The sequence below is a fragment of the Myxocyprinus asiaticus genome, chromosome 16 (genome assembly GCF_019703515.2).
Source record: "Myxocyprinus asiaticus isolate MX2 ecotype Aquarium Trade chromosome 16, UBuf_Myxa_2, whole genome shotgun sequence".
NCBI lineage: Eukaryota > Metazoa > Chordata > Actinopteri > Cypriniformes > Catostomidae > Myxocyprinus > Myxocyprinus asiaticus.
Window position 1 is genome coordinate 26186929 of NC_059359.1, and position 60948 is coordinate 26247876.

Sequence of the window (60948 nt, forward strand, 5' to 3'; positions counted from 1 at the left end):
TTCAAAACAAGGCAGGTCCACAGTGAAGATGCACAGATGAATAGCTAAAATAAATTGTCATCATCATATAATCCTTAAAATAATTTTTTCCTCAAATTTACTTGCATTCTCAATGAGCATACAGCAAAACACAATGTGAGCAGTGTTGAGTAAGGTACTCAAAAAGTAATCCAATACAAAATTACTTCTCTAAAATTGTAATCAGGTTACTTTACTGATTATGTAATTGAAAAGTAATCACATTACAATTTACTTTACTTTACTTTGGCCGCCCGCCACTCAATGAGGTCCCAGGTTTCCTCAATTGTCCCTTGATTAAAATAGTGCTTAAATGTTAGTTTTAATGCACAATAATAGCCATTATAACAAGTATAACAAGTTTGTACAATAGGGAATAAAGACAAGCAAACAATTCGGTCAAAAGTACAAAGGCAGTGCTCTAGTACAACATTAAAGTTAAATAAAATTATAAAGTTATGAACCTTAACTTTGTCCTCAGCCAAACCGATTTGCCCAGGAACAAATAATAAATTTAGACTGAGACCAAAGATTGCCTGTTAGATACACCCAAAACAAATGTTATCTCATGTTTAACTACTACAGAGACATCAGAGCCAGAGGCAAATTTCAAAAGGACTTGCTGAGATAAGGCTGTTCTTGGCGGGGTACCATGAGCGCTGACCGCCTGGTCATCTTGATAGATAGTGAGACTTCACATCTCCCAAAACGTCAGAGTAAATTTTCAAGTAGGCTCTATCTTGAAAAATCAACCACAGATTTGAAGTTTAAACAACTAAATTCTCACCTAAAAAAAAATCTTAAAACTACATTCCGTGACACAACAACAGTAGTATTTAGAAAATTATAACTTACAGTTGTGCGCTTTCTCCTCTGCCATTGCCTTTGGTTGGTGCGAAATGCATTCAGGGATACTTGGCTGTCCCAAGTCCACACAAGTCACCTCCCGATGCATCCTCGATAAAACGGGTAGAGCAAGAACACATCCAGGCATTTGGACTGTACTTGGTTAGATACGGACTTTGAATTGGAACAGTACTTGGGCTGCTACTGATGACGTTTCACAAGTCCACAAGAACACAAGTACAGACAAGAAAGCATATTGAGAAATGCCTTTGGTGTTTTTTGGTGCAGTGTTAACATGACAGTTGTGTTACCCAGCATTCTAAATCCAACAACCAACTTCAGAATATTTGAAATGTTGCTGCTTATTAGTGTTTTTTAGTGCAATTTGAACCAGACTTTACTTTAATTACCTGCTTTAAAATAAATGACAACTGCCATAACCTGAAGTGAACTCTGAGTAAAGCGCTGTGTGATTTTCTGAGCTTCTAATTTTTGCATCATTATGTGAATGACAGAAACAATAAATAGAGGATAAATTTTTAAGATAAACTGTCATGATGACATAATCCCATAAAATTCATTGTTCCTCAAATTTACTTGCATCATCAATGAGCATAAAGCAATTCACAATGAGAGATATACACCCCCCATTATTGTAGAATTTTTATTATGTATTTGTTTGTTTCTTGTTTCTTTTATTCACACAGTTATGTGAAAATTTACATTTAAGTGACTGACAGCACAGTCAAGCTATATATTTTATGCTTTGCTATTGTTAGCACCATATTCTACCTGTACAGGAACTAAGCAAATATTGATGAATAGAAAAGTGATGTGGTATTTTAGATTATGGCCGTTGACATTTAAAGACATTAATTAAATTTAAAGTAAACTAAACAAATGACACGAAAGGAACTGAGCTTCTTGTTAGTCTCGCTTTTATCAAAATATTACCCACAGGTGTAATATTACTAACCTGACTCACCCATATGAATATCCAAAACACTACTTTGACACACTTTCAAACTTACTGTCATAATCATGACTGTTATAGTCATGTATTGCTTCAGAGACATCCAGATTAATATTGGGAAGGTCATGAAAAGGAACCAGAAAGACAGGGTATTAAGGAATGTTTTTGCAAGTGGTGCAAAATCAGAATCAAAATCAGTGGTCATGAAAGCAATAGTGAAATCTGTCTTTTACAAACATTTTGCCAACTTGCAAAGGCCCAAATATAAAATGCTACAAAATATCCTCAACATCAATTCTCACTAGACATGAATTTGAAACATTGCACTTAAACTGCAGAAAACATGGCCACAACATTATCATGTGTGATAATGTAATTGTGAAAAAGAAAGTGGTCAGTTGCAAAAAGGTTTCTGCAAAAATGTTTTTCACATGTATAATTATTATTACCATTCATTGTAATCCTGAACAAGGAAAAGATTACATGCAAAAACACTCCTTGATTCCTTGTCTTTCTGGTTTCCTTTTTTATGAACTTCCCAATTGTACATTTACATTTAGTCATTTAGCACAGTGGTTCTCAACCCTGCTCTTGTTGGCCCCCCAACACTGCATATTTTTTATATCTCCCTTTTCTGACACACCCAATTCAGGTCTTGGAGTCTCCACTAATGAGCTGATGAGTTGAATCAGATGTGTTTGATTAGGGAGATATCCAAAATGTGTAGTGTTGGGCGGCCTCCAGGAACAGAGTTGAGAACCACTGATTTAGCAGAAGCTTTTATCCAAAGCGACTTACATATGAGACACATAGCAAGCAATTTGTAATACAAAGTTTAACAAAATCTGCAGTATAAGCACAGAAGAAAGAGACAGACAAGGATTGCTTTTTTTTAAATTTTTTTTTTGTACATTAAGTGCATTAAGTGCAGTGGTAAGTACAATTAGTGTGGGTTGGTTAAGTGCTCGTGGAACAGATGTGTTTTCAGCTGGTTATTGAATGTTGAGAAGGTAACAGCAGATCCACCAGAAGTTCATTCCACCACAGAGGAGCAGAGAAAGTGAACGATCATGAAACAGACTTTGAGCCTCTTTGTGATGGGACCACCAGGTGCCGCTCATTCATAGGCCGCAGAGAGCGAGTTGGAGCATAGACCTGAAGAAATGAATTGAAGAAAGAGGGTGTGGTTCCATTGGCTGTCCTGAAAGCCAGAGTCAAAGCCTTGAATTTGATGCAGGCAGCTACAGCTAGCCAGTGGAGTGAAATCAAGAGTGGAGTGGCATGAACCCTTTTTGGCTGATTGAAAACCAGATGCGTTGCTGCATTCTGGACCATCTGCACTGGCTTAATTGTGTTAGCTGGGAGGCCAGCCAACAAAGCATTACAGTAGTCCAGTCTTGAAATGACCAGAGCTTGGACCAGGAGCTGTGTAGCATATTCAAAAAAGAAAAGGTATGATTTTCCTGATGTTGTAGAGCGCAAATCTGCAAGATCAGGCGGTTGATGAGATGTGTGCAATGAAATTTAGCTACCACAACTCCCAGGTTCTGGGCTGTTCTGGTTGGTGTTAGTATAGTTAAACCAAGATGAAAAGTGAGGTTATGGTCAACAGATGGGTTGGATGGGATCACGAGGATTTCTGTCTTGGCAAGGTTGAGCTGAAGGTGTCGTACTCAACCCATCCAAGCGCAGTTCCTGGAGATCTGATTGTAAAACTTTTACATAATATTTATTATGTGCAAATACTTGGAAAATAGTTACCTAGATCACACATCCCTTGCCTTTCCTTTCTTCTTGTTCGAAGCAATTGTTTTTGTCAGTTTCTCTCCAGACTTGATAGAGGTAAGAAGCACCTGCACTAATTTTATCTTCTTTATCTCCAACTTGTCTCTTCCTTTCTCTTCCTGCCTTTAATGAGCCATTGCAAATGCATTACTTCAGTTTACCCTTTATATTTTTCCCTCGTCAACTAACTCGTCAAATTTCCTTCTTATTTCCTTTTATCTTTTACTGTGTCTCTTCATCTCAGTATTAAAATATCTGTGATAATGGCACAATTTGGACAACCGCATATTCAGTGTGTTTTTGCTGGCTGCTGTGGTCATCTCTGAACAAAGTGAGTTTTCAAACTCTTGGACAAGGACAACATCCAAGGAACTGCAGGCCTCTCTCACATCAATAATGGTCACTGTTCATGACTCCACTATCAGAAAGACACTGGCCAAAAATGGCATCCATTGAAGAGTGGCGAGGCGAAAACCACTGCTAACCCAGAAGAACATTAAGGCTTGTCTGAATTTTGCCAAAACACACCTAGATGATCCTCAAACCTTTTGGGAGAATGTTCTGTGGACTGATGAGTTGCATCTGGTGTAAATCAAATACAGAATTCCACAAAAAGAACATCATACCGACGGTCAAGCATGGTGGTGGTAGTGGGATGGTGTGGGGATGCTTTGCTGCTTTAGGGCCAGGGCAACTTGCAATAATTTAGGGAAATGTGAATTCTGCTCTCTACCAGAAAATCCTAAAGGAGAACGTCCGGTCATCAGTCTGTGAATTGAAGCTCAAGCACATCTGGATTATGCAGCAAGACAATGATCCAAATCACAGGAGTAGGTCCACATCTGAATTGCTCAAAAGAAGCTAAATTAAAGTTTTGGAGACTGAGATTGAGATGCTGTGGCAGGATCTTAAACAGGCAGTTCATGCTCGAAAACCCTCCAATGTGGCTGAACTAAAGCAGTTCTGCAAAGAAGAGTGGTCCAAAATTCCACCAAAGTGTTGTGAAAGACTGATCTCCAGTTATCAGAAGCATCCGGTTGCAGTTGTTGCTGATAAAGGTGGCACAACCAGCTAAGTTTAAGGGGGCAGTTAGTTTTTCACATGTGTAATATAAGTGTTGGATAACTTTTTTGCTTCAATAAAAAAATATATCTATATATTTGAAAACTGTATTTTGTGTTTACTCAGGTTGCATTTGTTTTATGTTATTTAACAAATCAAAATTGCTCGTTTGAAGACCTGAATTAATTTAGTATGAAAAATACACAAAAATAGAAGAAATCACTGTGTGTATATTTATATATATTGTAATGTGTGATAAGTTACAGATCCCCAATCACTGACAATCCCTCCTCAGTATTTGATTGATGAGAAAAGCAATACACACTGGTATATTAATAGAAATGTACCTAAACTCAACCTATGTCAATGATTAGCTCAATTCTTCTCCTCAATGGTAACCTCCAAAAAAATTCAACATGACAGGAACTCTTCTAAATCCCAACATAACAGAACATTAAACACTAACAAGTCTCCTACTTTTCATTTTGCGTATATAGAAATACATTAAAATAACACATTTCTTTAAAAAGTCCCATGCAAAGCACGCTGGTAACTGGAATTCCCCTGCCCGGTTTCAGCAACACAGTGTCCCAACACAGTTAGATTAAGTGAACATAGATGGATTGTACACAATGAAATTAAATTGAGACCAAATGCAAAATAATTGTGTTCCATTAACTCATTTAAAAAAGTTAATTGAGCAAGCAGTTAAAATCATGTTGAACACCATCCATTAGAAGTCTGAATCCATTTGAATCCATTTAATAGAAATGTGATCATATCACTTTATGATGACTGTGTTGAATATCATTTGGACTTTACACAATATAATTAATTTCTCATCTCAAACATAAATGTGTTAAGTTGATTTTAAATGTACTAGTTTAGTATTTTCAGTAGAGCTGCTTTCCCTTTTTTCTGTGTGGATGGGACAGCCAGGTGTGTATGTTTGTCCATTTCTTCACACACACACACACACACACACACACACACACACCTACACCTAGGCACAAGTTAGGCAAACAAGCTAAAAATATAATCTCAATTTATATTCTTATAATCAACAACGAAGCACAGAAGTGCTCACCACAAGAACGAGAACACCGTGCAGGAGTTGTTTCAGCGTACAGATCAGGATCACGATGGATACCTTAACTTTGGGGAGTGTAACAGATTCATCGGACGTGTCCGCAGAGTCATAACTACTTTAATATAAGGTCATAATTGAAGCACATGTAAAGGATGGAAAAGTTTCTTTCTCTCTTGCTCTCTCTTTCTTGCTCGCCAAAATATGTCAGACAGTTTTAATTTTGTTTCTAGGGGTTTCTATTTATCTAGTATCTTTACTGATTTCATGTAATCTTTGTTAAGCTCTTTCATGTCTTACTTAAAATCAAGATAAACTGATTGCTAAATGACTAAAACCAGGCAATAAAGAATCTTTGTAAAAAGCACAGATAAATTGTTTTTTTTTTTTTTTTTTTTTCCAGCACTGTTGTGATCTTTGATGTCACAACCACAGAAAACTGAAAATAACACAGAACATTCAAATGAAGTTATGTAAAAACTAGTCATGTTACAGTGTTGATAGTAATGAGAGCAGGCTATAGAGATGTTCGTGTAATGCTGAAGTTTGGATGGGACATCCAAGTGTGAATGTTTGTCCCATTCTTCAAATATATAATATAAAATAAATAAATAAATAAAAAACAAAAACAAGAAAAACTAGTTAAACAAGTTATTTATATTCCCTTAAGGGAGTTAGTCATGAACAAAGAGGCATGTGCACTCCATTAAAATCTCTCTCTCTCTCTCTCTCTCTCTTTCTCTTAGTAGAATGTAAACATTGAGCAGGTGCAGGTGTTGATTCAGCATACAGATCGGGATCATGATGGATACCTTAACCTTTGGGAGTGTGACAGTTTCATCAGGCATCTTCACAAAAGTCATAGTTACTGCAAAATAAAGTCATAATTGAAATACAGGGAAAAGTTTCTCTCTTTCTCTTTCTCGACAATATGTCTCAGACAGTTATTATTTATAGGGGTTTCAAATTATTGAGTATCTTAATGTGCTTCATGCAATCTTTGTTTAGTTCTTTGATTTATCACTTAAGAAATGACTAAAACAAACACCAACAAGCTCAGTTGAAAATCAATAAGGACAAATAAATTAGATTTCTCTTCACAATAACTGTAATAAAAACTGAAAAGATCACAAGACACTGAAATAATGTTATTCCAAAACTGTGTGCAGACACTGTCATACTCAGGTTTTGGCTACGTTTCTGCTATTTGGGTGCTTTTTATTTTTACCTGTTTTTATCTGTTGGCCTTTTTCAAGGATTAGATGGACATGTGAACTTGTGAAATATATTTATTGGTGTTTTGTTTCTCTAATACACATAATGATGTGAAAATGTACGTGCATATACATATTGCATAAGTTTTTATTCAAAGCAACTTACAGTGCTTTCAAGCTTTTCATTCATTCAGGGCCCAGGGCACAGGAAAGCTACAGAAAAATCTGAAAAGCAAGTGATTAAAGTGAAAGTAAAAGAATGACAGTGTAAGAACTGAGTTGCTTGTCCTGTTTTTGTGAGATGCTCTAATGTTACACACTCGACTGAATTTGAATGTCCATTTTTAAAGCAAACATTTCTGAGTTATATGTTCAACATGAATTGATGTATGTCAACATTATTGTAATAAAGATAGTAGACAGTTGCTTAAAGCTCTGGTTTTGGCTGTTTTATTTTTATTTTTGCTATTTGGACCTACTATTGATGTTGAGGAATTTACAAATGTAGCATTTTTTTAAAACACATTTAAGCTTTTGCAAAAGGACACACCAACAGTAAAAGTGAAAAAAAAAAAAAAAAAAACCTGCAACATGCAATATTATTATTTTAATGATATTCCATGACATTCACCAAGAACAAGGAAGCAAATACCAAACAAACAGCAAAAACATTCCCTGCATCACTTTCCCTTTTGATGTCCCTCCCACTTTGGTTATTCTGTCTGTATTAAATGGAAAAATAGGTGGTGATATGTAAATCACACAATGACTTGCTTTTCTTTTATGCTTGTTCATTGCAGTTGTGTTTGACACTGTCACCCCAAACTCACACAGGTAAGAGGCACCTGCACTCCTCCTTTTCTCATCACAAAACTGCTCGTTGACTTTATACTTTGTTCCTTCACTGGTCTTATTTTTCTGGTATGTTTTAAAAATATAAATGTTTCATTTATTTAAAAAAAAACAATTTAAATGTTTATTATTATTTTATTTTTTATTTTTTTATGTTCCAGATTATTATTTTGGTAAAAATTACCAGGCTATAAAATTAACTGTAAAATTGTATTAAAATGTTCCAGATTATTATTTTTTTTCATCTGTGACATTATTGCTTATTTGATTACAGTTTTATTTTTTTATATAAAAATATAATGCGTTGTCCATTTTTGTATCAACTGCATAGTGCAGTGATATGATAATTTAATAACTAAATAAATGTTCCATTTATATTTCTATTAGAGCAACAGTGTTTGCATGCATAAAAAAAAAAAAAAAAAAAAAGTGTAGCTCTGTGCTTGGAATTTAGAGTTTGAGGAAAGACTCTCACAACCGGATCGACAGCTCAAACAATCCAGTTCAAAGAGAACACAAGAGAACTCAAACAAACATGCAAACAGGCTTGCAAAATTATTGTATTATACACTGTAATGTATTGTATATTGATGCAAAGAGAACTGGAATGTGCTACTGAGCTTTAAAAGACATAGTGAGGATATATTTCTGTTTGTGACACAGACCTACGCCACGTCTCACAGAAAACCAACTTATCAGAAATTAATAAATAAATAAATTCAGGGTTTGCCAGACACAGATTTTACATTGTGCAGCACAGTTTTTCTCTGTCAATTATCTGATACTTTATTTAAAAGCTGCCATCCTCCAGGACTTGGCTTAATATGTCTATAGGCGAGGTCAGGGCTAGTTTTCACATGGGGAAGAACTATAAGTTTTGAGTCAAAATTCTAATTACATAAATGTGTTTTCTCTAGCAGTGTTTTTTTTTTTTTTTTTATGTTGGTTTCAAATACTTAGTTCAAAACCCTCTTAAAGTAGAATCATTTTTGTAAATAATATTCTATCCTCCAAACTAAAATTGATATAGCTCTTGTGCTCACGTGTTTTAAATGTTAGAAATGTATACCATTTATTAATGACAGTATTTGTTGCCCCAAACAATGGTTTGATATTTGGTTTAATTTGTTAATTATTATTATTATTATTTACATGTTTGCAGTTTCATGAATTGTTTTGAGTTTCAGAATTGTTTAACTGTTTAAATTAAACTGAAAATCCTATTATAGGCTATTTAATGGCAGGTTCCATGGTGACAACTTACCCCATATAGTGGTCAACATGTGTTCAATGAACTGTATCTTTTGGTTTTCTGGTCAATAACAGTGAACATTTTCAATAGTTTGTTTGTTTGTTTTTTAGCCAAGAACTTAAAGAGCTGTGCCTATAAAAATTAACTGGAGTGAAAAATGTGACAACTAGCCCCGGTCATTTCTATACATTCAAACAAGCTTGATATGTGTGAGGCTTGTCCTCATGACTGAAGCTTCTTTCTAATCCTGTATCCTTTTTCCAACACTAGTTTCAGTCTCGTTCTAATTCTATAGTAACTGCAACAATGGCACCATCTGGCCAGTTGGTGGCAGTGTTGAGCCTGTGCTTGCTGGCTACTGCCGTGTACTCTCAAGGTGAGTGTGCAATCACGGTTCTTCAGAGAGCATATCGTAGTTACTCTTAGAGGCATTTTATTTCAGTTTCGTGCCTTGTCATTTAGTCAAGCTTACTCATTGTCCACCGACTTTTTCTTGCTTTTTGTGTGTTGAATAGAGAATTCCAATCCGGAAAATGCGAGTACACCACCCCCGATTGGAAACGCGATTTGTACCCACTACACTCAGGGTGGGACCCTCCTTCTGGACATGCCGAAGGTCTTTGACATGGTACTGATCGAGTTTGGAAGGGAAATTCAGGTCTGTATATTTGTCCTTTTTTTATACAAAAGAAAAGAAAGAGATAAGGAAAGAAAATAAAATAAAAAAATAATTCAAAGTGCACTCCGTAAATTTTTTCCTCATTAAAGTTTTCACCCAAAAATGAATATTCTTTTTTCTGCCATTATTTACTCACCTTCATGTTGCTTCAAACCCATATGACTTTTTTCTGCCGAACACAGAAGGAGACTGCTGATTACCACACAATAGCACTGGATAGTGTTTCACTTTAAAGCTTAAAAAAAAGTCCCCAAAAGTATCATAAAAGTAGTCCATGTGACTCGTGCGTCATATTCCAAGTCTTCTGAAGGCAAATGATCACTTTGTATGATGAACAGACTGGAATTTAAGTTGTTATTCACTCAAATCATTTATCAACTCATGTAGCCTTTACAGAGCCCAAATCAAATATGGCGACGTGTCAATAACTTTAAACTTCTTTTGTTCTTGTGTTAAGACAACAACGTTTGATAAAAGGATGTACAAGAATCATTGAGGTTTGGTGTTGCTGATGTGTCACCATATTTGTTTTGGGCTCTGAATGATTTGATTTGCTGTTTTACATATTGGGTCGCTTCGTATGGATTTCCAACTGCAGACTATTCACTTAATCTCTGTAACCCCCCTATTATTGGACAGTTTCATGGAATAATTTATTTATTGTTGACAGCAAATAGCAGATTTCAGCATTTGCATCAGTAACTGAAAACTTCTATAATTACAAGACGACTGCTGTATCAGCCAGTGCAACATAAATAAAAAATGACTGAGTGCACCTTTAAATAAATCAGCTAAAGAAGATATAAACAGTATTAATTAGATGACCTGTAAAGGAGTCAGCCCTGAACAAAACATTATACACTGTAAATGCACCATTAATAGGTTCTCTTTCTCTCTGTAGACCCTGAATCCAATGCAGGTTGAGAAGTGGATGAATGAAGTAGATGACGATCGTGACAGACGCCTCAACATGGCAGAGTGTACCAAACTCATTGAGAATTTCATGAGGACCATCAAAAGGCCTTAAACATGCACAAACTGCAGATATAAACCATCTGACTGCAAGTAGGTCAGCAGTTAAGAGGTTATAATGCAAGTACACATACAGACAGGAAGATCTCACAAAAACATCATTATAATTTAGTGTCTCATGTAATCTTTGTTAAACAATATGATGTATCACTTTCTCAATATAAAGAATTTGATTGTTTAAGATATTAGTTAAAAGATAGACAAATAAAAAAAATAAAAGTCAAAAACACAAGTGTGATTTATGTTATCATGGACAATTGCACACAAAACTAAAAAGAGCAAAAGACATGCATATAAAGATGATCCAAAACTGACATGGGGAAAAAAGTGTTAACCTGAAAATTTGATAACATCTAAAATAAATAAAGACTTAACATCACTGAATCAACCTGAATGCATTAGGTTACACCAACAAAACTTACTTTAAGGGTTAGATCAGGGAGAAATAGCTTGTTATTGTAACAATTGCAGGTTACCACTATTGTTGCAATTTGAATTTGCACTTTTGTACACAAGTTAGGCTGTTGTTGGCTATGAAGGCAGGGCAGAGAATAAATTCTCTTCTCAATTCCTACCACCCACAACATACTGGTACACGTCAGCCTGTTTTAAATATTTAACAATATACATATAGTTCACATTAGATTAAGACCCCAGGAATATCAGTAGCATAATAAAACTAGTTTTATTTTACAATGTAGTGGGTCACCTCATGGGGGCCACCATGTTGAGATCACATGACCTGCCAATTACTACTCACTTTATCTCATCAGCCCCGTTATTGGACACTTTTGCTTTCAGAAGAAATTAATCATGGCTGACTGCAAACAGTGTATTTCGACATTCATGCTGCTAGGTGTCAGTATAAGTCCTAGACAACCAAATTGCCATATTGGCCAATGTAACATAAATAAACAAGAGAAAGCCAGGCAGCAGAGTACAAAAATGGTACAGTAAAGAAAATTGAGTAGATAATGCTTTAAATAGTGTCTTAAATGTCTTTAAATAGTTGCCTAAAGCAACTGCACATGAAACAGAGAGAGTGAGAAAGAAAGGATGGTGTGTAAGACAGTTGGAAAAAAAGGTCACCATTATAGTCTGTGACCTCTGACCTCACCTGTTTTACTAGCAAATGTTTACCCCCAAGACTCTGTGACAGAGACAGCAGGTGCCAGAGGGGTGTTGCCTGTCTGTGCCTGCACTGTCTGTTCTCTTGACACACGTTTATTACTTTTCTCTCTATATTTGGAGAACAGAATCTATCTATTTAAGACATGTTGGTACAACTTGTGGTGTAAACTGAAGAATTACATCTTCACTGTTGGCATAAAGACAACACCAGACGCATGCAAACAAGCACAGGGAGACAGGCCTGTGAGACATTAACAGCCTTCCTGAATGAGATGAGAGTAAACAGAACAGAAGGGATACAGGAGAAGCAAGGGACTGAAGGAGAAATGGAAAGAGCAGCACATTCCTCTTCCTCTGTCACCCTTTCCCTTGTTCGGTCTCTTCAAAACAACAGCTGGAGCTCTCACAGGTGTGTTTTACTTGCTGGAAGCTGAAACATGTGAGCTGATGGTGCACACACGCACACATGCAAGCATGCTGATGCAGCAAGTACACACTGTACTGTTTCTTAGAGTTCAGCAAACAGAAATCATGACAGTTTAAAGCACTCCATTTGCAGATTTATAAAGTTTGTTATTGGGATCATCACTTACATACAGCGGCACAAAAACAGTATTTGGATACAAAAGAAATAATTCACCAAAACATGAAAAGTCTGTCATAATTTACTTACACTCTTTACTTATGCCGTTCCAAACCTGTATGATTTTTTTTTTTTTTCTCATGCCGAACACAAAATGCAATACTATTGGATAGTGCTTCACTTTAAATTTGCACGTAACTTTGAACACTCTAGCAACATCTGTGGTTGAACCTTAAAATTGCAAGCAATTCAGTCTTCCAGACTTATCTTCTGGCGGATGAATCTCATGATTTGAGCTTACCTGGACATTGCCTGTGTGTGATTATAACTGGAGATATTCAGAGCCGGAGTACTAACGTGCTATTTTCATGTTATACAATTAAACATTTAAAACTGAAATATTACTTGCTTTGATGAAGATAAAAAACACTCTTATTTACATATTTTCAATGAATGAATTTTACACTTATAGCGACACTACACTCAGAGCTTTTACACAGAAAACAGGGCACTCAATTGTCTTAATCACCACCTGTTACCAGTATATTTTAATATGATTATTCAAGTGTTTTATCTACTATTAATGTTTGAATTGTACTACACTTATCAGTTTAAGAGGGGAAACTTGTGATATAGCTGAAACAAGTTCAATGGAAGACTTTTTGATTTTCATATTATATTGTACAGCCTCAGTTAATAATGCAAGTGAACTGTAATACTACAATAGCATGTCTATGCAATGCACACAATAACACCGTAAACTAAAAACATAAAATGAGGATTCAGTAATGGTGGGGATAAAATAGACTTTATTAAACATTAAAATAATATGCTTAATGTGTAATATAACAAATACAAGAAGTTAATTTCAGAAGTCATAAATATTAGTAAACTTGTCAGAGTAACTTCACCGAACGTAGATACATCACGAGTAACACACGAGTAATGTTCGATTCATAAAAGCATGACAAGCAATATAAGCTTCAACAACCCTACCAGAAAACATATCCAAGCATTATAGCAGGTAAACAACTTTGCCAAATGGATAACAGACATCTATCCAGACAGCAGCGATGCTGTCCTGAACCGTGTGAGTGTGATTGATTGAACCGAACGCAGTTTCTCCAACCGGAACATGAGACAGCCGGTTTCATTTCACACCAAATCCGACCTGACAGCTCAAAATACAAATCATTTTTATAGGCTTACCATAGAGAATCGGGGTAAGGACATTGTTTTGAACACTGATTGTTTATGTACTCAATCAATAATGGCAATTTGTTCATTTTAACCAAAAAATCTTACGTAGTGAAGCTTTAAAGTAATTAATTCAAAATTACTTTAAATAAATTCAATATCTAATAATTAAATATATATATATATATATATATATATATATATACTCAAAAAATGCTGGGTTATCTTTTCTATCCAAATGCTGGGTTGAAGCTGTTGGGTGAAAAAGTTGTGTTGATTTGACCCAATCTGGGTTAGTAAACATTTTAAACCTGTAAACCAGCACTGCTGGGTTGGGAAAGCGGACGTGAAAGAAACCATACGTCGTACGTCCTTAAAGGGGCATTCAGTAGTTCTCTAGCTAGCCTTAGCATTGCTCTTCTTTGTGTACTTTAAGTACAGTGGTGTTAGACGCAGTATTGCCATCTATTGACGTGGATCAGCATGATTGCCTCTGCTGCCCCCGCCAGCTTTGGAATATCATTTGCATCTGGAAAATGTCAGAATTTGAGGTAATTTCTAAAGTTATCTATTACTCCTACAATATAATTACTTTGCCTAAAAACAAACGTCAGAAATCAAGTGAACATGCTTCTACTGTTAAGGACAGATTATTATTCTCCCTCATATCAATAATCTTTGGAGACTGTCTACGTTTCACATTATTTCTAGACAGTTATTACCTTTATTAGAGAACTGCTTAGCATAAAATAAACCTCAATTATCTAGCAATACAGAATGTTATGGTAAAGGAAAGATTAGAATTGTTTTTGATGATCTAATTTAGCATGTCCATGAATACTGTATTTGACGAACTTGTTTTATTTCCAAGCAACCAACGTCATGATTTACACAAAATCCACAACAATCGCTGTGCCAAGCTACTTTGCACTAAACTAATGAAGATGCAGATGCCTTACAGTTTTTTGCCTTTGCCAGTCTTTCTGTCTTCTTGCTTTAAGCAAGTTGCTTCAGACCTTTTTTTGCTTCTTCGGCAGTACAGCTAATGGATCTCCCGTTGTCTCCGCTGCTGAAGCACGATAAATAAGTATGTTCCATTGTGTTCTGTCACCATGACAAATTCCTTGTGTGTGTAAACATACTGATTCTTTTTGCTCTTTGCGTCACCAAACAACAATGTTCTAAGCATAGCCAAGTGTGTCTAACTACACAGGTGGCAGCCAGTGAGCGCAAGGATTCTCTACTTCGACGTTTAGTGAAACACAGCAGGTCATGCGATTTCAACATGGCAAAACACACTGAAGGGGGTGACACGCACCTTGTAGAATAAAACACTTTTTATAGAAAACTATTATGAGTAAAGTCTTCAACTCATGTGAGTGTACACCATTCGGATAAAACTTCAAAAAAACACAATTCATTTTTTAATGTGTAAAACTTTTTAAATCGGCTCCAAACTAATGAATGCACCTTTAAGTACATTTTAAAATCTTTGTGAAGTATGTCGATCGAGACAAAGAAAACCAGCACTGGAAACTGGAAGATGTTAGCTGTAAGTCGTTAATTTATTCATTTATTTTGTATTGTATTTTTGTATGGTATGATATCATCTTGTTGCTAATTTCGGTACCATATTACAGTATGCTGTCATTAGCAAAATGATATGAGATGTGACAAATTTGAGATTAAATCAATTACAATTTGAAAATAAAATAAATAAAAAAAAAACTCTGGATATGACCAAGTGTTATCATTAAACAGTAGAAGGATGTAATTTCATTATATAATATACAGAATGAACAAGAGGTGCCACTTGCTCCATCATATGACACACAGACATATGCGCGCACACTCACACCAACTCAGCACACACTTCTGCTGATTCATTTTCATGCATTGTGTTTAGAGTATAAACGGCTGTTAACACTTAAATGAACTCCTCCACTGCAGCTGAGATTTCAGCTCTAGAGTCCTGACAGAATATCCCAGCATTATTGGGAAGCTTGATATAACTAACCAGTCAAAAACAATAAAAACTTAAAAGTCTGTCAAAATAAAAGTCCCGCTCACATCAAAGCTCAATTCAAATGGATGCGTGAAATTGAAGACAGGACAATATAACTACTGTATAAAAATGTAATATTCAGAAAGTAGCAATAATACTCATAATAACAATTATGTAGTATTACATGGTTGTATTATTATTATTATCTGTAAGCAATATCACATACGCAAGCAGCCATGTGCCACAGGTAATCAGATTTTTTTTCATTAATGTTTTCATTAATACTGTGAAGCTCTGTTGTGCAGCATTTTATTTTACCAAAAATAAAATTGCAATTTTTTGTAAAACAATAAATAAATAATAATTATTATATTTTTATTTGATTAAAACTGTATGTATCAATTTGATTAAACACCATTTGATCAAAACATTTAATTAAAACATTTAACATGGAATCCAGAAAAATTTAAACGGAAAATGCATAATTTGTATCTGTAAGACTTAATGCAGTTCTTTTATTCAAGTCATTTTCTGTGTAATTTAATCAAAAATCTGAGGTTTTTTATATGTTGATTATAGTATCGATTTAGTATCGATACTGAGGTACCAGGGCTGGTATCGTACCAATGCCAAAATGTTGGCATCAGAGCAATCCTAGTGCACAGTTGTTTAATATTGTTTATGGTGCTTTTATGACCATTTTTGTGGGTTGACAGACTGGTCACTATGGCCTAACATTGTATGGAAAATGGAATTGTATGTAAAACAGAACTGAAGAACATTCTAAATGTTTCCTTTTGTGTTCAATAACAGCATATAGGTTTGGTACGACATAAGGTTATTTAAAATAAATAATAACCAATCAAGAGTAGGACTGACAGAATTTTCATTTTGGGGTGAACTATTCCTACATCACACATCCTAATGTCACAGCAGTCAAATTTTCTTAACAAGACAAACTTTTTTGGTTCACATTGAACAATTGTACATTTTATTTTTATGTAAGACAAACAAGGTAACATCACCTTTCTGGTCTCTACTGTGCTCTCAACATCGGTGTACACGACTGAAAGGAAAATATTCGGACCAAGCTTCACACGGAAGCCCTTCATTGACATGCAGCCTGTAAGTTATGTTAACAAATAACAGTATTAAGTATTTACACGTACACGTTTGCACGTACACATACCCCCACTCAGTTACATCATGCCTCACCATCAAAACTGCCCTTAGATCTAGCAATATCCTGAAAAATGCATTAGTAGTAGTTCACTGTCTAAACTTTTGGTTAACTTTGAACGAGGGCTGTCAATTGATTAAAATGTTTAATTTGCCGATTAAACACTGATCAATTAAATGACAGACTAGTTAATCAAATGAATCACATACACAGTATCAATATTTTATGAGAGATCCCACAAATTTAAATTTAAATTTAAAGACATTACATGTGAAGCCCTAAATTGATATTATAAAAAGTGGCTTTAGAAGTCAATATTTGAATAAACGTAAGATGGACTTTGTGTCAGATCTCAATGGTTTTCTGCGTTGCTTGACATAGTTGATGTGTATAAGATGCTTTGTCATGTTAAAAGTACTTTGAAACTTTGAAAAACACATCTTGAGACCTCTGCATTCTGTTGTGCCTTTTCCGGCTGTCTCTGAATGCAAAAAGCTCCCTACTCTATTTGTGCTGCCATATACAGCCATACTTTAAACAACTGTACATTAGTAGTAGTAGTAGTGTATGGTCTTGGCACATCATCCTGTTCGGGCATGAAAAAAGGGTCTTAGGTTTGCCATGGGCTGGTGTCATGGGGGGTGTTTGGTTAGTGTTGACTTCAGAAGAATATACAGTAACACTACAATAAGGATCAAGGCCTATTTGTTAATGTTAGTAAATACATTAATCGTGCTTGACCCATGTTCAGAGCACTGTACACGTTCTACTCATGTACATACACTGTATAAATGATGAGAAAATTATAATTTTTTGGGTGAATGATTTTACCAACATTAGTTAACATTAGTTAATGCATTATGAACTAACAATGTCCAATTTTCATAAATTAACATTAACTCAAAATATTGTTCATTGCTACTTTAACTAATGTAGTTAATGTAAACCAATACAATCTTATTGTAAAGTGTTACTGAAAATACCAAATACTTTAGAAGAAGCACTAAGTCATGAGTACAGTGTCAGACGCATAATGATTTTACTGCTTCTAAAGATGTGTATTTAAATGTTTTAAACTTAGTCTTCTTCATTCATGCATTGATGCACAGTCATTTCTGTTTTCCCAGGTTGGTACCAGTGGCTGATTACCTGCATCGTGCAAAAGATGCCATCAATTTTGCATACACGATGCTTGGAGAAAAAAAATCAGTGCTTTCAAGATTTTGTTCTCATTCACAGAGAAGCGCTTTAGCAAAATACATTGCGGGGCAAAGTGGACATTTACTTCAAAGCTTTCTACCTCTTAAATATTAATTATCCCAAAAAGTGTTCCTCAGTGTGTGAATTTCTACAGACTGGTAGCTTGTTTATTGAAACAGACAATACATTTCTACCTTTTCATTGTTATTGTAGTCTGCCTCCCTTATTTTGTGTGTTTGGGGGGTGGATGAGGGGGGTAAAGTGATTTTGATGACCAAGAATTCTAGTTTAAATTTTCAACCTGATTTGGGTAAATTTTAACCCAGCAGAATAGTCATTTTAAACTAATAGTTGGGTAAAAAAAAAAAAAACCAACCCCGTTGGGTGAAAACAACCCAGCATTGAGTTCATCCCTATTGGACCCAATACTGGTTTGCCAAAATGACCCAAATTGGGTCATTTTAACCCAGCATTTTTTAGAGTGTATGTATCACATAATTAAAATGTATTGCATTATTGTGGCAGACAAATAAAGCACTGATTAAACAATACAAAAGTTTTATTTCCATATTACTGAACATAAGCCTATCATTGGCCTACAGTCCAAAGCAGTGTTATTTTTGTATTTTGTTTTATTTTTTATTTTTTATTTTTTATATATATATATATATTATTTTCCATTTTCATTTGAATTTCAGTTTTGGTATTTTTCTTGTAGTTTTTATTTGTTTTTATTAAATAAAAATATTTATTTATTATTTATTTTATTTTTAGTCATTTTAGTTTTAGGGATTGACTAATGTATGAAGTACTTCAGCTGACTGAGAGAAAATGGAATAAAACTTAATTTATGGACACTTAAGTTCTGGTGGTACTGTTAAACCTAAAGAAATAGTAAATTTCTTTAACAGAGGTAGTGTAATAATTATGCAAATATACAGATTTAACCATAATATTACTTATTGTATACAGAACCAATACAACATGCTCACTTCACTACTGAGATAAATATATTTCCAATTACTGCCAACTAAGGAACAAAAATAACATTAAATAACATGGCAATTTTAAACAAACAGAGAGAAAAACAAAACCAAAATTACCAATAATGGTCCTCAATCTCAACTTTTTTTTTTTTTTTTCATTTATTTTGGTGCCACAAATAGAATTGTATGATACAAAGATGCATCTGCTTTTTAGAGTCACTGTGTCATATTCGAAGTACTCACACACGGCACTTGTTTGCTTTCTGCCAACTGCCATCACAACAGTATACCCTGTTAAACACCGCTCACACATTTTGAAGACACAGAGTAGGCAAGGCACCGAATGCCTTTACTTATTGTTGTGGTGCTATTGTTGTGTCTGAACATATTCGCAAACGAAAACTAAAAATATGAAAACTAAATATACTTTTTGTGTTTTTTTTTTAATTTATTTTAGTTAGTTGTCAAGGCAAGATTTTTTTATTTTTTTTTTAATCAATATATGTATCTTATTTTATTTTAGTTAACGAAAATGCTTTTTATTAGTTTTAGTTTTCAGTAATGATAATAACCCTTATCCAAACTAATTAATTTTGTATTTGAATTTATCAATCTGTCCAAGGTAGACTTATATATTTTTAAGAACTACGTAAACATGCGTCAGACGTACGCTTTTAGAGCGTCTCACTTTGGTTGTCGTGTCATAAACAGAGTTTTTAAGACACTGCTTGAGGTTAAATGTAGCATGAAAACACATTTCGATATCCCTGCATTCCGAGTTAAACTCCTTCCAGCTGTTGCCTTATCTTATGCTGTCTGCTGTCGCTTAGTATGGTTTATTGAAAGGAGTTCTAAAATAGGTTTGTTTCCTGTAAAAATGTGCGATGCCCATACAGCTGGAGTTGTGCTTACTGCCCCCTGCTGACTAGGACTAACAAAAAAATAATGTGGTACTTCACGCTTGAATATCTCTGATGATAGGAATATTATTTATTATGGTATGGGGCCTGATTAATTGTGTTAATTTTTTAAACATGTTATTTTATATATAATTAATCCCACTGAATTAACGCAGCAAATTGTCAGCCCTACTTTAAAGTTTAAATGGGACCCAAAAGTATCATAAAAGTAGTCCATGAGTAATTTTCCAAGTTTTCTGAAGGCATACAATGGGTTTAATGAAAAACAACCTGGAAGTTACAGCAAGTCATTTTTCAGTGAAAATTTTGATGTCCGTTGTGCATTTATGAGTGCTATGAGACTTGTTCGTGTTCACATGAAAACTAGTTTTAGCACCAAACAACGTAAGTTCTCGAGTGAACCCGCAAGCCACTGTTAACGAGCTTCTCTCATAGTGCTCATGAACGTGCAACGGACATCAAGATTTCACTAATGTATTAAGTGATAGGCAAGGATAAACACACATTTTTTGATATAATGGAAAAAGCAGGAGGTTGCACCAAAACATATTCAAATACATCTGAACAGGATTAATTGATACATAAACTTTTTTTTTCCAGTTATGTTGCCTGTTTTGTTCCAGGACTGTGCAGCTTTAGTCTCCAATGAAACAGAGACATTTATAACAGAGAATTACAGTATATTCTAATGTGCCAACAAAAAAGTAATTGTCATATATGTGTTAAAGTATATGTGTATATGTATGTGTGTCAAGTATAAATGGCACAGCAATCTAGGTGTGTGTATATTTTTTGTGTATACCAGAGACAGTCTCTACTACAGGAAACAGAGGTATCCTGTTTTTGAGTTTACTCCCATTGTTGCACTGATTAAACATACACATACACACACATATACACAGGTCCACACTAAAGCTACTGCGCTGTTTGCAATGAGAACCATGCAAAGTGTCTGAGATCAATCAGATGAGATTCCTAACATACCCACATTTGCACGGACGATTTCACAGAAAGAAACACCGCACAGGGCACAGAATTTTTTTAATAAACATACACACACTTTGCTGTACACATGTACACAATCTTAAGCAGTGTGGGTTGATTGTTAGTGTTGTCTAGTCTCTCTGTCTCTACATGATCATCCATCACTCCCTATATCACCCAGCCCCATCTCTGTTTATTTATCTGTCTGCTGTGTAACAGAGCTAGTCTACAAAGTTGTAATTATACAAAATGGCTTCTTTGTTTAAGCTTGATGGCCCTGCCATGGTTTGCATGCCATTTTTGATTCAAGGAAATAAATTTTTCTTTAATCCAATGCCAAAAGTTAACTGAGAGTTGCTGTCAGTTTTCAGCTCGCCTTGTGATGTTGGTGTACAGATTACCTGATAGCTAAGTAATCAGCTAAGTTAGCAGGGGTGTAAAAACTTGATCGGCAATTACAATTATTTAACTAATGATGCAATGCATCATGAAATCTTAAAGTTTGATTCAAAGGTATGGTTTATATGACAATAATATGCTGAAGACGTAATTATGAATAATTACCAACATGATTCTTAACCCTTATATTGTGTTCTGGTCGAAACTAATTAACTTTTTTTTTTCTTGAAAACTGTAGTTTATTTCATCCAGTTGGAATAAAATTCCATGACTTCAAACAGGGCATCTGAACACACACATTTGTTTTAGATAATTTTCATACAATTTCAATGGTTTTATTTCACTTTGTTATACCTGTGGTGTTCCCGGTCTATAGTGACCAGCCATTGGAAATGAATGGAATAGACAACAAAATACAGAAATATTAAGAGTTCAGGAGCATCTTAATTCTTTAGATGAGCACATACATGGATGTGTCCTTGGACATGTGCACACATGCACACACACACACAAAAGTGTGTTGAGTGCCCTTTTGTGCATCGTCTTTCCATGTACACTCTTTGAGGAATATTTCAAGATCTACTTAACATAATATGTTGTGTTTGGGCTCGTTTGAATCAGGATAGTCTGCTGTAAGTTATTATATGTCACTGTCTACGTTATATTTATGTTTCAGGAAGTAATAAGAAAAAAAATCGTGACAAAAAGATACTCCTGCTTATATTTATGTGTGTCAGTGGAAATTTCATACACTAATACTTACTGCCGTTTGGTGTCTGAGTGAAAACAATTTGCTCACTGCATTTTACAAATTGAGACCTTTCCAACGATATATAACACATTGCTATATCATCTTTTTTATGTTTTAACCAACACTGAATATACATAATTGTTGTGACAACAAATTTGCCATTTATGAGAATTAAATAGCTCTAGTTTTTCAGCAAATTAAAAAGCATTTTTTAAGAATAGGTAGTTTCAGCTCTATGCAAGTCCGGATTCTAAGCTTTAAACTGCCAGCTATTTTTTTAAGATCAAGCAAGTGGTTATTAATTTATTACATAACTATTATTATTTTTTCTATTTTTTCTGCAGGGAGTGGCCCCCCGCTTGCCCGGTATAAGCTCAGTTCAATGAATCCTTTTATCGATACGTATACACTATATTTTTTAATATGTTCAAAAAAGGACAAAAAAACCAGTCATAATTCCTAAAAAAGTTGACAAAAAGATGTAATGTAATGTCATGGGATAATATATGCAATATGAGAGATTTATTAACAATCTTAGTGGGCGAGGCCTGGATAGCTCCCTAGTCGTGAGTTCAAATCCAGGGTGTGCTGAGTGACTCCAGCCAGGTCTCCTAAGCAATCAAATTGGCCCAAGGAGGGTAGAGTCACATGGGGTAACCTCCTCGTGGTCACGATTAGTGGTTCTCACTCTCAATGGGGTGCATGGTAAGTTGTGCGCGGTGTCATGTACAACGAGATAAGATGCGTGGATTGACTGTCTCAGAAGCAGAGGCAACTGAGACTTGTCCTCTGCCACCTGGATTGAGGTGAGTAACCACACCACCACGAGGACCTACTAAGTAGTGGGAATTGGGCATTCCAAATTGGGGAGAAAAGGGGATAAAAAAATAACAAATCTTAGTGGGCCGGTCATTTTTGACCAGGAACACAAAAGGTGTTAGCACAAACGAACACAACACAAGGGTCAAAGGAATGTTTCAGGTTAAATTATAATCAAGCTCAATCAACAACATTTGTGGCTTAATGTTGATTACCACAAATGGTTATTTTGAATCATCTCTCATTTATTTAACAAAATAAGCAAAAACTGCAGTTACAGAAAGGCACTTACAATCAAAAGTAAATGGGACCAGTCCATAGACATTAAAATACAGTTTCATCCAGCCAGGTCTCCTAAGCAAGCAAATTGGCCCGGTTGCTAGGGAGGGTAGAGTCACATGGGGTAACCTCCTCGTGGTCACTATAATATGGTTCGCTCTCGGTGGGGCGTGTGGTGAGTTGTGCGTGGATGCCGCGGGGAATAGCATGAAGCCTCCACACACGCTACGGCTCCACGGTAACGCGCTCAACAGGCCACGTGATAAGATGTGCTGATTGACGGTCTCAGACGCGAAGACAACTGAGATTCATCCTCCGCCACCCAGATTGAGGCGAATCACTACGCCACAATGAGGACTTAGAGCACATTGGAAATTGGGCATTCCAAATTGGGGAGAAAAAAAAAAGAAAAAAAAAAAAACTTTTCAAAAGTATAGACACCAGACATGAACATTATATGTGTTAACATGATTTCAGAATGGTAAAAATCAGGTGCGAGACTGACATGGTCAACACTCTGACAAAACAAGCTTTGCCAATTGCAGTTAAATAATTTTCTCTTCTTTCTTTTAGAAACACTCTTCTGATAAACAATCATCACCGACAATCCTTTTCCTCTTTCATGTCTTTCTCTAAGCAGCAGGCAGGAAAAGCATGTAAAGACTAGACAGGCACTGAGAAACAGCAAGCAGACGGTTCCCACTGTATTTACTCCTGTTAAACAAGACAAACTACAAACAGGCAAACAAAAAAAAAAAAAACACATACATACACCAACAAGTGTTTGAGAAGAGCTATACAAAAACAAACACCTGATAGCGAGAAATAATGTTGTAAATTCCCACAGAAGTTAAAATGTCTGCCAATACACCTATATGCGTTTTCATCTCACAATCGGCGTTGATCCTCTTTGAGACCAAAGAAAATCAACTGCATTCCAACGCTAAGCTCTCATAACTTCTTCTCTAAGTCTCTCTAAGCCAGACACTGAATGTTACATACAAATTTATTTCAGCCATTTTTCAGAAAACTCCAGAAAGAACATCCCTCTAAATATAATGTAATATACATTGTTGCATAGGATATAAAATTGTACAAAGGAATATAAAGACTTTGAAGATTAAGCCACAAAACATTGTATAATGGTGCAATATCAAATACATAAACAATACAAAACAAAAAAGTTATAAATCATCATAACCTTTTTTTATTTACAAAGCCCATTGTGAACAAGAGCCTTTATAGAATAAAGTACCTAATGATGTACAGTAAGACCCAATAAGGCTTTACAGCCTGGCAATTTATGTCAGTCACAGGTCAAACTGTTTTAGTATATGCAAAGACACATTCATAGTGATTGCTAAAGATTTCATTCTGCCATCATATGGGTTATCAATAAGTAATCTGTTGAATTTGCTAATGTTTGCTCCATGAGTATCCTTGAAAAAATGTCACCCTTACTCACAGTGAGTAAAGCCTTCATATTTTGTGCAGCTTTGGTGTTCTCCATTCTCCAAGGTAGGGGAATGTGTGAAGTTATTGTTTACTATTATTATATTAGGTTTTCTTTTGCCTTTAACTGATAGAACAGAGAAGAAACAGGAAATGGGGGAGTCAGGAACTGTCCCGAGCCGGATTCGAACTCAGGTTGCCCACACATAAGGGCCTCTGTGCAACATGTCAGAGCACATGCACTACCCCACTAAAGCCTAAAGTATACTTCGGTTTCTCTGCAGGAGTTTAGACCCATAAAATAAATGCAGTAATAAATAAATAAATATCCTGACCTCCTCACACACACACACTCTTGATGTGCACATCCACTGTTGTTGTATTTACCTTTGTCTCCTGTTATTTAGCAGCGTTTAAATCTTCTAGCGCTAATTCGTGACAGCAACAGCTCAAATGTGAGTGTTGCCATCCCTTGCACTACACTAATTAGTGCAAATCACCAATTCACTAAGCTGGACCCATTCCATGCTCGAGCACTCTGCTGATGATTAAATTTGCATCATGCATCCTGTATGCAGACACTCAGTGTTCGTGTCTGACCAAAGTATACTTTGGGTTAAATCACACTGCAAAAAAATAAAAACATTTTACTCAGTATTTTTGTCATTTTCCATTAAGAATATCTAAACATCCTTAAAGATACAAGATACATTGAGAAACAAAACTGCATAAGATATTAAGTCTTGCTTTCAGAGAAGTCAGAGAAAATAAGAAAAAAACTATCAATGGGGTAAGAAAACTAAACTTCATTCAAACGGAAACCAGTTTTTTTTTTTTTTTTTTTGATTGGCTATAATAGTTTCTTGTTTTAAGCATAAACCTCACTCAATTTTATTAGACTTCTCTTAAAACAAGACTTAAGATCTTATGCAATTTTACTTATCAAGTAAATTATTTTATTTAAGAATGTTTAGATATTTTTACTGAAAAACAAGACAAAAATGCTGAGTAAGAAATAGATTTTCTTCAGTGCATGTCATGTCTTTATAAAGTTATCATAAAGTACAAAAATGTGAAGTGGCATTGTCCAGACAAAGACTTTCAGAGAATGAGCAAGGAATATCTCCGCAGATATGTGAATGGCATATTGATGCTTTACTCAATATCGAGATCTGTGAACTGAGGTGTGAAAGATTACGGCTGGGACAGAGGAGACCAATTAAAACTATGAAGTGGGTTGTGCTGTTCTCTGCACTTTCTGCACTTAGATTTAGGGTTACCATTGTCTGATTGAAAGAAACTTTAACTTTTCTGCCGAGTTGGGCACTGATTAAATAGCTGCCAAACTGCCACTTGGTAACAGTTTAAGTATATGACTATGCTATTACAAAGCTGAAGGAGGGTATGATTAACGTACAATTTGTAAACACTGCAATCATTAGATAAGAGGTTAACAAAGCGTGACACTTTCACAAAGGCCACGCAGAAACTTGTGTACCAAAGCAAAAAAAGATACTTGTTTAATACTAACATATGAATGTCAGAGAAATGTCTGAAACAGGTTTGAGTTTGGGGTGTGTCAAGTTTGCTGATTTGGTCACTGATTAAATAGTGATCTGATCTATAATAGTGCAGGCAAAACTTGACAAACAAACTGAGAGTATGAAAGAATGCTCTTCCCTGAAAAATGTTTCAGCCAAATTTAAAGGTGAAGTGTGCAATTTTTTTAAGGTTTCTATGAAAATACTTTCTCTTATGCCCACCTTATATGCAGAGCCAGACACAGCCAATGGTAGGTTGATTTTCCAAAAAGAGTAAACACTGTTGCACAATAAAACCTTGTTTAAGTGGCCTGACAAAGCAACATTGGCTCACCAATGGTGTGCATTTTGGGCAGGACTATCTGTTTGGCCAACCAACACAAGACAGTAGGATTGTTGGAAAAACCTGACTGATAACAGTATTTTATTATTATTATTGTTATTATAAACAACATATTTGAAAAATTAAATATTTGCAATTACACTTAGTGACACTAGTGGCACAGATTGACACACTTCATCTTTAAATTGTCAGTTTCATAAGACGGGAAGGGGAGAGGTGTTATTCAGAGGGTCTCAAGACAGTTTGATATCAAGCAACCAGAACCCCTCATGGTTTAGGTTAAGGAAAGTGGAGAAGGCACTTAATTAATTTCAATCAGATTAAATGAATCTCCATACCCTCTCAGATTTGGATGAGTTTATAGGAGGGCTTATTTTGAATGATGGCACCGAACCTCCAGAAGAGGAAGAAGCGGATGAGGCTAGTAAAAATGCCTGGGGTGTTGGGCACCTGAAAGATAGAGACACAGAGGGTGACATACAAAACTCTTTGTTTTCACCACAATTCACTGTTTCATGACAGTCTCTTCAGCCTCTTACCATGATATAATAGTCTCCAAGCTGAAGGCCATACAGCGTCCATGACGCAGATGTAAAGAATGTTGCAACGGTCAGGGAGAAAGACAGCCTCTCCACAGACTTAGTGCGCACAATCTCCAACTGGTGGAAATAAGGAGCACAAATGTTTTTTTGAGGAAGGAGAGATGTATTCTGTTCCAAACACACAAGCAGGCAGATGTGTTAAGTAGGTTTTATAATGTAAGATTAGCACATTCACAAGAATATTTAATTTTTTTTCTTTCGCCACTTTTTATTTACAGAGACAGTAGAGAGGAATATTGGGGAAAGAGATTTAAAAAGTGTCCTTCAAAGGCTGATTTAGCCCATTTAGAACACAGGGGAAATCAACAACATCGATGGAGGATGCCAACCCGATCTCATGAAAATTCGTACATAATTTACAAGTTGGCTATTTCGTAGGGTCTCGATTGATGTTGTTCGCATAAACTCGTACGATTTCAACATGTGCAAATTCCCAGATGTCTAATGCGGAAGTAAGCGCGAGTTCCGCACACCAGGCGTTAAGGACATACTTATTAATATTATGCCCTTACTCAAACCCCTTATCTAAACTTAACCAATCAGTAGAGTGTGTAAACATGATAGGAAGCTGTTGTGTGTGACAGAAGCAAGTAACTGTCGCGTATTAGATGGAAATTATGTCCAGCGACGTTATTGGCTGTAGTGAAAGTCGTAGGAATTCAAAGAGTGCAGTCGCATGATATCATACGAATTAGCCAAATTTAGAAAAGTCATACGAATCCTGACAATTTTGCTGTGAGAGTGTGTTCAGGATGCCAGGATCGGAGCTACACTTTTGTCAGGGCTGTTTTAAACAAACTGTGTCTTAAGGTTACAGTCTTTACAGGTTACAATGTGATTTTACGAGCCGTGACCCGCGTCCTGACTGAGGTATAGTCGGGGTGCCTTTGTCTTTGCTTAAATGTTTTACGAAACTGACATCGCTGTGTTTCGTGCTTTTTCTGTCATGAAAAACAAGCGACGAGTAACAAGAGAATCGTTCATTTCCGCAGTCAGATAATTGTTCATTTCCACATTTAGAATCAGCTATACTTTCTCCGAGCAGCTCCCAGCCTGAGCTAAACTATCCCCCTCACTGCACCTCCCACCTCTGCTGCTGTTTATCTGCCCATACTGCATCAAGTTTTTTTTGTCATAGTCATCTGGTCGCCGTGCATGCAGTACTGCATCCCTGAAGCCGCAATGAGAGGAGAGATGAGGCACTCAGCTTATTTTATCCATGCAGCACACGCTGAATTCAGCAGAAAACATGTCGAAAATGCACTATAAACCTATTTATCAACATTATAAAATAAAGGCTCTTATGACTCAACATAAAATACTGTACTGAAGTAATATTCATTGACTGAAAAATAGACGTCTTGATGCAAGTTAACAACGCAGTAACAGGCATGCAACACTTTCATCAATTAAATTAGATTTCATGACGGTTAAGTTTATAATAGATTTCAAATACCCACTCTTGACAGACATCTTATTTATGTCCTTTATCCCAGGAAAAATTAAATGTAGTAATTCAGAGATCACTTTATTTTCTGTATAGTAGTCACAAAGTACAGATGTGATGAAAACTCAAAGCGTGTCTCGCGTTGAAGTCATGCAGCAGCTCTGCTCACCCCTCGCACACATACTGAATAATATGTGAAACAGGCAGATACTTTGTTGGTTTTATGTTATTTCTGTTAAGGGAATTGGAAAATTAGCACAATCCATTGAGTAGCAGGCTAGCAGCTATAAGTTTGTTTACAAATGGCAGCTGTCGACTCTCATTGCTTTGTGCATCATACTATACGTGTCTGACCAATTACAGGTTGAAACAACTCCCACAGTCCCTCTTCTTCCAAAAAGTACCCACCCTGGAGAAGGAGCTAAAAAATGTCTCTAAACAGCTAAGGGGAACTACAGTACCTCATATGCGAAAGCAACAAAAAAGTAGTAGAAGTTCTGAGTAAAAGTACCTAAAATGGGCTTTAGTTCCTGCAGTGGGAAATGGCCTAATGACACTTGCAGACAGTGACGGTGGGAAAAACAGGAAGAAACAAAAGGAGGTAAGAGAATGACAGGAAATAGACCACAGGGCACAGGACAGATAGATGGAGCTGGACTGATAAATATGGAAGAGAGAGACTGAAAACAGGAAGATGGAGACTGTGAGAGGATGGACAGCATGATAAAAGATGGAATACTGGAATGTCATTGCAAGATTTCACACTATTATATTACTGTGGAAATGGAGAGAAAAGGAGAGAAAATATAGACAATTATTTCAGTGCTGATGTATGCTTTATGTAATATGCTATAATACAGTTGTTCTCGACAGATTTCACTTTGGACATCAAATCGTAACACAACACAATACCAAAATTGTACAAAAGAAAACAAAAAGATCACCAAGTTCTTTATAAAGTTACCTTGAAAAGAAACTACTTATAAGGCTAATACATATTTTACCTTGCATAGGTTTGTTATTTTCTAAATATTCGAGGATAAAGGTATGTCACGAAACTTGTCAATGTTGCCATCAGTTTAAACTGGCTAGCTGGCTTCTACCGAGAAACAGATGAATTTGCGCCAAGAGTTTGACTGGACGCACATTCACATCAACAACAAAAAATATGGTAAGCAGTTTATCCTCCTGCTGTCAGATTTAGGGTTGGAAACAAAAACCAGTGCTTATTAAGACACTGGAACTATATGACTTTTATCATTTCGGTTCCATTAACAGTTCCTGAACGTGTATTTTTCTGCCAATGTGTACGGAATACCAAACTAAATTACTCTGACTGTGTTTCCTGCTGTGCTATTCAGCGGTATACCCCTCTTCTGAATCTACAGCATGAAACATAGATTGTGACCAGTGTTGCCCAAGTCCCAAATGAATGACCCTTATGAGCCAGTTCTTTCAAATCTATAGCGTGAAACAGAGCGTGACTTGTGCAGGCCGATTCCCGAACAAATGACTCTTATGAGCCAGCTCTTTTGAATTTACGGCATGAAACACACAGCTCGACCAGTGTAGCCCCGATTCCTGAACGAATGACTCTCATGAGCCGGTTCTTTTGAATCTACAGTGCAAAACATACAGCGTGACCAGTGTAGTCCAATTCTCTAACAAATTACTCTTATGAGATAGTTGTTTTGAATCTACAGCATGACCAGTGTATTTCTAAGATTTAAATCAGGCATTGCAGTTACTGACTGGTTGTTTATATGCAAACATAAGCAGATAGCCACTGACTATGTGTTTTGAACATGTACATGTATCAGAGTATACTTACGAGATCAGCGAGTGGAGACAAGTACATGCTGATGGTGAAAACACTGCAGGCGAGGCCAAGCTGAGAGAGCTGTGTTTCTCCAGGAGGAATCACCATACTGAAATAAAACCAGCCTACACACAACACACACACCATCACCAGTGTCTGTGTGAACACACGCCTCTGAAACACACAGGTTCAGCAGCATTTAGAAAAACATAAATTAGGCTCTTTCCTATTATATTTACAATGACAGTGGTATGGTTAAATTACAAATATGGACTATTTCAAGTATTCTCTGATCACTTCTACAATTTATTTCAGAACCTTAATATTTGTTGTATAAAGTTGTGCTCAAAAGTTTGCATACACTTGGAGAATTGGTAATATATGTACCATTTTTAAAGAAAACATGAGTGAGCAGGCAAAACACATTTCTTTTATTTCTTATGGGATTCATATTCAACTGTAGGTTATAACAGAACGGCACAATCATTAAAACAAATCATGGCAACAAAGTAAAAAATGAAATGACCCCTGTTCAAAAGTCTGCATACCCTTAGTTCTTAATACTGTGTATTTCCCCCTTTAGTATCAATGACAGCATGCAGTCTTTTGTAATAGTTGTCTATGAGGCCACAAATTCTTGCAGGTGGTATAGCTGCCCATTCGTCTCGGCAAAATGCCTCCAGGTCATGCAAAGTCTTTGGTCGTCTTGCATGAACCACACGTTTGAGATCTCTCCAGACTGGCTCGATGATATTAATGCCAGGAGACTGTGATGGCCACTCCAGAACCTTCAACTTTTTCTGCTGTAACCATTGGAGGGTCAACTTGGCCTTGTGCTTAGGGTCACTGTTGTGCTGGAAAGTCCAAGAGCGTCCCATGCGCAGCTTTCGTGCAGAAGAATGCAAATTGTCTGCCAGTATTTTCTGATAACATACTGCATTCATCTTGCCATCAATTTTCACAAGATTCCCCATGCCTTTAGAGCTCACACAACCCCAAAACATCAGTGAGCTACCACCATGCTTTACAGTGGGGATGGTATTCTTTTCACTTTGGATATCTTTTTATATCCTTTTCCATCTTTATAATGTTCCATTACCTTGTTACACAGGTCTTTTGACAGTTCTTTTCTGCTCCCCATGGCTCAGTATCTAGCCTGCTCAGTGCATCCAAATGAGAGCTAACAAACTCATTGACTATTTATACACAGGCACTAATTGGAATTTAAAAAGCCACAGGTGTGGGAAATTAACCTTTAATTGCCATTTAAACCTGTGTGTGTCACCTTGGGTGTCTGTAACAAGGCCAAACATTCAAGGGTATGTAAACTTTTAATCAGGGCCATCTGGATGATTTCTGTTATCATTATGATTTAAAAAGGAGCCAAACAACTATGTGATAATAAATGGCTTCATATGATCACTATCCTTAAATAAAAGACAGTTTTTTTGCATGATCAGTCATATTTTCAAAATCAATGCCAAAATTTCAAAATTTCTGCCAGGGTATGCAAACTTTTGAGCACAACTATATAAATAAATAATAGTTGATTAATGATTAGAATAACAAGTAGACATCACTATATGATGCACCTTCTCTTTGGTATAATGACAATAGGTGATGATGTATAGACTCTGTAAAGTGGCTCCAATGGTGTTGACAAGTTTCACCGTTCCATCACCCTTTAGTAATCCATAGTACAGCCAACCTAGATTACTAATCACATACAAAGATACAGGATGGCCCATACAGATCATTCAGACTAAAGTGCTTTTTTATACACATAAAAATCAACATTAACAAATGAGAGTTGCAGGTGATATTGTTAGCCCTCACAAATACCAAATACATACTTTAAGCATGTGGTAAGGAAGGGCAGAAACTGAACATTATCCGCACTCTGAGTGGCCCTCATTTTCTTCAAGTCTGTCCTGCAAACACAGAGAAGCCATTAAATTGGGTGCTACATTATTTAGAGGATCACAAGACATAAAAACAATTATGCAATATCCACATGCAAATTACATGTCTCATGAAGAAGATAGTTCATATTAATGGTCAGTCAATTGTTTCAAGTGCCTTGCACAAACTTCAAATTTTTACTTAAAAAAATAGGCTTTTTTTTTTTTAAGTGATTCTCCTTCAAACGATGTAAGAAGCTTCTAGAATGTTTCCGTCATTTTGTTTCATTTATTTATTTTTTGATGACAATGGTGCCTTGCCATGTTGCCACAGTTTTTCTGTAGTAAAAAATAATGGTACATTTTTGCAAGGAGAGGGTAGCGTAAGGAGTTTATTAAAAGCTGGAGTAAAAGCAGCCTATGCATATGATTTTTTTTATTTTTTTACCACTTGATTTGATACCTAACATTATAATGGAGCATAAGCTTGTCTATCCAACTCAAAAATATATGTACTTAACAGTGACACATATAAACGCCATGACAAACTGAAGGAAGAGTGAAAAGGTGACACGACGGACGAGAGTTACGGAAAGGAAGCAAACATGATTAAAACTGTGTGTTTATACAGTTTAGATCAGCTACACAATTAATCATATATATCAATTACGGCAAAAATGTATACGTTACTTACAATCCTGTCGAGAACATCCCGACGGTGAATATGATGCACGCACATGATAGCAGCTGCAGCAACTCCATAGACCGAAAAGGCAAACCAATAAACACCTGTGGCACTATACAGATACCTGTACAACCAAGCGAATATTATTATATTGAGAAAAACCTATGAATCCTCCACATATGCAACGCTGACGTCTACCTTCACTATTTCCGTGTTTGCAATCATCGTTCACTGATTCCTACATTCTGAATGGTTATCACAAAGCGCTTCACACTGACGTCAATTTGTAGTCCGGATGTGTAGTCAAATAAAATGATTTATTTAATTGTTTTCGAAATCAAGCAGTAGGCTATGTTCAAGCGATTCAAAGTTTTTTTTTTTTTTTTTTTTTTTTTAAGATTGTGAGCACGAGCTTCTTTTTTAAATTATTTTTCTAACATGCTGGTATATCATATTTTATGAATTTATACATGGTGTTTTTATTTTCTCCTTATGTACATTATTTAATATATATTTATAGATCTATACTTTTATGTTATATTACCCTGGCATTAATAAAAATAACAAATCCAAAAGAGGATATTGTGATTTTATGACTAACCCAGTTATTATAGGTTTGCAATTAATGCCAAATTCTAACCACACAGAACTGTGCAAAAGTCTTAGGCACAGAAGATGTTTCACAAAAGCATTTGTCTTAAGATGGTTATTTATATCTTCAGCTTTAGCGTGTCAATAGGAAATATAAATGTTAGACTCTCAAACATTAATTTTGCAAATAGAAAATATTAGAATAGAAGAACAGGGAGCCCTGTAACAGATGGCATTGCCCTCACAAAGCCCCCCACTGAGCATCGTGTCTGTCTGAGATTACATGAAGAGACAGAAGTAACTGAGACAGCCTAAATAGATTGAAGAACTGTGGTGAATTCTCCAAGAAGCTTTGAACATCCTATCTGCCAACAACCAAGAAAAACTGTGTCCAGGTGTACCTAGGAGAATTGGTGATGTTTTAAAAGCAAAGGTTATCACACGAATATTAATTTAGCTTTTTTTATGTTTACTGGACTTTGTATGACATTAAGTGATAAATGAAAACTATTTATGTCATTATTTTTGAAGACATCCTCACTATGCAACATTTTTCACAAGTGCCAAAAACATTTACACAGTACTGTATATTTTTTTTATTATAAAGTGACATTTAAATACTGTCATTTGTACATGTTTAACCCCCCTAGGCAGTTCAGTAAAGGTCGACACATTGGCTATTCTGAAACAGTACAGTCAGGGTTGGGAGGGTTACTTTTGAAATGTACTACACTACAGATTACAGAATACATGCTATAAAATGTCATTTGTATTGTATTCCGTTGTATTGAAGGTCAGTAATGTAATCTAAATACTTTGGATTACTTCAGCACTGGCATATTTTATATTCACTTGTTTTAGCTATAAACAAGTTAATAACAAGTTAAAAAATCTGCCAGTACAGTAAGACAAAATACACTTTTTAAAAATACATTCTCTGAAAAAGGCCTAAATATTTTATGCAGTGCAGTCCAATTGATCTTGTTTTTAAAAAGATATTTTTGCAGAAAAAACAATACAAAAGAATTATCATCAAGAATAAGACTTATCTCCTAATATCAAAGGTCTTAGTAAAAAAAGAAAAATTTTGATCTAACGTAGATTTTCTTGATATGATCGTGGCTGGTAATGTGCATGTAAAGAAATAGTATTTTAGCTTAGCATAAAGCTAAATGTTCACATAACTATTTACACAAGGTTTATTTTTATTTTGGCCACTTCAAACATACTTCAAATATACTTCTCTGTCTGCTCGTATGAATGTAACACATCATAAGAAAGTGTTTCACCGCTGTTCAAATGCACTTTGGATCACATCATTTATATGTATAAATGTTTTCCATCTGAAAGGACTAAATATTAAATGAAACAAATGACAATAAAATGCAAAGTAATCTCTTCAGCAATCGAAAACCTTTTTGAATGTAATTGTGTTCTGATTTCAAATGATTTAAATTGTAACTGTAGTGGAATACAGTTAATAATATTTTGTATTTATATACGTAATCATGTTACATGTATTCCATTACTCCCCAACCCTGAGTACAGGTAACTTTTTTTTTTTTTTTCAAAAGAAATGATTAAAAAAATTACAATAAAACGATGCACTTCTTTTGGAATTTTATGTTATTTAGATCTTATTTACCTGTACTTTTCTTAATTACATTATTCATTTACATTTACATTGATTCATGTAGCAGATGCTATTATCCAAAGTGATTTACAAAATGAACTTATGTGTAAAATGAGGTCTGTGCTAAACATTACATGAGAATACATGGATGTTTTATTCTACAACATAAATTACACATAGTCATACCTGAAACTTGAATTTTGAAGCCACTGTGTTTAAAAAAAAAAAATTTTTTTTTTAAATATATAATTTTTTTTAAATTGTTTATTGTAATTCAATATAGTTTCAAAATTCAAGTTTCAGGTATGACAAAGGTTAAATGTATGTCGTACAACAAAATTCCACCTATCGTCAAGTAATGTTTACCACTTACATTATTTTATACATAAGTTGTATGTTTTAAACCCCATTATAAAAACCCAGAGGAAAATCCAGAGGGAACCCATAGCGAATTCTCTTTCGGGTTTTTGTACTACAACCTCAACAGCACTATTGCATTAGAAAAGTACTAGCCAAAAAATTATTATGTTGAGTGTATGGTTGTGTATCTAGCCAGTTTTTGAAGACAGAGACGGAGTCTGCTTCCCAGATGGAATTGGGAAGGTCATTCCACCATGAGTTAAAGTGAAGTCAAAAGTCTAGGAAATTGAATTGGTGCCGCTTTGTGTTGGTACCACAAAGCGCCTGTCATTTGCAGACCACAGCCTTCTGGTGGGAATGTAGCTCTGCAGGAATGATTGTAAGTAATCTGCCGCAGACCCAGTGACTGTTCTGTATTCCAGCATCAGAGCCTTGAACTTGATATGTGCAGCAACCGGCAGCCAGTGTAGAGAGAAATTGAGGGGTATAATATGCACTCTCTTGGGTTTGTTGAAGAGCAGCAGTGCTGCTGCATTCTGGATCACTTGCAGAGGCCTAATAGTCCATGCAGGAAGGTTGGCTAAAAGAGCATTACAGTAATCAAGTGTAGATACAACAAGAGACTGAACAAGGAGTTGTTTGGCATGTATGCATAAGCACATTTATGTTAACCTCACTTCAGTAAAAACCTATACTTCTATAAGTTGAAACATGAAGAAGACATGAGAATGTGTTATGTATTGGGGGAAGATTGCTGATATCTGCTGGAAAAAAGAACAATTACGACTTGAAAATTATGTCATGACAATAATAACCAGTAGATGGCAGCAGAGAGTGTGGTCTGATTGCCTATTTTGAATTTCTAATTTTAGAAAGTATGCATTTGAATATAAATTTAGATACATTTTGAAATTATTATTGTCAAAATTCAGCATTTTTTAAAATTGTTTTGAAGTGATTATTTTTGCAATAATGTGACTACTGTATGTTTATTGTAAAACCTGACCATGGTTTTACAAAGACAAGACATAGAATAAGCAGTCTGTTACCAATAATACATTTGAAATATTAAAAATTAAATAACTCAAAGTAAATTAGTTTACTGTTTCTTTGTTTCCATAACAAAAAGATGCAGTGTTTTTGTCTGGAAGGTGCAGTTCCCATACCTAAGCATATACAATGGGGCAAGAATCAGACTTTGTGTGTGCGCACGGGTGTTCTGCATTGTGGTTGCATTATGGTCTCACCCCCCTCATTTCTGTGTGTGTTCTGCATTGTGGCTGATTTACTGATTTTATTTGACAAATTAAGAAAAATTGCTCTGTGTTATAGTCTCACCAATTAATGTGTGTGTGTGTAAGGTTAAGTTGTGTATAAGGGCGTATGTGTGTGTGTTTTGCACTCAGGATGTTTTATAGTCCCACCTCTTCATTTCTGGGTCTTTACACTGCCTGGCCAAAAAAAACTTTGATTACAGCGTGCATTGATATTGGCATTGTTTCGACAACCTTATGCAAAGTCACAACATTTATTTCTGTCCAAAGCTGCATTAATTTTTGGCCGCGATCTTGTATTGATGACGGGAGAGTCGAACCACTCCGTAAAGTCTTCTCCAGCACATCCCAAAGACTTTCAATGGGGTTAAGGTCAGGACTCTGTGGTGGCCATTTCATGTGTGAAAATGATTCCTCATGCTCCCTGAACCACTCTTTCACAATTTGAGCCCGATGAATCTTGGCATTGTCGTCTTGAAATATGCCCGTGCCGTCAGGGAAGAAAAAATCCATTGATGGGAGTCATTCAGTACATTCAGGTAGTCATCTGACTTTAATTTTATTGATGCATAATGTTGCTGAGCCTAGACCTGACCAACTGAAGCAACCCCAGATCATAACACTTCCTCCAGAGGCTTATACAGTGGGCACTATGAATGATGGGTGCATCACTTCATGCGCTTCACTTCTTACCCTGATGCATCCATCACTTTGGAATAGCGTAAATCTGGACTCATCAGACCACATGACCTTTTTCCATTGCTCCACAGTCCAAACTTTATGCTCTCTAGCAAACTGAAGTTGTTTTTATCTGATTAGCCTCACTAACAAATGGCTTTCTTGTGGCAACATCGCTGTTTAGTCCTAATCCTGTAGTTCTCTTTGCATTGTGCATGTGGAAATACTCTTACTTTCACTATTAAACATAGCCATGAGTTCTACTGTCGATTTTTTACAATGTGACTTCAAGCATTTTAGTGATCTCCTATCATGATCATTCAAGGTTTATTTTCTACAACATTTCTTCTGTGAAGCTGACGGTTCACCACTATTCATCCAGGTTTTAATAATGCGTTGGACTGTTCTTAACCCAATTCCAGTCTTTGCTTGATGCAGGCCAATAATTTGCCCTTTCTGAAACACAGTAATATCTTTTCCACGACAATGGGATACGTCTTCCGTCATGGTTGTTTAAGAAATGAGAAGCTACACACTGCATCGGTTAGGGTTAAAAGAATTGTTGCCAGCTGAAACATATTAATCACTGATCCAACCATAGGCTCTTAAGTATCTGCTTATTTAAATCCAAATGGCAACTTTTTTTTGGCCAAGCAGTGCATGTTCGGCATTTTGGCTCATTTATTTATTTTCTAAAAAATGCTCTGGTAGTCTATCAATTTTGACCTCAAACAGCAAAGGTGGTGTTTTGTTTTGTTTTTTTCAGACCACTTAGACTCACTGAATCAAGTTTTTTGTATGTTCAGATTGCAAATCTAGGAAAAGTCACTCAGATTGAGTAAACCATTTTTATTACAAAAACAAATCTGAAATCGGTAAAAAATGACCAAACAGTCCAGGAAGGCTAAACTTGAAGTGTTGTTGTAAATCATGAACAGTTGTGGCCCTCAGGTTGCACTTTTGGCACACCTGACCTCTCAAAAACACTATATTATATACATTTGAGGAGGACACAGTCTTTGCTATCAAACATATACAGTATATTACAAAAAGTGTTTTGACTACACTGAATGTATATATATATATATATATATATATATATATATATATATATATATATATATAGGTGCATCTCAATAAATTAGAATGTCGTGGAAAAGTTCATTTATTTCAGTAATTCAACTCAAATTGTGAAACTCGTGTATTAAATAAATTCAATGCACACAGACTGAAGTTGTTTAAGTCTTTGGTTCTTTTAATTGTGATGATTTTGGCTCACATTTAACAAAAACCCACCAATTCACTATCTCAACAAATTAGAATATGGTGACATGCCAATCAGCTAATCAACTCAAAACACCTGCAAAGGTTTCCTGAGCCTTCAAAATGGTCTCTCAGTTTGGTTCACTAGGCTACACAATCATGGGGAAGACTGCTGATCTGACAGTTGTCCAGAAGACAATCATTGACACCCTTCACAAGGAGGGTAAGCCACAAACATTCATTGCCAAAGAAACTGGCTGTTCACAGAGTGCTGTATCCAAGCATGTTAACAGAAAGTTGAGTGGAAGGAAAAAGTGTGGAAGAAAAAGATGCACAACCAACCGAGAGAACCGCAGCCTTATGAGGATTGTCAAGCAAAATCGATTCAAGAATTTGGGTGAACTTCACAAGGAATGGACTGAGGCTGGGGTCAAGGCATCAAGAGCCACCACACACAGACGTGTCAAGGAATTTGGCTACAGTTGTCGTATTCCTCTTGTTAAGCCACTCCTGAACCACAGACAACGTCAGAGGCGTCTTACCTGGGCTAAGGAGAAGAAGAACTGGACTGTTGCCCAGTGGTCCAAAGTCCTCTTTTCAGATGAGAGCAAGTTTTGTATTTCATTTGGAAACCAAGGTCCTAGAGTCTGGAGGAAGGGTGGAGAAGCTCATAGCCCAAGTTGCTTGAAGTCCAGTGTTAAGTTTCCACAGTCTGTGATGATTTGGGGTGCAATGTCATCTGCTGGTATTGGTCCATTGTGTTTTTTGAAAACCAAAGTCACTGCACCCGTTTACCAAGAAATTTTGGAGCACTTCATGCTTCCTTCTGCTGAGCAGCTTTTTAAAGATGCTGATTTCATTTTCCAGCAGGATTTGGCACCTGCCCACACTGCCAAAAGCACCAAAAGTTGGTTAAATGACCATGGTGTTGGTGTGCTTGACTGGCCAGCAAACTCACCAGACCTGAACCCCATAGAGAATCTATGGGGTATTGTCAAGAGGAAAATGAGAAACAAGAGACCAAAAAATGCAGATGAGCTGAAGGCCACTGTCAAAGAAACCTGGGCTTCCATACCACTTCAGCAGTGCCACAAACTGATCACCTCCATGCCACGCCAAATTGAGGCAGTAATTAAAGCAAAAAGGAGCCCCTACCAAGTATTGAGTACATATAAAGTAAATGAACATACTTTCCAGAAGGCCAACAATTCACTAAAAATGTTTTTTTTATTGGTCTTATGATGTATTCTAATTTTTTGAGATAGTGAATTGGTGGGTTTTTGTTAAATGTGAGCCAAAATCATCACGATTAAAAGAACCAAAGACTTAAACTACTTCAGTCTGTGTGCATTGAATTTATTTAATACACGAGTTTCACAATTTGAGTTGAATTACTGAAATAAATGAACTTTTCAACGTCATTCTAATTTATTGAGATGCACCTGTATATATATACCTAACAGCCACAACATTAAAACCACCTGCCTAATATTGTGTAGTTCCACCTCATGCTGCCAAAACGGCACCAACTCAGCATTCTGAGATGATATTCTTCTCACCACAATTGTACAGAGCAGTTATCTGAGCCACAGAACTGCCACTCACTGGATGTTTTTGTTTTTGGTACCATTCTGAGTAAATTCTAGAGACTGTTGTGCATGAAAAAGATCAGCCGTTACAGAAATACTCAAACCAGCCCATCTGGCACCAACAATCATGCCATGGTCCAAATCACTGGTCACATTTCTTCCCCATTCTGATGGTTGACGTGAACATTAACTGAAGCTCCTGACCCGTATCTTTATGATTTTTTGCACTGCACCGCTGCCACACGATTGGCTGATTAGATAATCGCATAGCATCATTGTTGGTGCTAGATGGGCTGGTTTGAGTATTTCTGTAACTGCTGATCTCCTGGGATTTTCATGCACAACAGTCTCTAGAATTTACTAACAATGGTGCCAAAAACAAAAACAAAAAATATCAAGTGAGTGGTAGTTCTGCTGATGGAAATGCCTTGTTGATGAGAGTCTACGGTAACTCAGATAACTGCGCTGTACAATTGTGATGAGAAGAACAGACGCAGGTTGGCGCGGTTTTGGCGGCACGAGGGGGAACTACACAATATTAAATAGGTGGTTTTAATGTTGTGGCTGATCATTGTGTATATATAAATATATATATATATATATATATAGTTTATTTATATTGCCATCGACATGTTTGGTTAAAAACAGAAGAGAGATGCCTTGTTGAATTTTCTCATCTGCCAATGAAAGAGGTCAGAGTGCCAGAGAAAAGACGTAAGTTACATAACAGCACCCAAGTGTCAGTTTACTCTACTCCCCTTCTCCCTCTCTCCTTTCATTCATCTCAACCCTGTTTGAGTGTGTTAAAAGCTGTGAAGTCTCAGCCAGGAAAGAAAGATGAAAACTGAACTGAAGAGGAGAGGTAGAAAGTTGGGTGTTTGATTTGAGAGCGCTAAGCTTTGCTCTGTGGTCTCAATAAATTCACTAGAAAATCTTTGAAGTGTGCACCTTTAATAAATCTCAAGCTTCTTTGAAAGCTGATTCTTGTTCTTTGAATCATGTAAGCACAATATTCATACAACTTTAAAACACACCATGTACACATTTTCATAATTAACAAAAGTCTTTATATAACTTTCAATATGTACATTTTTACACAGCTATTTACAAAAGTTTATAAACCAATACAGTACAAAACAAGTTTTTACAAAAGCAGTAATTCTTTTAAATTATTTGAGAAAATGCTTTGAATTATTTCTATGTGTACAGTTGTGCTCTCTCTCAGAATTAGAGAAGGCCAGATTCTCTCTCTCTCTCTCTCGCACGCACGCACAACAACTGAAAATAGCTGTTTAAAACCAAATGTGTTATTAAAGAAAGAAAAATATTTCACCTATCCATTTGCGTATGATTAGTGGCTTTCTGAATTAGTGCCAGTACATTTTGTAGGGTGTGTTCACATTACATCACAGAAACCAACTGCAACAACAGCAACACCAGATCAATAACACAAGTAAACACCAATCCTCGATAACTGTTCTAGATTTAAAAACATTGTTCCATGTACGAACATCAGTTCTTTATAAGGTGCAAGGTCAGGGTCCTCAAGTCTTAATGGTTTGTTCTATATCTTAAGATTGCCAAGTACATTTGTGAAGAATTTTCAGGAACAATGAATACACACACTCTACAAAAGTAAAAAGAGGGAAAGAATAACAGAACAGTAAATACTCATATATATATATATATATATATATATATATATAAAAATAAAAAAAAAACAATTAAATAAAAATATTAAGCAGAATGAGGGAGAAGGTTCTTAACTTTTCTCTGGTCACAACATCACTCTAACAAACACAAATACAAACACATCACTCAGTAACTTGCACACCAGCACAAAAACTTCAGTCATTTTAGTTTGTATAAAAATACTTTGTATAAAATCTATTTTCAGAGCCAGTAACCAGCACTAGCTTAAAAGTCTGTTGTGTCCTAATGGACCAAAGTCGAGAGAGTCCCTTTATCATGCTCAGTGGAGGAGCTGAAGGATGAATACAGAGACCAACGTGACAAAGCTGGAGACTGGATACACATGAACACCTGAACTGCCCACACTCCTCTGCACAACTGGGATTATTGCAATAGGGTCATCTGAAAGGAGGGAGAGAGAGAGCGAGAGCGAGAGAGAGAAGGGTGATGAGTACATTTCATCACCCTCATTCATTACATTACTATGTAACTTGCGTAAAGTCACACTCTAACACACTGGCTTAGAAAGACAGAAAAGTCAGTCCGAAATTCAACATCTTTTCTAAAGCAAATGGATAGGCTGAAAAAAGCAAACAGGAGATTGACAAGTATGAAGTGCTCACCTGCTGGAAGCCTGTTGGATGGGTTGTGAACGCCTCCTGCAGCCATCTTTCCTTCAATATACTCTTCCTTCTCCATTGTCTTCTTGTTCTTGGAACCTTAAAAAATACATTAAACAATATAGTTAGTCTTAGCAAGTCACCAGTAATCCTTGTAATGCAGTAAAGACTGGCTATGAGGCAAGGTCAGAAAATAAAGGGGGCTTAGGGCAACAAAAGAAAATGGCATTGAAAGTGATAAAAATACCCCAGAAATTCAAATTGTGGGTCACACACAGTATTTTAATAAGATTAGAATAAATATACCCTCATAAATGTGTAAAAATTAAGTTGCCCTTGAAAATTAAGTTGATTTCTAAAACTGCTGTGAGGATGAACAAACGTGCTTGGTAATGCAAAGAACTGATCTGATTCTTACCATGAGGTCCAACTACATCCACCTTCAGTCTCAAACACTCCTGCCCATGATGGTGAAGAGGCTTGGCTGTAGAAAGGAGACAGAAAGTTTAGACTTTGAATCTAAAACATTATGATTAATGGATTTAATAGTCAAGAGTTAAAGGGATAGTTGACCCAAAAATTCTGTCACCCTCATGTTGTTCCAAATCAGTATGACTTTTCTCTCTGGCATGGAACACAAAACGATTGATCTTTTAGAATGTCCAAGCTGCCCTTTACCATAAAATAAAATTGGATGGTGACCCTGGCTGGACCACATCCCTGGTCCCCAGCCATTTTCATTCTATGCAAAAGAGCAAATAAGACATTCTGCCATTTAGTTGTATGGTTTTGGAACAACATGATGGCGAGTAAATTATGACAGAATTGTCATTTTTGGGTGAACTACCCCTTTAACGCAGAACTACATCAGGTTTTGTATGTTTTTAAAAATACATATGTGGATACTTACAAATATAGTAGTAACTTTCCCCCTGGCGGAACTCCTTGCCCAGAGTAAAGGGAGTGAAGCGCTGGAACTTCTCTGAGAACTTCTCTGGGGCATGAGGAGCAAAGGGTCTGGAGCACTCCCAGCGTAGCTGGTCGAAGGACTGTGGCTTACAGGCCTCGTAATCCTCCAGCTCCACCATGTAGAGCACGTACCGCTCTGCCTCCTGGGATGGGACCTTACCACGCGAGTAGTGAGGGCAGATGATGTCTAGGTAGTCATTAATGTGGACCTCCACAGTATAGTCGTCCCATAGAAAACTAGAAGGAGGAAAAAAAACGAGTTTAAGCAAATGCCACTTATAATACTCGTGTACTGAACAAAAGACACACCTCAGGACTAACTCAGGCTTGAAGTGCACAAACAAACACAACCAATCCTGGAAACACCTAAGGGCCCCAGGCAAGCATCAGTGCTTACGAAAAGCAGGGGCTACACCCTGATGCACGTCTTGTTTTATGTGGGTGTAAGTGACTGATGTTCACACTTCACCTTGCCCTTGTGTATGAATGGTTGAAAACACCCTGTAAAATCCCTCTTTTCTCTCTCCTCATTTCCTTCTCTGTATTTTAATGTAACAATGGATGAAGGCGTGTAGAAGAACAATTGTCCAGCAGTGTTTTTCTATCTTTCTTGATGACAAGACAGATTTAATTTTCATCCGTTTCTCTGTCTCTCATTTGCTTTTGTTTTCTAAATTGTTGTATTTTTTTCCCCTCTTCTCTCATTTTACTTTACATTTCAGAACTTTCAGGCTTACACTCTCCCTCTTTTTTCCTCTGTGTATTTTTCACAATTTGACTGTTGTTTTGTTGGACTATCTGTCATGACCTCTTCCTTAAGGCCCAGGTATACTTCGATTTGTGCGTTCCGTTCCATCTCGCGCACAGTTTTGTGCTCACAGCTTTGAAAGTATACCTCACGTGGATGAGCGCGAATGGATGCGTTCGACACATGCGCAGTACAATTGCTTTGTTATATGCTACCAGACGTTACAGGGCAACACAGAGTCGTGTAATTTACAGGACATCCGCTCTGATGGATAAAGAAGAAAAACTGAGGATCCGCCATTAGAGGAAGCAAGAACAACAACAAAACGATGGAGAAGGATATGTTCTTCGACTACTGCATGACAGTACAGCCCAACTGTGCGTATTGCCACCTAGTGGACTCTTATCTCAACATTCAAACTTGCGCATGCGCATTTGTCTACGCACAGTCCGCGCTGACAGAAAAATCAGGCTGCACATGGACACCGTGCGCGGACACTTCTGATGACGAAAATTACGTCAGACAGACTGTTTGGGGACTGTCGTGGAATGCGGACAGGGCTTTAGTCTCTCCATACCGAGATGGAGCCACTTAGACGGTCTGGCTCTTTGAATCTGCTCAAGAGTGTTTTTAACACTTCCTCTCTTTCCTTTTATTGTTGTCTCATTTGCTTTTCTCATTTCTGTCTGATCTAAGCCTCCCTGCTGCTGTTGTTGAATGTCAATTTTGCCAGATGTATAGATGACAAATCCACAGCTATCTCTGGAGGGTCTGTTGTTCATTCTGTATCTTTGTTTCATGTCAAAGATTTATTGCTTTTTTCCCCAAACATGTGTGTCTTAAGCTGAATACAGAACATAATCAGAATTCATTTCTTTATCACTGAGTTGTTGTTGCACAGCAATATTTGAACCCCACTGAGTAGCAAGGCATCCGATTGGCTGCTTGTCTTCACTTTCGGTGACTTGTGTTTCCATGCAATTAACCCAATCACATTACCATAACATTTACTTACATTCAAAACACACACGGCCCTCACACGAACCGCCAAAGCACAAAGTGGCCCCTTTTATCCCGCTTGCCCTCTTTCTCCATTTTGGCACATGCAGTTGTTGCCATTGGGAGCAGTGATTAAATGACAGACAGACACGCAAACTCCTGATGGGCCCCGTGTCCCTCTAACACCCTTCATCTCTCTCTCTCTCTCTCTCTCTCTCTCTCTCCCACTGTGCCTCTGCGGTGAGAATTAGCTGACCTGTCTAAACAGCCTCGTGGTCTATTCAGACGGGGGGGCAAACACTCACATCACTGCACTGCGTTCATTAGCACTGGTTTATGTGGAGATTAGAGTTGGCCTCGCACTGCTTCTAATCAGCGTGGTGTTCAAAAGGCAGGGTGTATGGCTTACTATGCCAGCTGACTTTTTTGTGTGTGAGAAAGTGGTGTTTGTGTGTTTTAGTGTGTGTGTCTGTGTATATTTAATACGGTGTACAAAAAACTCACGACTGATTATATCAAAAAAGTGTGGAACAGATACATATTCATCTCTCTGAACAAGAGATAGACTGGTTATCAATTTGTCTGCTATTTTAAACCGATATTTTTAACCGATATTTACACTTGTATTATAAATGTGTTACATTACTTATTTTTTGACTACAGTATTATTGTGTTTAAAAGCAGATATAAAACTAGGTTTTGCATATTATCAGGCACTTAAACGTAAAAATCAATATTGGTCAAAACATTTCGGTTGATCCAACAACTGTCGAAATGGTCTCAAAGTTGTAACAAATTGTGGCACAGATACTATATAATCAGCTTTATTAACTAGAGATAGACTGGTTATCAGTTTGACTGATATTTTAAACCGATATTTCCACTTGTTTTGTAAATGTTTTACTATTATTGTGTTTAAAAGAAATATGAAAATTTTTATTCAGGCACTTACACAAATTCACAAAAACCAATATCAGTTGATCCAAAAGCTGTCAAAGTGGTCAAAAGTAGTGCTCGGTCGATATTAGCCTTTCACAGATATATTGGTATTGGCGTATATGTTTTCCGATATGCACAGATATTAAACATTTTTTCAGAACATACTGTATAATACAGAAAACAATGCTCGAGTGATTTAGAATTGGTGTCATAGCGTAGTTTGTCCAGCAGAGCGCGTTCCAACTCCATTGTTTACAGATCTGAGCTGACATGGTTCTGCAAACAGTGCAGAGTTAAGCGGTGTCTTCACGGTAAGTTGCTAACTAGTTTGTGAAATACATACTGGAAAGTTAATAAACAATGACTCCATTTTCCCTTTTCAATATAACTAATTGAACATTAACCCTGTCCCTAACAACCATGTCACTCATGTTTATCACATCTGTTTGCTGTTAGCCAGCTATAGTTTGTCAGAGCATCTTTTTGCAGCTCAGCAGACAACGGTGCGGTGGTGGATTGTGTCTGTTGAGTGTTGATTTCATGCTACGCTGTTACCTAGTTGGTGAGATGCAATGCTGGTCCATCTTTTACTCTCCGTGACAATGAGCTTATAGCTAACTAGCTAACCACGTAGCTACTTTCATACCTTGTCAGCTGAGTGGAAGCTAATGTGTAAACATGCATTCACCAAACTGTTTTGTTCAGGATTCGCAGTTTGGTGCCCCCTTCAACCGAACAATTCCAGTCGTTGCATTTACAAAATGTAATATTTAAAAGTCTGGTTTTCCACTGGAATACGGTGCAACACCGCTGCCACTGTTTATCTCTTGACTTGGCAGCAGCGAACCATGAGTTATTGTTTGTGACTGTTTTGTTATACATTAACAGCCAAAAATTGCTGATGATGTTTTGATAAGCAAGAAAACTGTACTTTAGTACAATTTAGGAGGCACTTGCACTTTACTTGAGTATTACCATGGCATTTTCAATTACTTTATACTTCCACTCCACTACATTTCAGAGGAAAATATTGTACTTTTTCCAATGTTAACAATGTATAATAATAATAATAATAATAATAATGTCAAATATTCTTTGATAAAAATATTTAAGAAAGCAACCTTCTGAGTACCTTTTTATAGTCACATCGGTGCAAAATCCACATAGAATTCCAGCTCAAAAATTAACTATATTGGCCACCATCTCGGTAATTGGTGAATTTTCCCCCTCTGAAATCTGTATCGGTCTCAAAAATCCCATATCGGTCAGGATCTAGTCAAAAGTGATAAAAGTAACTCAATTCCCAAAGTAAAATGTTTAACTCTGTATGATTATTTTTACTAGTTTCAGTTTCACTCCGTATTTACGGAGTGTTCTACCATTTTGTCTCACTTCCTCTGATGTTCCTTTGATACCTATTGATATGGAGCTGTTTGAGACCTGACTACAATGCGTTTCCAAGACCAAGACATCAACTGGGTGTCATTAACTCCCCTACCTCTCACACACACACACACACACATACACACTAGCCTCAGTGTTGGGGTCTGATCTCGCAACTGTGGGTGCTTAGGCTTTGTTCCGACAGGCAGCAAAAATAAAAAGATGAAACTTAAATCCGTTTAGTTGTTTGGAGTCTAAAGAGTAAAAAAAACAACAACATAAATCTGCTTTTTACAAATTCTTTTATCCAGATTGGATAAATAGCTAGTTTTCTTCCATCACTAGGAAGGCGATATGTAAGAAACATCATACAAAGTGCTCAATATTGTCTGAAAATGACTGCAAATTCATTCATTTATACATAGTTCCATATTGCAAACTAGTTGACATTGAATACTTTGTCTGAAAAAATGGATTAGACTATCAATTATACCAAAAAATACAATTAATTCGATCTAAATTCAGTGTGATTAAAGTCAAAGATGTTTAGTCTTGCATAGAAGCTGGTTCAGATTGAAAGGGTCTGCCAGTCTGCCACACACTCACTGCGATTCCCATGGCCATCTAATCTCGGAGTTGTTCAAAGGCCAGCTGCTGATAGCTAAAAAAAAATATTAAAAAAATAAAAAATAAAAATAAAAAAATCACAGAGCAGCTCTGTTGTTCTTTTACTTCAAGTGATCTGACACTTTAAAAGCTGCTTTCTCTCGCTGTATCCCACTTGTTCCCGTGTGACACTTTTCTCTGTTATGGGCTGGGTGTGAGAGTGACGTTGTTATGCGAGGGGCATGGATCCATGTAAACATCAAACATCTCTCCTCTTCAGCTCCCACCCTTTCCTCCTCTCTCCTGGTCTGCCAGAGAAGTGCCTGTACCTGTGGCCCCTGAGGGCCACATCACTCATATGTTTATCAGAAGACACAGTGGAGCCTGTGTAAGACTTTGGGTTTAAATTTGTTGCTTTATCTCTGTAATGACTAGCAGCTCACTTTTAAATGGTAAAAGAGGTTGTCTTTACATTATGTGTCTGTGTTTTCTCAAGATAAAAGTTGTTTTTAAAGCTTAAGTGTTTCATTTCTGCACCACTAGTGTCACCAAATGTAATAATGATTGTTTTCAAATAGGTTCTCACGTATTCCATTGGTCGACAAAAGATTGGCTCAACCAATGGCGAGACTATGTTGCTGGGTCAAGCTGGCTGGAATGCTCAAACAAACAGCGCAATGTTTTGATAGTGCCACAGTGTCTTTTTGGGGAAATCGGCCTCTGAATGGCATACTAACAGTTGTCTCTGAATATTAAGATGGGACAGAAGTATTTATTTATTTATTTATTTTTTTTTAAATCCCCTTTTCTCCCAGTTTGGAATGGCCAATTCCCACTACTTAGTAGGTCCTGGTGGTTACCTCAATCCGGGTGGCGGAGGACAAGTCTCAGTTGCCTCCACTTCTGAGACTGATAATCCGCACATCTTATCACGTGGCTTGTTGTGCGTGACACCGCGGAGACTCCCAGCATGTGGAGGCTCACGCTACCCTCCGCGATCCACGCACAACTTACCACGTGCCCCATTGAAAACGAGAACCACTAATTGCAACCTCAAGGAGGTTACCCCATGTGACTCTACCCTCCCTAGCAATCGGGCCAATTTGGTTGCTTAGGAGACATGGCTGGAGTCACTCAGCACACCCTGGATTCGAACTCCCGACTCCAGGGGTGGTAGTCGGCGTCAATACTCGCTGAGCTACCCAGGGAAGAAAGTATTTTAACACCGAAAAACTACACAAAAAATCAGAGCTTTAACTTGCATACTGATTGGTATTTGTCGACTCTCCACCTCTTTCTCTCTTGGTAGAATGTTTCAAGCTGTCAGGCAGGTCAGTAGTGTCAAAGTTCAGATTTTGCAGACACACCCTCACTGAGTCAGCAGGGCACACACACACTGAGAGCCGGTCAGTGCTGTGTGTTTCAGAACAGATGTATTCACTGCCAACTGCACTATACTCGCTGTCAGCAGTCGACACACATACACACACATACTTTAGGTTTCAGTTACTCAAAACCTTTAGGAGCTGCTGCTTGTTAAGACAAGTATTATGATCCTATTTTAGTTGCTTGTTCTCACACTATCAAGTAATAAAACCTGTCTGTTCAAGTGCACACACACTCTATTTGTGTCAGTCAACCTTTCTCTATTAGGAATCTAATATACAGAAAAGTCTCAAGCTTACACCTTGGTCCTGTTAAAGGCCGACAGGTTCAGGGTGCTAAGCCGCCACAAAGTCCTTTTAACCTCCCCACTCTCACTTTTCTTCCCAATCAGAACATTCTCATATTGTCCATCTTACTGGTTACATGTCCGTAATTACCCCAGTCGTAGTGGAGCAGGTCGGAATGTTGGCTGGCTAATCCGCTCTTCCAAACCAGGGATTATCACACGGAGCGCACGGATCATACTGCTTCTATTCAAAGATACCAGACCCACAGCTCATTTGCAAGGGTGAAGGTGGGGGTTACAGATAAGAAAATGTTTCTGGTAAAGTTGGAGTGGAGGTTGCTTGAGACTAAAATATGTGTAAAAACAATAACATGTCTCCCGAAATATTCAGAAGAGTGGTTGATAAATATGGATTTTTAATTACCATATTAACCTTTGCATTTGGTCCTCCCAAATCTTGTGCATTTCACACTGCACCCAAATATCCATACTTCCCTACTATATAATATGCCAAAAACCGTATGCCAATGGAGTAGTATGTCCGAATCCACAGTATTCATGAAGCAGAAAGCTAGAAATACCCAATGACCTACTATTTCCATCAAGATTTTGAGGTGTGGATCAACTGTGCATATTGCAATCCCATAATCCCTCGGGAGCTGAGCTGACGTCATGTTCAAAACATTGGATTTAAAGGAACAGCGGTGAGTCAATACCCATGTCCCCGGATGAAGTATGTACAGAATCTATTCATACTACTTGCAGGCATACTTCAAGACTGTATTGTTTTACATGCTCTGAAAGTAAACAATTTCGAAAGTAGGGTTAGATTCCAAAAGACTTAAATTTCTAACTTACATTATTTATTGAAAATTGAGTTACTTTCTTGGTTTCATACCATTCACGTATTTTTGGCATTGCTGGTTCCTGCTGAAGAACAGAAACTAAGAACAGATAATTTATTTTGCATGAAAATTTAACCCCATCGATCAAATGTCATTCGCTCCACCCCTATCTGTATATCTTATATCTTTCGATCTCCCATCCCCCTCTTCCTCCATCTTCTCTCTTTCTCTTTTCTGTTTAAAATCACATTATGAACCAGGACCTCTTCATTCTGGCTAATTTTTGAAGAAACACTTCTTTCTCTCTGTCTGACCTCTAACCCCCCACCCATCCCCCGCTTCTGTCTTTTTCTGTCTGTTCCTTACAAATGCCTGATTTCCCCCTCCTCCCACTCTCTTTCACTTTTAAATGGCCGCTAATTGCCTGCTGATATGGAGGCTTGTTGTTATGTAGCATACTGTAAACTTTATTCAAATTCAGCACTATTACTGGGAACAAGTATCTATAAAATAATAAATTAAAAACAATACAGACTCATATTATCCTTGCACTAAAAGAAAGGAAATATCTTTAGTTTGTTGACATGATTTACTGATTGTTCTGTAGGTGGCGACAGTGAACTACTGAGGACGCCAAAGGCTAACTCTCAATTTGAGGCAATTAAGAAATGCCAGGCAATGAGGTGCTGGTTAAAGCAAACAGCTCAGTTATTTACACTTCTATGACATCACACAGGTCACACACTTAACTACACTGACAATTACACAATCCAGCACCACAGACACAAAAACAGAAAAACTTCAACTCAACAGTGCAATGGGAATCATAACAGTAATCAGGGACTGAGAAAGAAAGACAAAGGGGTGATTGGGTCTTGTGTGGGAAAAAGAGTGCAGGGAAAGAAGGAGCAGAGATGGTAAAAATGACAGATGAAGAGAAACATTGAGGAAGTCTGGGGTGGAGATAAGGACAAGGAAGAGCTGAGAAAGAGGTGGAGGAAGGGGCTGTAAGGGTTAAATGAACACGGTTAAGGGTAAGGGTTAAACATCACAACAGTAATGAGCCAGAAAGAGCATTTCACAAACAATCAGATTAATGTGCATTCCATAATGCTTAAAGAATTATGGATTATATTTTCCATACATAATTTTCTATGTAGAGTGGGACTATGCTGAACTGGATTACAGAGGCTATAAATATAACAGTGATTTATGTGTGAATGGGCCATCCACAAAGATTACAGACATTTACATATAATCTGGGGCTGGATTCTGTTTCACAGATTATAATCCTGCCTACATAGCTGTCTTGTGGCCATGTTTGAGAGACAGAGACACAGAACAAGGGGGGTTAAAGAAGATGGATTTACTGTCTGTCTGAGGAATCTGTCTGGATAAGTATGACAATCTGTCTCCACATTTTAAACTCCTCAAATTCAATATTTAAACTCTGACCCACTGCCTAAATGTTCAAAGAGATGTGCAGATAGATGAAAACAAATTTAAGGGATAGTTCATCCAAAAATAAAAATTCTTATTCATCATTTTCTCACCACACATGCTGTTCCAAACCGGTATACATTTCTTTTTTCTGTGGCAGTACTGTAAGCAGTATGTTAGTCATTTTTCTTAACATATCATTTTGTGTTATACAGATATATAGAAAGTTATACAGGGTTGGAACAACATGAGGGTGAGAATTTTGATGACAGAATTTTCCTTTTGGAGAGAACTATCCCTTTAAGCACATCTGGCAGACAGGTACCAGGAGGGATGGATAAAGGAAGAAAGAGGAAATGGGGTGGACAATGAATGGACAGCTGAAAGGTCAAGTATAGCAACATGTTTGCTGGAAGGAATGCCTGTCTACTAAATATACTGGAATCACACATTTCCCCTTGCGCCCCACTGTGTGCGCGCGAGTCACAGTTTTGTGATACTGCTGCCGTAAAAACCACCCCCCGCACTGCCAGTGAAACTTAAACGAGGAAATGCACATGCTTTTGACATGACTAAAAGTAATGATTAGATGATGCTAATGTGACGGGACTTTATACTTTCTCTTTAGCACACTTGTCACGCAAGTGCATGCATGCGATGAGCACAAAAAACAGACAGTCGAAAACAACGTCCACATGTCACTCCAGAGACATCAGACTTGAAAATCCAGTCTCCTCGGGATCCACACACTCACGCACATACTTTTCAAACCAGAGAGTTAACTCGCCAAAGGCCACGCACAGGGGATTAAATCATTACAGTTCACTCACACCCACTCAGTTGAAAAACCCTAGGTTTCTCAATTTCAAGGAAACAAAAAGCACTGTTTGTGTTTGCAAACACTTTTTGTTATAGGCAGACTCAGGTGATCACTCCAATTAACATTTGGCTTTACAAGTCTGGCATTGATTAGCTAAGCTTGACTAATCCACTTACATACTGACTGATTGAGTTTCATGGTCTGACTGAATAACCGCTGGCCTTAATAAAAGTCTTTAAACTGTGAAAAGGGAAGAAAAGGAGAGGCCTGAAATCCCATTAAAGTAAGTATCATTGTTTATTTTTTTCTTAGAATGCTAGATTAATAGAAGAGGCTTAATTTGGAAAAAGCATCATAAAAACAGATCCCACCACACCTGCCAGATTATGATTATATTTACAATTCTAGTCTTGATGTGTGGGTGTTTGTTTTTAGCCTTTTCAATACGGCACTGGGAAAGACAGACAACACATATGTGTGTGTGTGTGTGTGTGTGTGTATATATATATATATATATATATATATATGTGTGTGTGTGTATTTGCAATAAGTAGAACTTTAAAAGAACAGATTTCACACTGATTTTTAATGTAGAGATTGTCTTTTTTGTGAGCTTTTGTCATCACAAATTTTCTTGTTTTGGTTATGCAACCCTTTCCATGAATGTGGACCATGTCAGGATTAATTAGTGGACCATGTACCAGACTTTTCTCCATCTCCATCCTCCTCTCAAACTCAAATTACCAATCCTTTCTACTCTTTTTTTATTTTTCTCTTTTACTTCAATAAATCCAATCAGCTCTTGTTACTCCTCCATCACTTATCTTCTTCCTCATTTCTTTTCACAGCAGGTCCTTAAGGAATGTCGTCTCAATTACACAATTTTTTACCATCTCTCCTTCTCTCTTTTTTCAGATGCTGGCATGTCTGCGATATAGCCTATCGCGATCATTCAAATTAAGGTCACCCAGCCCTGTATGTCTGTCAGTTCATGGTCAAAGCTCTGTTTTCCAGCAAAGATGTCACTGCCTCTAGGGTTCTCCATCTACAGAAGTCAATTTTCTCTTTCTTAAATTTCCCGTTAAAAGCATAATAAATCGCACTGATCGCTGTCATTCGTATTGATCTTTCTAAAGTGCCTGATGACCCGCCCTTCCTCAATATCACTAACACCCGAGGTGATATTACACTCGCGATCTTTTAATGAAACACATCAAAGTCTTCTAGGGTTTATAAGAACCACTGATGTGTAAACACTAACGGTAATCCAACATACCGTAACACGACACCTCTGTAAAAAGCGCAGGCTACTACTATCCATTCCAGTCCAGTGTGCTAATGTCGGTCTATTTATTGCTGTGTGTGTGTGTGTGTGTGTGTGTGTGTGTGTGTGTGTGTGTGTGTGTGTGTGTGTGTGCGTGTGTGTGCGAACATCCCCAGTCTGTGTATGTATATATTTAGGCTGATCTGTCTGTCTGTCTGGATTTCTTTCCATGTACTTTTTTGCCCAGCCGTTATATGGATATTGAAAGTTGGAGGCAGAAAGAAGCCAAGCAATGAAGTGTGTGAATCTTGATTTTGAAACTAAATTGAAAGTCTAACCCGTTCACATAAAGCGTAAACAGATGAAATAACATAACTGTGCAAGACAGTGGTAATGACTGGCAATGTCAAGATGCTACCATGTGTTTCTATTAGTTCATGTTCCTTGCCCACAACATGAATGCTCACCAAGAGCTGCAGGAGCAAATATTGAGAAACTGCAACAAAACATTGCATGCACATATCAAACATACAATACGCCAGATAAAGTCCGGTGAACTTGTATTTAGATGATTTAAGTGCACAAATTGGATTAATTAGGTTGGAAAACTAGGTTAGTGTAATATGCACACGTGAATACTAGCAAGAGTTGCAACATATAAAAGGTAAACAAAAATATAGACAGGGGAAAACGTTTGACATAAAGGAATAAGTAGTAAAAGTCATAAAACTTACTTGGAGTTTGAGCTGTTCCAGTACACGCTGTGTCGCTCTGCGGATGCGTACCAGGCGCTGATGCTCACCGTTAAACACATCAGCCACAGAAAATCCATCAAGTCCGATTATATGATACTTTTTTAAAGAATATAAATGAGTGCAAAAGAACGTTTTGCACACTGGAGATACAAAAATAAATGTGCACTACTACCGTGCAAGAATCGCTGAAACACTAGTGAGTCAGTTTGCTTGAATAACAGGTTTGTATGCCTCTCTAGCTAAAACATTCGCAGTGAAGTCTGTTGAAATGTGCGCTCAGCCCGCTTTATCAATCAGTCCAGAAAGCCACGCCCCCCACAGTAAAACAGCCAATAAAAACAGCGCCGTTCTCAGAACACGCCTCTACGCGTCGCACGGGATGAAGTAATTGAAGTGAACAGACCCTCTGAATTGACGAATAAATTAAGTTTTTTTTTATTACTATTAGAATTCAGAATTGATCCTTCAACAATATACACCTCTAAAGATCCATATTTCTATAATATCTTTTATGCTTTTCATAAATTTGTTTTTATGCTTAACATAATCTAACATTTGCATTTTCTAGTTTGTTAGTTGTTTACATGTGTGATTTTTTTTTAACTTTTTAGTCCTAGGCTCCTTTATATTTAAATTTAACGAGGCCTTAAACATTAGCATTATTGAAGTGTGCATACTTGAAGATTTCTATAGCCTATGTACTTTAGAAACCTGTTTACAGGAAGTTTTTGATTGTAACATTGTCCTGCTCTACATTAATCAGTATGACAGTAAATTGAGGAATTTTACTGTGGGCTGTTGTGTTCCGTTATGAAGTATTACTTTTGGGCTCATTGTGAATTAGAATAGCAGAAAAAACAGACCCTTCCTGTATATCTATCAAAACCAGTAATCCCTATAATCCCCCTTTTACACCTGATAACGGCATAATGACATCACCTCTACAGTCATCAGGGCTTTCCCCCCTCATCCCACCTGCCCAGGAGGCTCCCTTGTGCTCTCTAATCCAGGCTTTGCTACTCATCCTAGGGTCAGAGGGGAGACCCATTATCTTTCAGGTTGGGGTAGAAAGGTGAACCCAGCAGAAAGTGTATCTACCTACAGACTATTGGACTGGGCTGGACTGGGCAGGCTCATACACGTTATGTGTTGCTAAAGGCTTCAGTTTGGGACAATTAGTCAGAGCTGAGTGTGTATGTACAGTATGAGTGAGGGTGCTTTTCCGTCTGTTTTGAGAGCAATGCATCACATTCACAAGGGGATCAGGGAAGATGGCTGCATCCAAATTCCCATACTTCCATAGTATTTACTGAATTTGATGTATATAATGAATACTTATCAACCGCTGATGAATTACGTTCTGTAAGTATGCAGTGTGTAGTATAAATACTACATCCAGCATGTTAGCACTGTCCTTTGACCTGCGTGCTGTTTGACATTCAATGTGCTTACAACAACCACAAAAATAATTTACTTGGCCACAATTTAAACACAAGGACCAACTTTCTTGGCTTGTTCGCCTTCGGCTTGCTCACTGGGGTTCTAAATACAATTATTATATAATTACTTATTTTTAAACATAATTCATAATCTTATTTTAACAAACTACACAATGATGACTCTAAGACATCATAGATATTACAGTTTCATTTCTGTTAATGCACGATTTTCTGTAAAGCTGCTTTGAAACGATGTGTGTTGTGAAAGCACTATACAAATAAAAAATGACTTGACTTGTTAGCAAAGTGTCCATTTCTTGCACCCTTACATAATTGAATTTGAGAAAGTTTTACAAGCAATTTAATTTGTCCATTCAGATTAAGTCATTTTCACTGAGCCAACATAATAAAGTGGTCAAATTAATGTACTATAGTAGTTTTAACTCAACTTAATTAAGCTAGTCAAACTCAATTTAATAATGTTAAATTCTTAACCTAACCCTAATTTTCTTATGTTGGTCCAGCTAAATTTATTTTAATAATCATTAGTATATACCAGGTGAGCAAGTGTAAGGACAGTGGAACTGTTGCACTTTCAATTTAATTGCAACTGCTTATAGAGCTAAGCAGTACTCAAATCATACATCACTAAATGTGAATGTCCATACTCAACCTAAGCACAAGCGCCAATCTTCACCACAATGGTAACCCTTAAAACTCCAGCCTAACAGACATTTAAAAAAAAATAAAAAATACCAATATAACAGAACATTAAACATTAAAAAATCTCCTCCTTTTCTCATTTTGCTAAAAAATGCATTAAATAACACTTAATTTCAACATTTGTTCACCCCATCCAGTCCTATTCAAAGCATGCCGGGAAATAAAAGTTCCCTGCCCAGTTTCATCAATGCTACAAAAAGTATTTATGTAGTCCCAACTCAAATGGATTAAGTAAACTTACATTTTTACTAATTTAATTGGATAGAATGTAATGAAATCAAGTTGTGAATTTTTTTTCTAAATTGTGTTGCTTTACATTTTAATAAAGTAAACTGAACAGCCTGCAAAAATCCTTTTTTTGAGTGCACTTGAGAATCTCAGCAGATGCAGTATGTCATTCGGGCATTGTTTGCCTACTGTATATAATAAATACTGAGTATTCAGACATCATAGTCATTTGATACTGTTCTTTGCATACTGTGTTGCAGGGAAGTACATATATAGGCTGTAAAATGTCATTTTAAAATGTAACGTATTCCATTAGATTACTCGAGGTCAGTAACGTATTCTATATACTTTGGATTACTTCTTCAGCACTGGTAGATTTTTTAACTTGTTTTGACTATAAAAACTCAGCCAGTACAGTAAGACAAAATACACGTTAAAAATACATTCTCTGAAAAACCTAAATATCTTATGCAGTGTTGTTTCTAAAACAAGATCAATCAAACTGATCTTGTTTTAAGGATTTTTAGATATTTTTACAGGAAAACAATACAAAAATTATTATAAAGAATAAGATTTTTGCCCTTATATCAAAGGTCTTACTAGAAAAAAAAAGAAATTATGATCCAATGTGAATTTTCTTGATAAAAATATGATCGTGCCTGGTAACATGTGCATGTAAATGGCTAGAAATAGCATTTTAGCTTAGCATAAAGCTGACAATTTACACATGGCTTATTTCTATTTCTTCTGCTCCAAACTTACTTCAAACTTACTTCTCTGTCTGCTCGTATGAATGTAACACATCATAAGAAAGTGTTTCACCGCTGTTCAAATGCACTTTTGATCACATCATTTATATGTATAAATGTTTTCCATCTGAAAGGACTAAATATTAAATGAAACTAATGACAATAAAATGCAAAGATCTCTTCAGTAATCAAAATACTTTTTGAATGTAACTGTATTCTAAATACCAATTATTTACATTGTAACTGTAGTGGAATACAGTTACTAATATTTTGTATTTTAAATACGTAATCCTGATACATGTATTCCGTTACTCCCCAACCCTGTATATAGGACATGGGGACTGCATTTATGAGTATAGTTATGAGCACTCTGTCTGTGCTGAATGCAGCAGGTTACAGTATGCTTATGAGTTGCATCGACATAGGATTAAGAGCTCTGAGCAAATGTTCAGGAACAGGTCTGCCCACAGCAGACTTCCTGTTACAACAGGGCTTTGGCACCATGCACAGAGCCTATCACAATTTATGACAGAAGCTGAGATACATTTTTTAGACACTATCTTGTTTGTTCTCTCACCCTCTTAAAAGTGGCCATTGCTGTGTAGATAGATTTGTGTGGGTGTATTTAGCATTTGTTGGCAATACTGTCTACTTGTGTGCAAGTGTGTGCATGAAAGCATGTGAATGCGAATGAGCAGTTGTCCAGTGATCTGAACGATAGCTGAACAAAGGCTGCTTTTGCATAATAGACTGCAGCCTTACAAAGTGAGCAAGGTGTGAACGACTTTGCCATTCAGCTGGGAAATTTTGCATCCACCTCAACACAAATTCTTGTAAATGTTACTGTTCCTTCATTGTTGACATTCATTCAATGTGTCCAGCTTTTCTCAATTCAATGGCTCTAAGGGTCATTTAGTGAGGGGAACTGAGTTGACACTTGCAAAATATACTAACCCAACAAAGCCAGCATGGTGATAAATGGGAACAAGAAGGATAATTTAATGACGATGGATTATCCTTCTTGCTGTTTTGAGTTAATTGTGAGTTTTATCATTTAAGCTCTCAAGTTGCTAGTAACTATCCACATGGGCTCAGTTAGGTCTCATCTCTGCAACAAATAAAATAATTCACCCCTCTGATCAGCTCCTAACATCAGATGAAAAATCTGATAAAATCTCATGAAAAATTTACTTATGCCACTTTGCAAAAACAAGCCCATAGCTGTTATTAAGTGTCTCTATGGAACAGTAACTCTGTTTGTTAGTTGCCTGACATGCAAAATTAACACCACAGTTATGCAATAAGAGTGATGACAACTATAATAATATTGACAAACTTTGGTTAGCCTTTATACACAGCTTCAAGCTGTGTCTGCCCTTCAGGCACCTGCAGAAAACATTTATACACACTGTGTTTTGGTTTCTAGGCTCACCTGAATAATTACTGAGGTGTAATTACTTGTTTTGCTAATAGCATAAGAGCTCTCCTGAAACGGAGAAGTGGTTGGAGTGGGTGTTTAAACTTAGGTGACAAATTAATGAAAAAAAGAAAGAAAACGTTGGCCAGACCAAGAAAGACAGAAAATAGAGAGAGTTTGAGAGGTCAGAAGATGTAAGAGGAGGAGACCTGGTAGGGTGGAGTGCAGAAGCCGTTGAGGGCTTGGTTGAAAATAAGGAGTGGATCTCTGTTTCATTGCATCAAGATATACCCTGAGGTATTTAGAGAACTTGCTATTACAAAATATTGTGAGGGAGAGATGAAGAAAATGTAGGAGACAGAAAGGTGTACAAATGGGCTGAAAGGGAAAATTGAAAAAAAGAGAAATAGATAACATAATGTGGTTTTACTTTGAAAATGGCTTAAAATTATGAAAACATGAGGGATGACCTAGATTATGGAGGGGGTGTTCATGTAAGAGAGAAAAAGCAATTCCAAATAAAGAAAAAATACACTGCAAAATTTTTTAACAATGTCAGATACTGTGTTGGGTAACATTACTTTTAAAAGTAACTCATTAGAATATTGCATTACTCCTTAAAAAAGTAACAATTAAAAAGTAAATTTTTATAGAAAGTAAAGCATTACGTTACTTTTGCGTTATTTTTGTGTTACTTTCTTCACACAGCCATTTCCTCTTCTGCTATGCTATGCATTCCATACAAATAAGCCATGCATTGCATACAAGAGACATTACAGGTCATGCTAGCTACTGTACAACACTCATGTCAAAACAACATAGTAAACAAACAGATATTTAGAAAGTAGGTCTTCACGTCATATTTATAGTAAAGAATCAATAACATGAATATGCATGATTTGTTTTTCCATCAACATGGCAGCCATTATGAATAATGAAGAATAACCACTGTCTTACCTAAAGCAGCAAAGTCCAACACTTGAAACTGCATCATATCTGTTATTATGTGCTGTGCCCATCGACAATGCCAGAGTCAACTTGAGATGTTTTTCAAAAGTCAGGATAAAATTCAGTGGGGAATGCCAGCCTAACATGTTCAAGGAATAAGTCTGATGAATAATTTAATATTTTTCACATAAGCCATCTCAGTGCAGGCTTGTTTTGAGTTGATCCACGGTGCGTACAGACGCCACTGGTTGATTGCATATAACTTCAAAGGCGCATGTTG

General features: G+C 36.7%; 2 protein-coding genes across 3 annotated transcripts; both read right to left on the bottom strand.

Moving 5' to 3' along the window:
• Positions 1-19147: 19147 nt before the first annotated feature.
• Positions 19148-33244, bottom strand: slc50a1 (solute carrier family 50 member 1). Of its 2 annotated transcripts, none has more exons than XM_051720594.1 (6): positions 33034-33244; positions 32292-32369; positions 32031-32154; positions 30451-30612; positions 27110-27280; positions 19148-27020 (listed from the first exon to the last, which is right to left on the bottom strand). In XM_051720594.1, exons 1-6 carry the CDS (start codon positions 33099-33101, stop codon positions 26913-26915), a joined length of 711 nt encoding a protein of 236 aa, XP_051576554.1. In that variant the 5' UTR covers positions 33102-33244; the 3' UTR covers positions 19148-26912. The 2 variants fall into 2 exon arrangements, with proteins under 2 accessions (XP_051576554.1, XP_051576555.1); XM_051720595.1 differs by having other exon boundaries at positions 19149-27020; positions 27110-27229.
• An 8212-nt stretch (positions 33245-41456) lies between these two features.
• On the bottom strand, positions 41457-55409 carry LOC127453857 (ephrin-A1-like). Its single transcript, XM_051720597.1, has 5 exons — positions 55144-55409; positions 43635-43930; positions 43143-43208; positions 42728-42823; positions 41457-42506 (listed from the first exon to the last, which is right to left on the bottom strand). Exons 1-5 carry the CDS (start codon positions 55239-55241, stop codon positions 42385-42387), a joined length of 678 nt encoding a protein of 225 aa, XP_051576557.1. The 5' UTR covers positions 55242-55409; the 3' UTR covers positions 41457-42384.
• Positions 55410-60948: the final 5539 nt, after the last annotated feature.

Coding starts and splice junctions, on each gene's coding strand:
- LOC127453857 (XM_051720597.1), bottom strand. CDS start 55,241: ATGGATTTTCTGTGGCTGATGTGTTTAACGGTGAGCATCAGCGCCTGG. Junction 43,209..43,634: donor GGAAAGTTACTACTATATTT/GTAAGTATCCAC, acceptor TCCTTTCTACAG/CCAAGCCTCTTCACCATCAT. Junction 42,824..43,142: donor GGATGTAGTTGGACCTCATG/GTAAGAATCAGA, acceptor GTATTTTTTAAG/GTTCCAAGAACAAGAAGACA.
- slc50a1 (XM_051720594.1), bottom strand. CDS start 33,101: ATGGAGTTGCTGCAGCTGCTATCATGTGCGTGCATCATATTCACCGTC. Junction 30,613..32,030: donor GTCATTATACCAAAGAGAAG/GTGCATCATATA, acceptor TGTGTGTTTCAG/AGGCGTGTGTTCACACAGAC. Junction 27,021..27,109: donor TTGGAGACTATTATATCATG/GTAAGAGGCTGA, acceptor TCTATCTTTCAG/GTGCCCAACACCCCAGGCAT.